The 70,780-nt window shown below is 36.6% G+C and overlaps 2 protein-coding genes and 2 pseudogenes across 2 annotated transcripts in view; 1 reads left to right on the forward strand and 3 right to left on the reverse strand.

Moving 5' to 3' along the window:
- The window catches only part of LOC148953949 (brefeldin A-inhibited guanine nucleotide-exchange protein 3-like), a 53,567-nt gene extending 52,891 nt beyond the window's left edge, over window positions 1-676 (forward strand). Inside the window, exon 3 of the mRNA XM_089086034.1 lies at window positions 616-676. Coding sequence (XP_088942160.1) covers window positions 616-676 — 61 coding nt within the window. The remainder of the gene's footprint in view (window positions 1-615) is intronic.
- A 32,826-nt stretch (window positions 677-33,502) lies between these two features.
- Window positions 33,503-50,552, reverse strand: LOC148953950 (uncharacterized). Its single transcript, XM_089086862.1, has 4 exons — window positions 50,527-50,552; window positions 46,214-46,841; window positions 37,066-37,161; window positions 33,503-33,606 (listed from the first exon to the last, which is right to left on the reverse strand). Coding segments are annotated over exons 1-4 (738 nt in total). The 5' UTR covers window positions 50,529-50,552; the 3' UTR covers window positions 33,503-33,594.
- Window positions 50,553-52,210: 1,658 nt separating this feature from the next.
- Window positions 52,211-53,264, reverse strand: LOC148953951 (uncharacterized; annotated as a pseudogene).
- Window positions 53,265-55,093: 1,829 nt separating this feature from the next.
- LOC148953952 (uncharacterized) lies at window positions 55,094-56,146 on the reverse strand (annotated as a pseudogene).
- Between the last annotated feature and the right edge of the window lie 14,634 nt (window positions 56,147-70,780).

A 70,780-nucleotide genomic window follows, 5' to 3' on the forward strand; every position in this document is an offset into this window, starting at 1 on the left:
CCGCTAATATGTAATCGACTTGCTGATTGGCTGAGAAGGAAACACATGATCTAATGTTTTCCAGGATTCCTGGAAACTCTTAAAATTCGCCTCAAGCGTGCACTTACAACAACAACAACAAATAAATCGACCTTGGAAAAAGAGGTCAGTGACCCCATTAACCACGTGTTCTCTCTAGGGAGTCTATGCCCATATATGGTGTTCTCGTCGGAGTATAAGATAGCCTTCTACTAATAGTGTGTCTATAGTGGCTTTTGGTTAACTCAACATCCCCCTAAACACCATCTGAAAGTTTCAACTTATCCGGCTTGCAGCGGTAGCTAGCTTCTATCTACAAAACTTCAGAATTTTGCTTTTTTTGGCAGATCGCGGATGCTTGTTTATTTGTTTGTTTATGCTTCTCTTTTTTTCCAAGGAAGAAACTGTAATTGAAGAGCGACCAGTGTTAATAGAAGCAAAAATATTATTTTACTAAATGTGGTTCTTCAAAATGCAATTAAAATTTCAAAGGAATTTCGTAATGATTGAACAAAGTTTGCAAATTGAGCTAAGAATTTCAAAAAATTGATTTTTCTCTCTTATCAGTGCATTTCTAAACTATCCTTTCTCTTTAAGGCAACACCTTCACTGTCATAGGAAGCTAGTTCTTCCCGAAGTTCCAGAAGAGAAGTACTGAAGTTAGAAATTTCTACCATGGATACAGAGGATTCAAATAGATCTACTTTTGATTCAGTTGAGGTAAGGACAGTAGAGCAAAATTTATTTCCGAAGTTTTATTTTCCTTATTATTTTCATTGGGTCTGGAAAAGAAATATCGTAGGAAAAACTGTCTCGATGATCCATTATAAAAAGATTTTTATTGTGTGATGAAAGATTGAAGATTCTTTGGCTTATTAGCTTTTAGTCTCACTAATTAGGGCTACTAAAAAGTGTGCAAAAATTACTGCCGCTTTTCTATTTTCATCCCATTTCTTTCCGTTTTTCTGTTAGCTTTTTGTGAAAATTGTTTAATGTTTCAGGCAGTATCTTTCATTCAAAAAAAAAATAATACTGTTATAAACAGGTTCGTATCCAGGATTTTTTTCGGTATAGGGGGTTAAAAAAAAATTTATACGCATCAAAAATTTGCTTATATTTGTTTCTGTTACATTTTTATAAGTCGGACTAACATTTTGGGGGGGGGGAATGAAACCCCCTAGCTCCTCGTCCTAGACACAGCCTTGGCTTACAGGAAATCAAAAGTTCCCTTTTCCCCTTTGTTGCTTATTTTTAGGAGATTTTCTTGGCAGATACAAAAACAGCCGAAGTTGAAAAAAAGTACATTTGCTGATAGAAAAATTACGATTAGGGAGGTGGATAATTTTGTTGTTGAGTACCGTGACACCACACGTTCAGTTTTCGGAATTAGATATTGAGCTCCGGCTATTTGGAATGATATCCCAGCTGGCATTCGGGAGACTAAGCACATCGGGTTATTTAAGGTAAAGTTTTAGAAACATTGATTGGGAGAGGGTAGTTAATTTTGTTATTGTTTGTTAGTTGAGAGAGTGCTTTTGTACCCTTTTTCCTTTTTTTTTAGTTTTTTATAAATTATTTTTGTTACTTTTAAAAGAGGGTATGAAACTTTTAACGAAGGTATTATTCTAATTAAATTGTCTTTTTGATTCAGGAGTCATTCTTAAATAACTGGAACAAAATCAAACTTAGGCTATTATAAGGTTATTATTAGTTGAAAAAAGTAAAATTAATATGCAAATTTCTTTTTAATATTCAGGTGCGCTAAATTTTTGACAAACTTTACGCTAAATTTTGCGTCTTACTCACAACTCTACTTTTCAAAACAATAAAAAACTTCACGTAAAGAGCGAGGCGTTAAGGATGGGACAGCCCCTTTTGTATACGGAATAATTTCTGTTCCTTTCAAGTTTTAGTGTCGCTCCTTAATTTCAGTTAAAAAAACATGTTTCTTTTTGTTTAATTTCTATAAGAATTCATAGTTTGGGTTGCTATTTTTATGTTGGAAAAACTTTTCAACAATTTTTAATCCTGACACAAACATTATTTTTTAATTTAAGCTTATACCTCCTCAATTTGAACTGAAAATTAAAATTAAATATCATTCCCAATAAATCCATCTATGGTCTTTGACAACCTAGATACACTTACACTGTCTTGATATGTTTAAACTGTAAGAGCAGAAGTAGTAATAGTAGTAGCCATAAAAAGTTTCAAATTAATGCGCCCAGACGTTGTCGATATATTGCTTAGGTTCCTTATTGGCAAACGTACACACAGTGTCTTTTGATTTAATTTAAAAACTAAATTTAGTTTTAAAGCATGATAAACAAATTGCATAATTGGGGAGGGATGAAATACCCAATGTTCCTAGAGACACAGCTGCTGGGCTGTTCTACTATGTTGAATAAAATGGATGTCTCAAAATTTTGATTGGATGTGTTTGAAAAATAAATGGACTTTGGGGAGGGCTGCTTACTCTCCAGTGTCTTTTTACTCTTAAAAACAGTGCTAGAACTTTTAATCTTGAATTTAGTTAGCTCCTTTAAAAGTTTCAATGATAATTCTAGCTATCATAGAGCTGCACTAACTGTGATTTTGCATACATGTTCTTTTGAAAACCTGCATGCATATAGTATTTTCGTTTAATTGAAACTGCCCCTAGACGTTCCCTATGAGTTTCATCTCAACACCCTTAGCGTCTTTATTTACAGTAACTATAGTGGTAGTATTAATAGTGTATGTATATCCTATTGATGACCAGAAAATCATTCTCATCAAGTCCTAGTGGTTTCTACTTAATACAATAATCCGTCGTTATGACATTGCTGATATATCGTTTAGATAACCTGTATAATTATATACTTTTGTGATTTTCATCTTAATACTCTTAGTCTAACAAGTAATTGCAATAGAGGTAGTACTTGAAGTAGCAGCATTAGTAGCAGTACTAAATGTAGCAGCAGTAGCAGCATTAGTAGTAGCAAGCACATATTGCTTCCTGGTCAATTTCTCTTCCTCTTTCAGCATTTTCTGAAACTTCCAACTTAATACTCAAATCCATTTTTGAGACACGCTCTTTTGACAATTTGCATGCAGATAGTGTCTTTAGAGTTAGTTGAAATTTTCCCTCAATATTTTAAATGCAGTACTGTGATTGTAGTAATAGTATTGAAAGCAGTGGTAGGGGTGGCAGTTGTAGTAGTAGTATTAGCGTACAAATATTACCTTTTTGGTCAATTGAACATCTCCCTTTTCATTTCTTGAAAGTTCTATATTCCTGATTTGCGTCTTTTTGACTGCCCGTATAAACATAACGTTTTTCCATTTAGTTCAACGCTCTCATCAGCCTTCTCTGAAAGGCTCACTTGAATGCCCTTTGTCTTTTTGGAAAGTGAAGGTCAAACATGCATACCTTTCTCAATAACATATACTGTATGTAAATAGTGATTAAAATTCCTAACTTACAGCCCTTATTCCAGGGGATGAAGGGGGAGGGGAGGGAATGACATCTCCAAAGTCAAAATTAGAGGATCCCTTAGTAATGCGTCTCAAAGTTTTAATTGGATGTTTGTTTTGGAAAATGATGGTCGTGAGGAGCGGCACTAGTTGCCCTCAATTAACTTTTGATTCTTAAAAAAATAACACTGTAATTTCCAATTTCCAATCGAATGAGCCCTATCAAAAGTTTATACGACCACTCACTCCAAAAAAAACCTTATATGCCTTCAGGGCATAACTGAAAACCCGTACCCCCAGGTTCTGAGGGGTTATTTCAACTCCGAAAGCCTTTTTATATGATCTTTGGACTATTTTGAATAAAATGGCTGTCTCAAAATTTGTAGAAGATATATTTAGGGAAAAGAACACGTGGGTGGGGCTAGCTGACCGCCCATCACTTTTCAAGAAGTTCGTGGCAACGAACTTTAAGCAAGAAGTGACCCGGTTCAAAAGTAACCGAAACTCTAAAAAACAGAATTTTGATACCAATAGATACATCAAAAGAATTGAATTTTTATGCTGGTTTTAAACATAAGTTTCATCAAGTTTTGTCTTACCCATCAAAAATTTGCCTGAAAGAATTTGCCTTACTTTCGAAAAAAAAGGAGAAACACCCCATAAAGTCATAAAATCTTAATGGAAATCACAACACCATATTCAGCGCATCAAACAACCCTACTGTAGAGGTATCAAAGCTCCTATCTGCAAAAATGTGGAATTTTGTAATTTTCCCAGAAGAAAGATCGTGGATGTGTGTTTATTTGTTCTTTTCTTTTTTGTTGTTTTTTTCCAGGGGTGATCGTATCGACCCAGTGGTCCTAGAATGGCAATAGAGGGCTCATTTGAACGAAAATTAAAAGCTTTGGTGCCCTTTTTCAGTGACCAAAAATTAAGGACAACTAGGCCCCCTCCCACACTCATTCTTTCCCCAGAGTCACCGAATCAAAATTTTGAGATATCCATTTCATTCAGCATAGTCAAAAAGTCTAATAACTATGTCTTTGAGGACAACTTAATCTCCAACCATCCCCGGGAGAAGAGCTGCAAGCTATGAGCTTTGCCCATTGTTAGTAGTATAAGGATATACACTTTAGGGGCCCAGTACTCTTGTAATTCCAAGTGCCCAGTAACCCCACAATAGCCTATTATTCTGAGTGCACACATATCATAACATTCCGAGAGGCCAGCAGTGGTTATAAGAGAAAGACTACTGCACAGGTAACCCATTATTCCTACAACACTCATGATGTTATCTTACTTTCTTGGACAATAAGGAAAATTCTTGGGATTGCATTACTTTAACAACACACATATCCCGATACTTTAACCACACAAATATTCCCATTACTTTAACAACACACATATTCCAATGTGCTATTGGAGTTGCTAGTCCCTCTACAAGATTTTACATTTTACGCAACACCGATGCTTTGCTTTTCTTTGAATTATCAATAATTTCGGTGGTGATATTATCTACCAATGCCTTTTTTATTTTGCTTTCGATTTCATTGTCTATTACCAAATTATTTTTACATAGTTTGCAGTTTCTGCACATGGAAATGAAATGCATTATTACATTAGTGCAGCAATATGTCTTTCTTTTCCCCCGTTGCTTTCGTTTGAATGCTAATACCAGAAAGATTACGATAGGATTTCATAATGGGTAGCGTGTTACCAGTACCATAGGCAAGAATTAGGTCTTGGTCATCAATTATTTATTTTATTTTTTCATTCTCTTTGAGCACTAGCTTTTCTAGAAATGTCATTCCCTTATATCCACCAGCAGTATTGTTTAATTAGTTCGATACTTCAAAGGAATTTAATCTCTCACTATCATGAAAACACATGCATACACTTCTTATATGATCTCCATTAATACTTGTCTAATAGTTCAAACATTTATACTTGTCAGCATTCAACGCAACGATAACTTTATCATGTGCACATACTTTCTTCGAATATTTCATCTCAACTTTTTTAATGTGATGTAAGTGATTATACTTCCAGTGCACAATTAATATTGATCATAACATATTATAAAGCATCTACTGCTGATATCTAACCACAGCGTATTATGGTGGCGGACGCAAAAAAAATACATGTTCAAAAATTCTGTACCAAAAAAAAAAAACAATGTTTAGAATCGAAAAATATTAAGATTCGCCTCAAGGGATAAGCTTGCAAACTACTCGAGGGCAGTTTTTATGCACTTTTTAGTTTTATTATTACTTTCTATCGTCCCCTGAAGGTCCAAGTTCAAAAATATTACACGGATTGTATTCAGTAGTTCATGAATGGCTAGTAGGGAGGAGGGGCTTAAACCAAAGATAATATATAATATACAAACACATATAACATAGATACAATATAAAATCAATAGGTATGGTGGCACGTATTACAGTTTTGGAGATCAAAACAAGTTTCATTAACCATCAAAATAATATGTCTATCAAGCCAGCATTTCAAATCATCGTGGTATGCATACTCTCTGGATGATACCAAAAATGGTCCCCAGAAACAGATCACTGATACATCTTACCATATATCCAATAGAGAAATCGATTGCGCAAATAAGTTGTTTATATGTAGTGACGCTTAACACCAGTTGGCCAACGTCCCAGGTATAATATATTGATTGCATTAGAATGTATTTCTAAGAAGATAATTCCATCAATGACTTGTTGTCTCAGTCGAGTAGCATGTCTTTCTTATACCATAGGAGATCATGGGTCTTACGTTCGATTCATACATCTGACATAAATTTCATAAAATGAATGGAAAACTGCTTAAAAGGTAAAAAATATATCGTTGGAAAAGAAAACATGTCACCATCTTTAAATATAGTTAGCAATAGCGCCATCTATGACTTTGGTTATGTAGTCTCTAGCATTGGAGGAATCACCGTTAAAACTTCTTTTTGATCATAATCCACTAGGCACGTGCTCAGGACCATTAAATTACAAACTGATACCTGGCTGGTTGTAGTCATAATCAAGTATCAATAATAAATAATCAGCCCGATATCATCATAGGCAGCACAATAGCGCTGCCTAAGTAAAGAACGATGTTGGCACAATGTTTTATTTCTTTTTTTTCTCCATACCCGGGCACTTCGTATCGAAGGAGTTGTCGTAAAAACTTCAAAATGGGCTTTTTCGATTGGAAATTGCAGTGGGTAGTACCCTTTTTAATAGTCGAAAGTGAGTAGAGGGCAACCAGCCCCCCCCCTCCACACCCATCATTCCCCAAAACACATCCAATCAAAATTGTGAGATAGCCATTTTGTTCAACGTAGTTGATTTTCAAGAAAGAAAATATGTTTTTGAGGAGGACACTCCCCCACAACCCTCGGGGAAAGGCTTTTAAGTTAGGCCCTGAGGGAATATAAGAACGAGGTGGGCAGAATATCCTTATTTATAATTTTTTTTTCTTTAGAGCAGGGCACTTCGTATCGAAGGAGTTGTCAAAGAAACTTCAAAAAGCGCTCATTCAATTTGAAATTGGAGTGGTTTGTGCCCTTTTTAATAGTTGAAAGCGATTGGAAGGCAACCAACATCCCTTCAATTTCCCGAAACATATCCAATCAAAATTTTGAGACAGCCATTTTGTTAAGCGTATTTGATTTCCAGATAGAAATTATGTTTTTGAGGAGGACACTCCCCAACAGCCTTCAGGGCAAGGGTTATAAGTTTTGCCCTGGGGGCATATAAGGTTTTTATTGAAGGCATTGTCGTAGAAACTTCAAAAAAGGCTCATTCGATTGGAAATTCAAAGGGCTAGTGCCCTTTTTAATAGTCGAAAGTGATTGGAAGACAACTAGCCCCCTCCACGCCCTTCATTCCCCCAAATACATCTAATCAAAATCTTGAGATAGCCATTTGTTCAGCGTAGTTGATTTCCAGATAGAAAATAGATTTTTGTGGAGGACACTCCCCCAAAACCTTCGGGGCAAGGGTTTTAAGTTATGCCCTTGGGGCATATAAGGTTTTTATAGAACGCGTTGTCGTAGAAACTTCAAAAAGGGCTCATTCGATTGGAAATTGAAATGGCTAGTGACCGATTTAAGAGTCAAAGTAATTGGAAGACAACTTACACCCCTTCCGCGCCCATCATTTCCCCAGACACATCCAATAAAATTTTTGAGATAGCCAATTTGTCCCACGACTTTCAAAGTTCAGGAAATTATACCTTTGAGCAGGGCACTCCCCCACAGTTTTCAGGGCAAGGGTTATAAGTTATGCCCTGGGGGCATGTAAAGTTTTTATCAAAATCTTTGTGATTACAAGCACGAATGCAACTCGACTGTTACTGCAGCTACTTGCGACTGTGACTACTTGCAACTGCGTCTTCAACTACTTGCGACTGCAAGTGTAAAAACCAACGACTATGAGTACGATAACTGATGACTGCAACTGCTACTACTTGCGACTGTGACTATTACTATTAGTACTGCTAATGCTGCTGCAGTTGCAACCGGGACAGTTGCTACTTCTACTATTAAAAGGTAAACTATAAGTTAAATCAAAAGAGTTTATTTAACCGAGACGAAAATAGTGACGAAGACCACACTGCCTTTCCATATTAAACTTGTAGGTGGCAGCAGGCTGTTCGTACCGCGCCTCATGACCCCTTTCTACTGATAACCCCACTCAGAGCCCTCAGTGCAAGGGTTGTAAGTAAAGCCCTGGGGGCATATAAAGTTTTTTATTGAAAGCGTTGTCGTACAAACTTCAAAAGGGCTCATTCAATTGGAAATTAAAAGGGCTAGTGCCTTTTTTAATAGTTGAAAGTGATTGGATAGCGACTAACGTTCCTCTCACGCCCACCATTTTCCAAAACACATCCAATCAAAAAATTGAGATATCCATCTTGTTCAACGTAGTTGAAAGTTTTTGAAATAAGGTCTTTTAGGATGATGACCCCCTCAGAGCCCTCAGTGCAAGGGTTGTAAGTTATGCCCTGGGTCCATATACGGTTTATATAGAAAGTCGTTGCATAAATCATAAGCAGCGCGATCGCACTGCCTAAGTAAAGAACGATGTTGGCACAATGTATTATTTTTTCCATACCAGGGCACTTCGTATCGAAGGAGTTGCCGTACAAACTTCGAAAAGGGCTCATTCGATTGAGAATTGGAGTGGCTAGTGCCCTTTTTAATAGTCAAGAGTGATTGGAGGGCAACTAGACCACCCCCACGCCCATCATTCCCCCAAACACATCCAATCAAAATTTTGAGATACCCATTTTCTTCAGCGTAGTTGATTTCCAAATAGAAAATATGTTTTTTATGAGGAAACTCCCCCACAGCCCACAGGGCAAGGGTTTTAAGTTATGCCCTGGGGGCATATAAGAATGATGTTGGCACAATGTATTATTCATTATTTTTTCCTTTAGAGCAGGGTACTTCGTATCGAAGAAGTTGTGGTAGAAACTTCGATAAGAGCTCATTTAATTGGAAATTGAAGTGGCTTGTGCCGTTTTTAATAGTCGAAAGTGATTTGAAGGCAACTAACACCCCTTCCACGCCCATCATTTTCCGAAACACATCCAATCAAATTTTGAGATAGCCATTTTGTTCAGCGTAGTTGATTTCCTGATATAAATTATGTTTCTGAGGAGGACACTCCCCTGCAGCCCTTAGGGCAAGGGCTGTAAGTTATGCCCTGGGGGCATATAAGGTTTTTTATAGAAGGCGTTGTCGTAGAAACTTCAAAAAAGGCTCATTCGATTGAAAATGCAAAGGGCTAGTACCCTTTTTAATAGTCGAAAGTGATTAGAGGGCAATAAACCCGCCTCTCACGCCCACCTTTTCCCCAAACACATCTAATAAAAACTTTGAGATAGTCATTTTACTCAACGTAGTTTTAAGTTCTGGAAATTAGGTCTTTCAGGATGAAACCCCCCCCCCACAACCCTCAAGGCAAGGATTGTAAATTATGCCCAGGGGGCATATAAGGTTTTTATAGTACGCGTTGTCATAGAAACTTCAAAAAGGGCTCATTCGATTGGAAATTGAAATGGCTAGGGCCATTTTTAATAGTCGAAAGTGATTGGAAAGCAACTAACACCCCTTCCACGCCCACTATTTCCCCAAACACATCCAATAAAGATTTTGAGATAGCCGTTTTTTCCCACGCAGTTCAGAGTTCAGGAAATTATACCTTTGAGCAGGACACTCCTCCCACAGTCTTCAGGGCAAGGGTTATAAATTATGCCCTGGGCGCATATAAGGTTTTTATTGAAAGCTTTGTAGTAAAAACTTGCTAAAGGGCTCATTCCATTGGAAATTCAAAGGGCTAGTTCCCTTTTTAATAGTCAAAAGTGATTTGAGGGCAACTAACCCCCCTCTCGCGCCCACCTTTTCCCCAAACACATTCAATTAATATTTTAGATAGCCATTTTATTCAAAATAGTTGAAAATTTTGGAAATTAGGTCTTTAAGGATGACAACCCCTCTTACGCCCACAGCTCTCAGGGCAAGGGTTGTAAGTTATGTCCTTGGGGCATATAAGGTTTTTATTGAAAGCGTAGAAACTTCAACAGGGCTCATTCAACTAGAAATTGAAATGACTAGTTCCTTTTTTAATAGTTGAAAGTGATTGGAGAGCGACTAACCCCCCTCTTACGCCCACCGTTTTCCCGAACACATTCAATCAAAATTTTGAGATATGCATTTGGTTCAACATAGTGGAAAGTTCTTAAAATTAGGTCTTTTAGGATAATAACCCCATCAGAGACCTGAGTGCAAGGATTTTAAATTATGCCCTGGGGGCATATGAAGTATATATAGAAAGTTGCTATAGAAATTTCAAAAAGAGCTTATTTGATTAGAAATTGAAATTGCCCTTTTTAATAGTCGAAATTGAGTGGAGAGTTAATAACTTCCAATCAAAGTTTAGAGATAGCCATTTTGTTCAACGTAGTTGAAATTTCTGGAAATTATGTATTTAAGGATGACAAATCCCCCAGAGCTCCAAGGGCAAAGATTGTAAGTTCTGCCCTGGGGGCATTTAAGGTTTTCTAGATAGAGTTGTCGTAAAACTTCAAACGTGGCTCATTCAATTGGAAATTGAGAGGGCTAGTGCCCATTGTAATAGTCGAAAGTGATTGGAGGGTAACTAACCCCCTCTCACGCCCACCATTCCTCCAAACACATCCAATCCAAATTTTCAGATAGCCATTTTTTTCAACGTAGTAGAAAGTTCTGGAAATTAGGTCTTTGAGAATGACACCCCTCCTACCCCTCAGGGCAAGGGCTATAAGTTATGCCCTGGGGGCATATAAGATTTTTATTGAAAATAGTGATTGGAAAGCGAATACCGCCCCTCTCACGCCCACCATTTCCCCAAACACATCCAATCACAATTTTGAGATAGCCATTTTGTTTAACATAGTTAAAAGTTCTGGAAATTCGGTCTTAGGGGATGACAGCCACCCTAACAGACCTTAGGGTAAGGGTTGTAATTAATGCCCTGGGGGCATATAAGGTGTTTACAGAAAGCGTTGTCGTTTCAAAAATGGTTCATTCGATTGGAAATCGAAAGGCCTAGTGCCTTTTTAATAGTCGAAAGTGATTGTAAGGCTTGACATTTTTATGGTAAGGATCGTGGTGGGCATAATGTGTTATATTTGTTGTTGTTGTTGTTTAGACCAGGGCCCTTTTTATCGAAGGAGTTGTCATGGGAATTTTAAAAAGGGCTCATTCGATTGAAAATAGAAAGGGCTGATGCCCTTTTTAAGGGTTGAAAGTTATTGGAGGGCAACTAATCCAACTCCCATCCTCCCACGCCCACCCTCCCATTTGCCCATTATATTTAAAATCTAAATGTTGCCTTAAGATTAAATCAAAATGCACGGTGTTAATGCTAATTCCCAATACGGCATATCAGCAGTATCCCAATAACAAGTGACGTTATTATGTCAGTCTCTCGGGGCCACTTCTGCTCTTAAAATTTAACGAAATTAAAATAGCGTAAGTGTATCCAAGACATCAAAGGTAGTTAACAGATTTTTTTGGCGAATGGTGTCAAATTTTTCGTTTAAGGTCATGTAGAGAAGGTATGAAACTAAATTAAATACTATTATCTATGTCCAGATTTTTAAAAATATGTATGTTGTTAAAAATTGCTGAAAATTTTGCTCCAGCATACAAATAGCAAGCCAAACTATAAAGTCTTTAAAAAACGAACAGATTTAAAGTATTATTTTCTTTTTCCCTGAAAGAGATTATGTCAATAAAAAACGAACAGAAATTAATTAAAAAAACTTTTTCCACAAAATAAGTTTTTCAAAGGAAAGTAAAGAACTCCATTAAACCAAAAATGAGCAAAAATAGATTCAAATAATCTACCAAGTGTACAACTACCACAAATCAACATCAATATTTAAATTAAACCTAAAACGAACAAAAACTAAAACAAATAACCGAGTAAAACTCAAAGCGAGCAGAAATTAACATAAGTTGGGCGCAAAACCCCTATGCCTTCCCAACAAAATTTGCACTTTACTGAAAAAATACAAATGAATGTGCATTGTCAGTTTAATATACATACACTGATATTTAGTTATCAAAATATTAATATTATTTGATTTATTAAAGTTATAAAAGTAAAAACATTTATATTTTTTTCAGTAAAGTGCAAATTTTGTTCTAGCCTTGAAAAGGCATAGGGGTTTTGCACCCAACTTATGTTAATTTCTGATTGTTTTGATTTTGACTCGGTTATTTATTGTAATTTCTGTTCGTTTTGGGTTTCATTTATTTATTGATACTGATTTGTGGTTGTTTCACGCTTGGTATATTATTTAATTTTATTTTTTGCTCATTTTTTGTTTAATGGAGTTCTTTACTTTTCTTTGAAAAACTTATTTTGTGGAAAAAGTTTTTTAATTAATTGTTAAAAAATATCCGCCCGACGCTTCGGCTTTGCTCAACAGAAATGAATGGTGGGAGTTTATATCTTAGTTTTTCTAGGTAGGCTATTGTTTTCTGTATTTCTTTTTTGTAATTACTTACTTTTTTCATTTTTATATACTTTTACTTTAATTGAAATATTTTTCACATTGTCTTTTAAAAAATGTTTGTCTCTAAGCGTCATTAAATAAATAAAAAAAAAGTTTATTCAACTGAAATTAAGGAGGAACATTAAAAATTAAAATTGACAGAAATTATTACGTATATAAGGGGGCCGGCTTCTTCTCAACACCCCGCTCTTCATGCTACAGTTTTTCGGCACTTTAAAAAGAGTTCCTTACTGTTGTTACTTGTACTTTTGGCACATTCAAGCAGCATCCAGACTCATCGTGGCGCTCAGTAGATGACGACATGTCTCCTTCCATAGGTTTCACTCGAGGGTGGCAGGCTCCGCAATTTTCAGCCACTGGCGTTACCAGTTACGGCCGTATGTACAGAATCCTTCGATTGCCTCTAGATCGGAGTTCACTTTAGCTCGCCACGTTTTATTTATGCATCCTCCACTTTTCTTCCCTGCCGGTTGTGGTAGACATTTGAGACATTGTTTGCTTATATGGTCTTCTGGTCTGCGCATTGTGTGGCCAAACCATCTCAGTCTCCTGTGCTTAACAATGTCAGAGACAAGTGGACGATCCCCACATCTTCTCCTTACTTCTTCATTCGAGATATTATCTGAGAGGCGGATACCCAGGATATAGCGCAGGCATTTGTGGTTGAATATATTCAAGCTTAACGCTTCGGCTGCTTTAAGTGACCACGTTTCACATCCATAGAGGAGGACAAAAAGAAGCATAGCTTCATAAACTCAGAGCTATGTGCGTGGTGATATTTTGCTCCGCTTCCAGAGATACTTCCGTGGTTGAAAGAAGACGCTCCAGGCTGACAATATGCTGCTCTGGACGTCCTCTATCTGATTACCATTTAGGGTCACAGGGGTTTCATCCATCCCATCTGTTGGCATTGATTTCGTTTTTGGTAGGCTTATTTGGAGACCAGTCGAGAGTGCCTTGACTGCCACGTCATTTATCATAGCCTGACGGCTTCAGCAAGCATGTCCACATCGCCAGCACAGTCAAAATCTTTGACGGAGAAGGACGGGCTCACTGCAACGCCTTTATGCTTGTCAAGGACCCTGAGGATCCAATCGATGACGAAGTTGAACAAAGTTGGTGAAAGGACACAGCCTTGACGTACACCTTCCTCGATCAGGACCAGATCTGAAAGATCGCCATCGACTTTTAACCGGGCCTTTGTTCCAGCAAAGTATTCCTTGAGCAGATTGATGATCTTCTCAGGCACAGCGTCCTCTCTCATTGCTTCCAATACTGCATCACGATGGACCGAATCAAACGCGGTAATGAAGTCCATAAAGATTTGGATTGTTTCCTGCTGGTGTTTAAATCGGTGTTCAAGGATCTGTCACAGTCTAAAAATCTGGTCACAGCAATCCATGCCCGGCCTGAATCCTGCTTGGTTGGGTCTCTGTTTCTGGTGTTTCTGAATCTATTTAAAAGTATGACTGCGAACAACTTGGCAGCAATGGGGATAAGGTATATACCTCGGTAGTTTTGCAGTTCATTCGCTCTCCGTTTTTGAAGATAGGGACAATTATTGAGGTCTTCCAGTCAGCTGGGATGTATTCATTGTCCCAGCCTTGGGTTATCACGCTACGAAGTTCATCGATCGCTACATGCGGAAGAGCTTTCAGTAGTTCGGAAGGAATCCCGTTTATTCCTCAGCTTTTATGGTTTTCAAAACTTGGATCACCTTGATTATTTCATCCCTGGAGGATGGGTCCGCACATACATTTTCATAAGCCTGGTTGTGCGGGGGGTTCTGCGGTGCTGTAAGTGGATGCTTTCGATTACTATTGTCTTCTGGTCTCAATAGCTCTTAGAAGTGAACTCGCCATCTTTCGATACGCTCCTTGCTGCTTGTGAGTATTTTCCCATCCTTCGCCTTAAGCGAGAGGATGGTAGTTTGCTTCTTCTTCCCAGTGCATTCTCCAAGTATCTGATAGAGTTTTCGTGTATCGTTCCATGATGCGGCTCTTTCCATATAACTGGCAACATTAGACCAGTAGGCTTTTTTGTCAGCTCTTGCCGAGTTGTGACATTCTTGTCGTAGCACTTTGTATATGGGGGACTTCTTGTTGGTCATTTCTTTTTTCTTGGCAGAGAGTTTGAGTGTCTTTTTTTAGATTCATTTCCTGATTTTACGCTTGACAAACCCAAGTATGTTTGAGGCAGCTACATTGATGTGGTCCTTGAATTTGCTCCATTTCTTCTCAATCTTCATCTTGGGGAAGTTGAGGCACTGATCCGTCGGGGTTGCCTCCTTGGTGTCATCTTGAAGGACAGCGAAACGGTTTGAGAGTTTAAGGACAAATGCTCCTCAGTACTCATCTGCTTTCAGCTTCGACGCGTCTATTTTCTGGTTCGGCATAGTAGTTTTCCTTGAGCTAAGTCTGCTGTACTTTAGCCTTGTCTTCAGCAAGAAGTGATCAGATCCATTTTTCGATCCCGTGTCAGTACCTCTGTGCACTCTCGATTCCAACACCATGGATTTCCATCGTCGAGATACAAGGAGATAATCTATTTGGGCCTTTACTCTTCCATCGCAGGATTTCCATGTATACACAAGACACGGCTTGTGCCTAAGCCAGGTGTTAGCCACAGCAAGATTGTTCTGCATTGCGAACAGCAAAACCCTGTTTCCATTCGTGTACCTGTCTCCGAGGCCGTGCTTGCCGATCGCCTGTTCCGAGTTATTCAGCTTTCTGCCGATTCTGGCATTGAAGTCGCCTCCAATTGGGAGGATATCTTCCCGGGGAATTTTATCAATGACTGTCTGAAGGTCACTGTAAAACTGATCTTTTTGCTGTTCAGTGGCATCTCTTATTGTGGCGTAAACGCTAAGGATAGTCAGATTGCTCGTGCGACCTTTAAATCTTGCCCGTACGATTCTCTCAGACACAGGCTTATATTCGGTGAGCCCAGTGACTGTTTTGGGGGACAGCAGGATAACTACTCCTGCTCGGCCAGATCCATCTAATGCTCCCGAGTTATAAAAAAGACCACCTTCCCAGTCGAGGATTCAAGGGTCAAGATGTTACGTCCATTTAGTCTCGTCTCAGAAACGCACAGAATATCAAGGTTATAAAGATAAAATTCATCAGCTACAAAAGCTTGTGTCAATGAACATTTAATCGAGCATAGGTTCCAGCAGCCGATATTCAGGCCTTGTGTTCTTGATAGGACGGTAGCTAGCATACTTTTCGACGAGAGTGCCATTCTCGTCGCATCGCATAATACCGGGGATGCCTTAGCCAAACTTTTCACCATCATATTTGTTATCATCATTGAGCGTTTCTTGGGGATAAGGTACACCACAAGGTCCCCAGTCTTGCGGTCACCCGAAGCGCGTTGGCCATCACCTTGCTCGGTGTGGATCTCAGTGATGTTTACACCCTTCACCACTTTGAGGTGCGCTAGCAGATTTCCTATGCTGCCTAGGGACGGAGGGTCAAGCCTCATTGCCTGGATGCCCACCACCGCCGTGGAAATTTCCGGACTTAGCTCCCACCTAGAATTAGCAATAGGCTTCAGAAGGGCTCTAATTAAACGACCCTTGTGTTTCAGGAGTTGCTTTTAAAGAATTTGGATGAAATTTAAACTCAATCGTAAAGAGCGAGGTGTCTAGGAGGGGACAACCCCCTCACATACGGAATAATTTCTGTTCGCTTTAAGTTTTAATGTTGGTCCTTACTTTAGTTTGAAAAAAAAACTTTTTTTTATTTAATTTCGGATCGTTTTTTAAATAACACCAGGAAATCTGGCTCCACCTCCAAGGAAAGAGGTCCCTACCCCACTGAAATATCCGCTTGACAATTCAACCCTGGGGAAAATTTACCACGGACAATTACCCTTAACATCTCTACGCGGAAAATTGAATCGGTAAAGGGAAAGCAAGATATATAAAGGTATATTCGTATAGGAATTCTTGCAAATTTAACAGTTGTAAAAATTTCCCCTGAAGAGCTCACCCCTTCAGGCTTCCCTCTCCATGGAACATTCACCCCATATAAAGTCATAGCATTAAAATGAATGTCCTCCCCTTCCCGTCCGATGAAAGTATACGCATTTCCCAATAGCAAATACTATACGTAAACAATAGGCAAATTTTATAACTTAAAAATATTAAAAACTTTATACCTTAGGGGTCATTTCAACACCTTGTTCATTAAACAAAAGTTTTTTAGTGCTTTGAATTTTTTTTTTTTTCAATTACATATTTTCTTTAAAACCTTGGACAAAAACCAAACTTTACAGTAAAGAGTAAGGAGCTAAGAAGGAGACAACCCCCTTCATATAAAGAATAATATGTTCAAATAGGTTTCAAGTCTGTTCCTTGCCTTCAGTTGGAAAGCTCTTTTTTTATTTAATTTCTGATTCTTTTCCAAATCAAACCCAGGCCTAACCAAGATCTAATTTGATGTACCGGTCCCTTAAATCCCTGGTTAATTGCTTTTAAAATTTAAAAATCAATAATTGTACATAGATTAGTACTGTCCTACGTTTAAGTTTTTAATTTTATTTGTTGATAAAATTTGAACATACTTAAAAATTGCCGGTGAATAGTAATTTTGGTAAAATTCCCTTGTTAATATTACTACAAAAGAATTTCGGTAGGGTGAAAAGGAGTATTAATGTTTGCATGTAGATGGACATTCTGTGAGACTTTTGATCTTCTGCATGACTGAAGCCATCCCACCCTCTACAATAGGATTTTCTTATCGATAAATACATCAATGACATTTGTTTAAATACATTGAAGTACTTCATATAAATAAAAAAAAATTAAAATATTACCATTTAAAATTGCTGAAAACTAGGTTCCTAGCAGTAGGCCTACTTGCCACACTATGAAAATACATCAAAAATGCATTTTTTTTGACAAAATTGATTCTACTTTAAAAAGTATTTTATTTTTAATTACAAAAGTGACTAGATGTTGCAATTTCCTTCAAGAAACTTCCTGGCGGGGCGGATGATGGCCTGCCTTGTCTTTTCCACCTCTGTTCTGTTTGATTTTGGAATGTAATATTTTAGCTGTAGGGAGAAACATTTTAATTAATTCCTACTCCCCCCTACCTCTTTCAACGATTGTCTGAAGCCTCATGCAGAGTAAGCAGTTTGCCCATTAAAATGTACTTTTTTAGGAATCTACCCAATCCCCACCTAAACAATGACTCACCCCTCCCCCCTTATTATAGATGATACGCAATTACAGATCACCAAACGTAATTATATTATAATCAATTACATTACAAACCTAATTACATTACAAATCAAGCAAGTCAACTTGGCTCAATCCAGTACTGCCAACGTGTAGCATTACTTATTTTGCAAGTGGGAACCCTAAAATGTAATTATTGATACTTTTAATTCAATTAGCTTCTCAGAATTTTAAATTGATTGCAAATTCGTCCTCTTTGGGATAAAGTCGTAGTTTGGTGTCCTAAAATGGCAGAAAACAAGACTTTCCCCTGACCCAACCTGTATGGTCACTTATAAAAGAGCTTTAAATTTACGTTTGAATGAGCCCCCTCCCAATTATTTTGGATTTTGGTTTGATACAATCACCCCTGGGAAAAAGCAAAACAAATAAACATGCATCGACGATGTTTCTTCTGAAAAACAAAGCGAAACTCCACATTTTGAAGATTGGAGCTTGAAACCTCTACGGTAGGGTTCTCTCATATGATGCATCTAATAAGAAGATTTTCAATAAGATCGCTTGCTTTTTTGGGGATGTTTCCCTTTTTTTCAAAAATAAGGCAAATTTTCTCAGATTTTTAGTTCTGAGTGGGTAACAATATACTGAAAGAATTTTATATATTTAGAATCAGCAGAAAAAGCCAATACTGCCGGTGTGGCAAGTGTCATGAGAATTTCATTTTTTAGTTTTGGTGAATATTGCCCCAAGTCACTTTTTACTTTAATTATTTGATAAGATTCTCCTGTGACGAAATTTCTTTTGAAACTGTTCATTTCATTTAGTTGAATAAGATTATAAAAAGAAAGAGGATTAATTTGACAGCTGGATAGTAAGTTTTTTTTCTTTCGCTATTCTATTTTTTCTTTAAATGTCTGGATATATAAGGGATTTAAGTTCGAGGGGGAGAATTGTCTTGTTATAAAAGAGATACATTTTACATGGCCGTTATAAAATCAAAACGTGACATCTATGCAGACAGGATGATTTTTGAGCATATCTACTCCTTCTGTAAACTATTCTAAGGCGTAGGAAATTGCACAAAGACAAGCCCACATCTGTTTTAATCTACGGAAGCAATAAATCGTTCTGTAATTTTGACTGGAGTTTTCTTTTCTTTTAATATTAAATGCATAATAATTAAACATACTATTCATTAAATGAATTGATGCCTTTTCCAGGAATCCTTGTCGTTTAAAGTTTACTGTATTTTGTTTCATTTTAGATGAAATTTAATTGCTCTTTTTATTTGAGTTTCTTCCTAAAAGTACTTAAAAATGAACTTATTCCTACAAAAAAATATCCTGAAATATATTCCCTATGTATATATATATATATATATATATATATATATATATATATATATATATATATATATATATATATATATATATATATATATATATATATATATATATATATATATATATATATATATATATATATATATATATATATATATATATATAGAAATTCCTTTGTTTTAGTCTGAACGAGTACCAAATCAAGTGTTACGACACTGGAAAATTTGCGCCTGCTTCACTGGCTATGACTCCTAATTACAAAGATCTTCTCACCAAGCCAAAATGTTTGATTATATTCAGACTAATTTGGTTATTTTAAGCACAAATGCAGGAAGCAACTTTTTTCAGGAAATTACTTTGTCGAGAGACTATTAATATGTCCTGTTAGTTGTTGAAAATGACACTTTGTATAATATTTATGCTAACAAAGGCCCTCAAGCGTTTGATTATAACTATACACAACCAACGACTGCCGTTGCGTTGAAAAATAGATTGACCAATTTAACAGAGGAAGCCATCCGGTAATAGAATATTAGGATAATTAGCCATGCGACGCTCTGTCTGACAAATGGGCTTATGACTCCTTTATCAAAACCTTAGCAGTTTCTTGAAAGCCAATAAATTAACTGATAGATTTTGAAGTTGATCGTAAAACAAACAACATCTTGGAAGCATGAAAGCCAAGCAGCCCTATATTTAAATGCATAAACATGGCAGAAGCCACGGGAGATAGAGTGATTGGCAAGAATTGTTACTATTCTCCTTGAGCCAGGAGTAGCGGAGAAGGGGATATGGCCATGAAGAAATGACTTGCGACTTGCAGCGAACTCTCGGGGTTTTACGGCCAGATGGGTGAAGAAGGAGATTACTGCCACTGAGATAGGATGCCTGGTCATAGCAAGACGAGATGCACCTTAAAATAAAAATTCTAAGAGGAAGACCCCTTGTTGCAGTCTGCGAGAAACGCTAGTTGGCCAACAATAGGTTCCCTGGGCAGGAAACAATAAGCTTAACCAGGTCTCATGTCAAGAAGGATGTGAGATATACTTGCTTAGCCACTGACGTTGGCCTGGTTGAAGAAATTGAGAAGCGTAACTTCCAGCTCGCAATTGGAATGAGGGGACTTTCTGCAATCGCTTTACAATAGGACAGCCGAACCAATCTGAAAAAATCAAGGTACGACTTGCCCCCCCCCATAGTACAGGATGAGGCAGTACCTTCACTACAACCGTAACCTCATTCTAGGAGGCAAAGAGACTGGGTTGCTGGTAAATCAATTTGCAGTATTGTCAATCTGCTTCATATAATCTTGCGGGGCTCCTGGCAAGAAGACAAACACTCATAGCGATAATGCAGGAGCCCTGGACCATCAAAAATCAAGAAATGGAAAAGGTCACGGAATTTGACATCAATACAAATAACAATGTCAGCATTGCTGCTAGACAGTGTATTTCTAATTCTAAAAAAAACAAAAAAACAACTCAGATACATATAAATTATCCGATTACCGTTCTAAGAATGCTGAAGGCTTTGAATGCGTGATATTTATACCTAACGATGACAGAGGGCCACAGTGAAGGTTAAGGAGCAGGTGCAATTTTGTAGAATTGAATAAATCTTTATAGTAGTGTCATGCGATGCCAATGAACATTACACGCTACGGGGAGACTCGAATACAAATGGTAGGGTGCATGAACTTCTGGAATACCTGGCCAATCCGAATCTTATCTGGTCTAACCGAACCTCGGTGCCTACTTTTATTTCAAGAAGAAGGAAAGAAGTGCTAGATTTATATCAATTTATTCCAAACAGGACAGTCTAGTTTGAGAGTGACGCATGAGTGATCTCCCATCATTTCAGACCATCAAATTATAAAGTTAACTGTCGACCTGTCCCCCTCCCTAAAAAAAAAAGCTAAAAGTGACCTAAGAAAAAAATAGGCTCACAATAAAGTGGTGGCTAAAAAGCTTGATAATGTAACTCCTTCTCTAGGTTAAACCAAAGAGGATATGGATGGGGAGGCAGAAAGACTTACGAATAGCGCTTCCAAACAAGCAAATCCTTTACGGCAGTGGAAGAAAGGAAGCGTACAAACAGTTGGTGGACCAAGTCAAAGATAAAAATGATAGTAGTATCCTCTTTTTTGATTCAAGCGGCCAGTACCCCCCCCCCTGTAATACGAGCGGTCCTTGTTTCAAGCGGTCTCATAGCCGGGAATACAAGCGCCCATGGATTTTAAATGGTCAGGTACTCCTATACAACCGGCCAGCTGGCAAGATTTCCACGTCACACCCCTGTTTCCATGTATAATATGGATGACGCAATCTGGTTTCCCTATTAGAAACCCTTCCTTTTCCATTAAAAACCTAAGATTCTCCTTAAAACCTATACTAGCCTAGTACATCAGACACCAATTTGTTTGTAACAATTCGTAGCCGTTTTTGTATAGGGAGAACCGTTATAGAGTCTATTGTTTTCTGAAAACCCCAAACCCCTGAATTATCCTTGCTTTGTCCCACGGGCACTATAAAGAGAAGTCCCATGCAATACCTTAGCCTCAAGGGAGTACTAAAAATAGAAGCCCTCATACAATGCTTTTGTGTCCGGGGGGGGGGGTACTACAAATAGAACCCCCATGTAATTCCTTTGTGCTCGGGGCACTATAAATAGATGCCAGAAAGAGGATTCTACCTCAGTCCTATTTCAGATTTTGAAAGTTCCAAAACTCACTAGAAAAAATGGATAATTTTCAAATATACCAAGAAGTAAGTCTCTTTCTATTTTACTATTATTTGGAAAGTAACCCTATTTTTCTTAACCGATCCCCCTCCTCCACACATTAAAATGATTATACTTATTTTTGTCAGCTCATATTATTCCTATTTAGCATGTAGAAAACCCCGATCCCCCTTTCAATATCAATAAAATTAATCTATTTAGAAAAATTAATATTTTCGCTAATAAATATAGTTATTCAAAAAAGCTGTCTTTTTATCCCACACCGAGATACGGTCGTTTAATCCTTAGCATAAAATACAACAACATTGACTCGTGTCTCATGTATCTCCTATGTAAACGGTTTTAACGCTATAATTAGCAAAGCATGTGTGTTCGTCAAAATTGGCGCACGATAAATCTTTTGATTAGCAAGAGAAGATGACATATTTTTTATTTGGGGGGAGGTGGGGTTGAATTACGTGTAAAGGGCACTTATAAAAACAGCACATTAAGGTGAAATGTTACTTATTAATGAAAAGATTTATTTATAAAAAATTATATATCCCTTCCCCCGAAGTTTAGTAATTACATATTAGTAGGAGCTTGAAACCTCTACAGTAGGGTTCTCTGATACGCTGAATATGATGGTGTGATTTTCATTAAGGTTCTATAACTTTTAGGGGGTGTTTCCGCCTGTTTCGAAAATCAGGCAAATTTTCTCAGGCTCGTAGCCTTTTATCGGTAAGACTAAACTTAATGAAACTCTTATATATTTAAAATCAGCAAATTAAGCCGATTCCTTTGATATATCTATTGGTGTTAAAATTCCGTTTTTTAGAGTTTCGGTTACCATTGAGCCGGGTCGCTCCTTACTTACAGTTCGTTACCACGAACTGTTTGATAAAAACTTCACAGTTCGAGTCGCGACAAATGCCATGACGGCCAAATCGGACAAAGTCTATGTACGCGCCGGCGGTGAGAGGATACAACCACAAGATAACTTTCTTACTTCAGATTCAGTTGACTGTGTAGATTATAGAAAACAGCTCGGTCTGGAGAAAGTCCTATAGTTGGCGGAATGGGAAAGTTTTTTCCGTCTCCAGCACAGCAATTAGTATTTTTTACATTTTTATATATTTTAATTTATATTTTATTTTTTGTTGCGCAAAGTAGTATCACTTTTACATGTTTATATATTTCATATTTTTTTTTGTTGCTTTAAAGTGATATTTTATATTATTTCTTGTTACCGTCCCGGCCCTGTCACCAGCCACCACGCCTTTCGACCCGGCCTTCATCAGAGTAAGTTTTCATCAGAGTAAACGTATGAGAACACTTGCTTTGTATTACACTAACTTTATTATCTATAGAGCTGTGCGCGATTTAACTTTTCTTATAACTCTAAACAAGCAAATCTAACCTAGCAAAATAATATTTACTTTCTACATAAATTCATGCAACTAAAAAACCTTATGGATATATTTTATTGGACCAGAAACAAAACACGCCTGAAGAATTACGTGTAGTCACTGATATTTTCGATAAGAAATTACTGTACATCTACGAGTGATTAGTAAAAAAGGTCATTAGTTGCCATCATGACACTGAAGAAGCTACACGAAGACTGACATTTATTTTCCGTCCTAGTTAATTCAGAACCTTGGCTTAGGAAAGGTATACTCAAACATAGTATTGACAACGAATTCATTAATCTCTTATCTCAACTGTATTTAAAATTAATGGTAGGCAATGTTCAACTGTCAGAAGGTGTTAGACAACAGACAAAACAACATCGTTCACTTGTACGCGCCCTAGCTTGCAAAAAGAAAGGAAATAGCAAAAGAAAACCACTTGTTCAAGCAGGTGGTAGTTTCTTTTTATTGTTACAACCGATTACCGCCGGGCTTGTAATGGCTAAACTCTAGAAATTCTCTAGAAATGGCTAAACCCTATAAACTGACGCCAATTGAACTTGCTCTTTCACCAAAAGAGCACTTTGGATATAATCCGGATAAATTTATGAAAAACAAAAAAATTGCCAATGATAAAAAATTAAAGTTGCTTCAAAATGCCCTTCGACGTGTCAACAAACATAAACCTTACCGTGAAAGACTGCTCAAAATAAATGTCATTGATTAATCTTCTGAAAGTACTGATACTTTGAAAAAACCGAAATAAATAAGAAAAAGATTTACTAACAAGTGTTTTAGACATGTTACCCCCATCCTATCGTGAGAAAAGTAAAAGACTCTTGACTTATCTCGCTGAAAATTAACAAATTGACAAAAAAAAGAATGAAGTTATAATCCGCGGCAAATCTTACCATTGAATGGATCTGTTATCAGATTTGATTACAAGTCGTAAAAGACTTGAACCCTTTGATAGTCATTATATATTTTTTTAGAGTCGTCAGATTTTCCCAAAAGTCTTATTGGGAATAAACATGTTTTGAGCCGATTAAAGGAATTTGAAGAGATATCACGAGATATATAAAATGATAGCAAGCCAAATGGGCCTGGTAAGGGTATTAAAAGAACGCGTCTTTCCACCTCATTTAGTATGCAAAAGGGTAGCGAGCACTTCACACTACGATTAAGTTCAAAATGGATCAAGTTTTGAAAGGTGTTTTTGAAAATGTCGGAGAAGCGGGAAGTTTAAGTTCTCCCAATAGACTTCCTAAAGTCGCCGGAATTGAAAAGAAGCTAGCAAAAGAGTATTTACAGAAAGATCCCAGCTACACCCTCCAGCGAATTGATAGGACCAGAGTTAGCAACTATCGAAACACTAAAGCCTTTTCCCCATTGCATACATTACAAGCAGATCATTTGACTATAGAGAAGATTCAAAGACGTCATAATAGACTATACAAGTATATTTTATTTGCAATAAGCGTTTTTAGTCGCTATGCCTATGCAGGTCCATTGCGGTCAAAGGGAGGCGATGAAGTTGCTAAAAGCTTAGAAAGTATTCTTGAACAAGATTCATATAGAAAAATTCAAACAGATAGGAAAAGCGAATTTGTTAATCCACATGTAAAAAAGGTTTTATAGAAATATAAAGACGGCACTCATATCCCAATAAAGGCGGCACTGGCTGAACGTTTGATGAGAACAATTCGACTTTTAATTTCAAGATATTGTAGTTTGAAAAATACTGCCGCATTTATTCAAGATTTAGATAAAATCATGTTGATTTATAATCAACGTTCTCATTGATCCTTGTCCAATGTTAGTCCTCTTGAAGTTCATCAGTGAGATCATGATACATTTGAAATTTTTCTTAAACAATACTCTAATGATAAGACTGGGAAGCAAATATTTAATGTTGGTGATACTGTTCGAATCAATCGAACAAGAAATAGTCTTAAAAGGAAAATTACTTGTGGTCCACTGAAATTTTTAAAGTGTCAAAAGTCTTAGACATTATACCTGTAACGTATCGTTTCCGTGATATGAAAAATTACGAGATTCTTGGCGGTTTTATGATTATGAATTGTAAAAAGTTGGAAATAATGGAATGTATCAAATTGAAAAGGAATTAAAGACTCAAAAATGCAAGGGTAAGAGACAGTTGCTTGTCTGCTGGCTAGGATACAACTCTCATTGTTATTCCTGGATTGCTGCTTAAGACGTTCATAATGTCTAATGATTTTTATGTGACATTCATGTCCAATGTCTCTGACCCCCTCTATGACGATTTGAATAAAACGAGCGATTTTTGGACCAAACTCTCCCTGCCATTGAATTGGAGGGAAGGTATGAAGATGCTCTTGTTAATTGTATTTTTAGAAATACATGGGATATCCTAAGAAAGGATCGTGCATATGAGATTAAAGTAAGACCCTTTGACTTTTCTGACGAGGATGCAGTGGCAAATTTTGGATCTGATGATTACCTCTATACAATTACACCCTATGGGGAATACAGCAATATGAGTGATGTTTGTCGAGTTATCAACAAAAATATTGCATATCTAAAAAGGGCGGGTTCACATTCATCTATTCACCGGAACAAGAGGAGAATTTACATTACCAATCCATTTGAGAATGAAAAAAAATCCTCAAGGAGGATTTACGTGAGGTTGTCAGCTTTAAAGATTGTATTATTAAAGTAAAATTTCCGTGGCAAGCAGCATGTTATCTTTGCTGACTATGCACCTGCCTTCTCATCTGACAATTGTATATTTCTTTACGCATCCTCTGTCGAGAGACCGAGAGTCGGTAATAGCGATGTCCCCCTTCTAGGTATTCTTGAAAAAAACCCTCTAGAAAACACACTCACCACTACAATATATACCACCTTCAATACATTCCAGTCAACACTTCGAATTTTGAACTCTTTCAGTTAACATAAGAAGTGAATTGGGTGATCTTCTAGCAATAACAAAAGGTTTTGTCGTGATTACATGTAATTTTCGACCCATTCAGTGAGATGGCTAATAGAACTCATGCTTTTTGTCCTGATATTGATTGCTATGTTGCTACTCTTGGATCACGACAAATGAGTCATGGAATGTACTATTACAGGGGTGGATCGTCAATGTACGGTTACGGTCTCGGCAATTAGTTTGCTAAGCTGTTTCGCTCTGCTCTACCCTTGGCTAGACAATATATTGCACCGGTTTCCACGGACCTTTCGTCCTCTACACTATATGATTCGGCTCTGGAAAGGAATTTAAAGGAAGTGTTTCACAAAATATCATGTCCAGCGCACACTCCCTTGGCGAGTGATTGAGATCGCCACAAAGCGGTCGCAAATCAGCACGGAAGCGTAAAGCATTAAACCATAAAGTAAAAATTGTTAGATAAAAAACGATTTCTTTTCCTAGAAACGGCATATCTACCAAATAAAGAATCAAATCCTTCAGTCAACACATCTCTAAATCTTTCCAATACAGAAAATGTAGATGTCAGTGTAAAACATGGTAACTATGAACAATTTTCAAAGTTAATCCAGTGAAGCTTATTTTATAGATTTGACTTCAACATTATAGATTTGCGTATCGTTGTTGAAAGAACTGAAAATGAAAAACCAAGTGCAGCCGAGGGGTTATCCTATGAACATTGTGTACTTCACAATTTATTTAGGAAAATAAGTGTCTATGTAAACGGAATATTGACGAGCATGAGCAATAATCTTTTAAATTATGCTAGTTATATGAATTTCATGTTGACGAATCCAATATCCTATAAGAAATTGAGAGGTAGGGCTATTGGATATAAATATAAAACGAGCACTAACGATACCAATATACTTAGGGATGCGACAACGAAATATTTACACTTAGTTGGTAAACTAAATCATGAGATATTTAATATACCTCAATGGCTGCCTTCCAATGTTAAGATTGATATAAAGCTACATCTCGCACCGTCCAATTTTATTTTGCGAAAAGTAATTGGTACTGCACCCAATGTAACAGTCTCTCTCACCTCGGCAATACTTCATGTACGAAAACAACATGTTATGAGTTCTGTTGCCTTGGCAATTGAAAAACTAAGAGTCTCTGGATTTAATATCAAATTGCTCATTCCTCATACAATCACGAATCGACAAAATATTGCTACGGGTACGCACACCTACACTTATTCACCATTTATCAATGGTGAAATTCCATCAACGTTAGCTTTGGCTTTTGTAAAAAGTGCTAGCGCCATTGAATCATAAATTTGAACTGTTTCCATCTCTTGTATGTAAAGTAAATGGAATTCCACTCTACCATTTATCCTTTGATAAATCCTACAGGACCTTAAATGAATTGACAATGCAATACCTTAATCAAGATTCACAATTATTTGAAAAATGGTATAACCGAAGAAATGTTTGCAAAAATTCATGGTATCATTGTATCATTGTATTGGATTTGTCCGGTATTCAAGATATTACTATTATCGGAACGGGTTCGGTACGTTTAGAGTGTACCTTTGCTGAAGCGTTGGTGGAGAGAATTGCATTAATCTCGCTAAGTCAATTTGAAACCTACTGGTAAATTACCCCTGATGGCAATGTTCTTTTAGACTTGGCACCATAAACACGAATCAAATATTCAATGTATTCAATTTGGATCCTTACATGTCAAAATACAAATCCTATTACATACCTTCGGATTTCCTTGAGCATATTCACCGTGTTAACAATACCATTATGATTGTTAACAGTCGCCCATCAACTGCGAAAACGGGGCATTGGCCATGCATCTTTCAAAACACAAAGAATACTAATTTTTTTTGATCCTCTTGGCCTACCGTATACGTTCTACACGCCTCACATTAAAAATTTTCTTGAGTAAAGCGGAAAATCTATTATTCAAAATCGGAAGCGGGTACACGATTTATCAACCAAAAACTGTGGTTAGCATGCACTATTATATTTTGTTTTTCGATGTGGCGGACATACTTATGGTGAGTTCTTGAACATTTATGGAGACAATCCTCGATTGAACAACTTTCTAGTTGAAAATACTCTTTCTTATCTAAATTTCAATGCCCCAAGAGTGAGATTCCTTAAAATGTATGTAAATTTGCTTATTATAAAAATTGGTATCTACAAAAACCACTCTGTCATTTTAGATATCTTCTTCTACGTAAAGGTAATCATCAGAAACGATAAGTAGTACCTTAGTAGCTCTTCAGGATTTAACTTGAAATCATCTTGGCACGCAAAGTCGGGGTCACATTTTCTACAATATATTGTAACTTCATATCTCTTTGTAAAGTCAATAATACTATGCTGATTCATATTACAAAATTCACGTGTTTCAATTCGCTTATTTGAAGCAATGTCACATACACAATTCTCATATGAAGAATCACTTTCTGTAACAGCTATATAAAAAATCAGTAGGTGAAGCGGCAACTGAAGCGTAGACCGGGTTCTTCTTCCCAAAACAATTTAAAACCAAGACGATACCAGTCTTTTAAAAATAAACTGAAATCACGTTTAGGGTTTTTGCATCATGCCGGGATAAGTATTTTTCCATTGATCACAATTATCATAGTGACCATTGGAGCATAGGAAATCTCTAGTATGAGAGTCACAAGTCTCTCCACGACAGGAGTTGCAGTCTTTAATTTGCACATCATATCCCCTTTGCAATTTACATGGATTTCATAATCTACAATATTCACTATAATCTTCAGCAAAGGTACAATTCTAAATCAGCAAGGTACAGCTACCAAATGTATAGAACCATAATGGACATGTGTAAAACATTTTTCGATGTTCACTGTCTCACCACCAAAAATGAACTGACTCACGGTCAATAAAATGAATGTCTTCTAGGAGGAGCAGTGACGTAAAAAAACATGCGATTTGTTTAGATACGATTTGTTGTTGTCTTACAAAATGACCGTCTAAGTAGTGGTTAAAAGCAAAATCACAATATCATTTTGTCTTGTCTCAATTAATATATCTATAAATTGAGTAAAAGCATCTGGGCTAAGATGTAAAAGTTTCATGCAATAGTCCAAAGATGGAGAATCAGTTCCCATTATATCGTTAAGCATTTATGAAAAAATATTTTTAATTGAAGAGATAACTTTAAAAAACCAGCATCTAAAATTAGCCACTTCTCCAATTTTACTAGATTCCGTAAGATTTTTTAGTTCGCATATCCAGCCATTTCCAATCCTGACACTACCAATTACAGAATAAAAGTTCCGCTAGTAACAAACTTACTCTCTTTTTTTAGATTATTTTCTTCAATATATTTCACTAACACATTTGATCCGTCTTGTAGTCTCTGTATATGCACTTTATTCACTTTATCAGCAAAGCATAATTGTTCTTCCGGCTTGAATTTGCTTAATGATATAACGTATCCTGCATACATCTTGTCCCATTCTAATGTTATTCGGCAACCCCTTGTAATTTTCACTACTACTTTTGGCACTCTAAGTTCCATTTTGCCATTGGTAACGCTTTCAATATCCAATAGTGTATAAGCATCAATTACAATATCTTTGATGTTGACACTGTGAACACTTTTCTAATACTGAAACAAGATTGGGTCATCTATATTACACCTGGTCATAGAAATAGGACGCGCTTGAATTCCGGAGGCGTGTCTTCTTGGGCACGCTTGTATTCCCGGCTATGGGATCGCTTGAAACAGGGACCGCTCGTATTACGGGGGAGGAGTACTGACCGCTTGAATCCAAAAAGAGGATACTACTAATTATATGGCGGCTATTGAGAATTACAATTTGTAAAATGACTCAGGAGCCTGGGACACACATTCAGAAGGTCCGAAACTCTTTAAAAAAGAAATAGAGAGACCAAAGAGAATCTCGTGGAGGAATTTCTGTGACAAAATAGAGTCGGAAGAAAATAGTACCCAGCTTCTAAAGGCTTCAAAAAAGGACCCGAGCCCACATAGAAAGTGTGTTCAAGGAAGATGACACTCTCACAATGAGTCCGAAAGAAACCCTGAAACGCATGCTTATACTAAATATAAATGACCCAACAGTTTTTAGCCCTAAAAACCAATTGGTGCATATAGACCAACTGATGATATTTTTCCTATGTTTGTATGATAATAGAAAACTGGTGTAAGACTATGAAAACCTTTATAGCTTAGTTTGGTGTAGTCAAGCTATGTACTCACTTTTGACTCCTAAATCAATATTCTTGTTTTTTTATGCTGGGCTTTGTGTGTTTTCAGTAAAGCGCAAGTTTTCTATAATCATACAAACATAGGAAATATTACCAGTGGGTTTATTTGCAGTAGTTTTATCGATATATGCTAGATAGACTGTGCAGCAATAATTTATGTTCGTTTTAAGGTTCAACTTCGCTCTTTACTTCCCTCAGGAAAACCCGTTTTTTAATTATTGTCTACCCTTTTTTAATTTAAATTTAATTTAGAAGCAACACTACCATGATCTTTTTTATTGTTTTATAAGCAGGGAAGCACCCCTAACATACCAAATAATTTATTCTTATTTTAAGTTTTAATGCTGCTCATTACTTCCAGTAGAAAATTTTGTATTCAGTTTATGACGGTTTTACAAATAATGCCAGGAAATACCCCCTCCCGTGTAAAATTCCTTCTGGAAAGTTTCCCCAGAAAATTTCTTTCCCATGGAAAATCTTCCTGTAGAAAATCCCCCTCCTCCTTCTGCTAAAATCCTTGCCTAAAAAAACGTCCAAATATTGCCCAATAGCAAATACTAGGATATATATGAACAATGGGCAAATTGAGTTGCTTACAACCCTTTTTTCGAAGACTATGGGAACCAAATGTAACAATGAATTGACAAATTCAAATAAATTGATTTTTTTTTCGAAATACTAAAAAAAATGTAAAAAAGGTAAATCCAATTTTTTTTTAATCCAAAAATTATGCCCTCCAATCTTTTTGGTCATTTAAAAAGGGCACTAGGAATTTTAATTTTTGTTAGAATGAGCCATTAAACATAATTCTATGGTGTTCCGGTGACCCGCTAACCCTCGTAGAAAAATAAACAAAAAAAAGGGGAGACAAATCAGTGCTACCTATGCAAAAAAGTGATTTTCCCTGTGGTTCAAGGTGGGGAACTTTAATTGTCCTATAAAGGGATACCGAGTTGGTTGCAGTAATTTTCATACTGCCGCACCATTTTCTTTCAGGGGAAGAAGGGGCACTCCCCTGTCGGAAACTTTTGTAAATTTTCTTAATCTTAAAAATTTTGATAGGAGGTATAAAACAAGATAAATTTGAATGTTTGCAACTGGCAGGTGAAATGGACTGTTTTGATTATATATATATATATATATATATATATATATATATATATATATATATATATATATATATATATATATATATATATATATATATATATATATATATATATATATATATATATGTATATCATGTAAGATAAAAACGAAGTGCAAAAAAAAAAAAAAAAACGGGAAAAAGACAGAAAAAAGAAGAATTAAAACCGCCTTCACTTTGTTAAGTCTTTTTTTTTTCTTTGTTTTCTGCCGTGGACCATGTCAAGCCAGTGTGTCTCAGAAAGCATTTCTAATGTATAATATACATGACATAAATTATGATAGTATAATAAAGGCAAGTGAACACGGTACTTAAATGATGGTAAGACGAACCTTACTGATTATGATCTTGTAAATCGAAGACTGCCAGGAGCGATACAAGATACTACGGTATACAGGAGTGCTATTATTGATACTAAATTGATACTACCATCTAGTAATGTCTAGAGTTAGCTGAAAGCTGAAATTTCCGAAGCGCAACTACCTTTCGGGAAGTTATGACGTTGGTAGACTCCAGAATGAAAATTTGAGAGGGTTTTCAGGAACAGTAGAATATGAAATTGAAGAGTCTAAATTTGACGGTGTAGAAGACTGATGGAACAGTTTTGGGAAAATAGTCTGTGAAGTAGCAGATACTACTGCAACTCTACTTCCTAAGGGAAGAAGAGTTAGAAACACAGCTAGGAATATTACGCTTTTAGCTTGGTAGAAAAAGAGGAGCGATTTATACAAGATGCATTTCAGATAGATCAAACGAGAATAAAAGAATGTGAGGACAATAGAGAAATCATTAGAATATGAATTAAGGAGATGTGAAGTGGAGGCAGGGATAAAATTGGCGAGGATCCGGAAGATGCAGCTGAACAGCATACTAATAAAAACTTGTATTGGTATGTTAAAAAACTGAGAAGGAATAGTCAATCTGGACTTATCCTAGTCCCAGTTAAAGATGGGAAAGGACCTCTATTAGTGGCAAGGAAAGTATTAAAGAGAGATAGACCGAGCATTTTGAGAACGTGTTAAACCGCGATAAAATTACAGGAAACGATATAGAAAAGAATAAGAATTTAGTGACAATTTGCGAAATGAAGGAAGATTTATTTTGCGGGGAAAAGTTATAGATAGCACTAAAAGGATTAAAACATAACGGGGTCTCAGGTGCCGATAGAATGGCAATTGAGTTTTAGAAATTTGGCGGTTGTGAAGTTAAAGATAAATTACTGAAGATTGTGAATCATGATTTTTTTGCAAAAAGGGAAGTAACTAGCGACGTCAAGAAAACTCTAATTTAATCCCTTTATAAAAATGTTGATATGTCAATTGTAAAGGCATTCGTTTGGTTTCTGTAGGAATCAAATTGCTTTGTATTATGATACTTTTTAAACTCAGAGATGCCATAAATAAGAGCTATCAAACCCCTTAGTCCTCCGTTTTATAGATTATGTACAAGCGTTTGTTTTGGTCATAAGAAGAACTTTAGTGAATGTCTGTTTTTTTATGGTACATCATATAAATACATTAAAGTGATTAGGTCTATACACGAGAACAGTATTGCAACGGTTAAGTTTGGAGATGAGGTCAGCAGCTGGTTTCGTATTGAATAAGGAGTTAAGAAGGGTTGCGTTGTATCCTCAGTTATATGGATCAATTTCATGGACTTTATCCTTAAGAAATTCGATAGGACTATGGGAGAGCATGGAATCAAATGAAAAGGTAAAACTCTTCTAAACTTAGATAATGCAGATGATTTATCTGCCCTAGATGACAAGCTAGCAAAATGAATGATCTTCTACAGGTTTCGAGAGTTCAAGGAGCAAGAATACGTATAAAAAAAATGTTAAAAAAAATGTTAAATCGCATAGACTAGGAATAAATGAAGGTGAAGATGTGATGTTGGGAAAACGATAAGACCAACCAAAAGGATATATTTACTTACCTGAGTAGTTTTATTAGTAAAGATGGTGGATGCAGTAAAGATGTTAAAATTCGAATATCTAAGGCCCAGGGTGCTTTTTCACAGTTGAAAAAGTTTGGAAGAATAGGAAGATCATTGTCCAAACTAAAATTAGAATATTAGAAGTAAGGCCATATCCAGGGGAGGAGGGGGAGAGGTACCATGTTTGAACTCTCTCCCCTGAAATTTTTGTTCAACTCACAAAAACACAACAAAAATGCATATAAAAAAACTTCTGATGCGTTTCTTAAAGTTTTTTTTTAACTTCCTCCCCCGAAACGATCCACCCTTACCCCCACAAAATCCTGGATACGCTCGTCAGTGGAAGCTACGATGATAACAGTGGTCAAGTATGGTTGTTAAACATTGGTGCTTCGAAAGACGGAGGAGGATTTGTTAGATGTTTTCCAGAGGAGTTGTCTACGGTTGGTTTTGGGCACCCATTTAACTGACTGTAATTCAAACAGTAGGCTGTAAGAAAAATGTGGTTCTATTCCGCTCTCTAAGGCTACAACGAGAGAAAGGTTGAGATGACTAGGACACATTTTGTGAACGAAAGACGACAACCTGAAAAAGGTCCTCCTTTCGGCCATCAATGGCAGGTCAAACCAAAAGCAGGTCATCCCCAAATGGGGTGAAAAAGGTCAAAAGGAAGGATTTAAAGGGAATTAAAAGTTCTTGGAAAGGTGTAAAGAGTAAATCTTAGACAGATTAAGGAGGAAAAGGAGCGTGCGCAGGTGGGTTGGCCTCAGGTGGCTTGGTGCTGTGGTGAGTAGCTAGTAGATGCAGTAGTATGATTTATTACGTTTCCGAGCTATCTTTTCACTTCCGTGAAAGATTTCAAGAGGACATAATTATCAAGGGTTTAATCTTGAAAAGAAAAATTTGAATGTGTAAGGTCATGACACTGCACCAAAACGAATGTCAACATCCATGCAAATAAACATAAGTTTACAATTTCCTTAGCTTCAATTATCGGTGGAAGGTACCGTCTTTATTAAAATTAGAAGAGCTTGAAAGTAGGCTACACATTGTCTTAGGTTCATGCAAACAGAGCGTATTTTCTGGCAATTAGTTAATCCTGGGATTAAAAAGAGAAACATGTCAAATACTTGCTAAATGGTTTTGGCGTAATATTTCATTATAAAGAAAGCCACCACTACACAATTACAATATGTCACATATTATTTCAATCAATTCCTTGTGGTCTTTCATAAGCTAATGAAAGTAATTATCAGCAATTTGTTTTTTTTTGTTTCTATTCAGATAGCGGGAACGGAAGTGATCAATCTATAATGCTACAAAAAACCGACAGGAGCATAATTTGTTTTACCGTGAAGAAATAACAAATGCATTATAAACATAATTTTGTATAAAGGCATTATTATATAACTATTCTTGTCACACGAAATTGTAAGTACAGTGCTTGCTTAATTCTCCTTGGTAGTGGAGCGGATGTATTCCACCCGGATGATCTCACACAAAATGTTTGCCTTGTTCACGAAACATATCATTAACTTAATTACCCTTTATTATTCTCCATATAACAATTTTTCTGTAAACTTAAAAACTTTTTTTTCTGTCCAACTTTGCTACGACAAATTAGTCCAAATTCTCAGGGATTTTCAGGTAACTGGAATGCGGCCATATTTCAGGCCAAATCGGTGAAAAGTACTGGTAGAGACTCAAAAACTCTTGTTTGACTGATTAAAAATAATCAACAATACCTGTGATGCGCCCAGAGATATGTTGCACACGAAATGGTGTTGTATTGTTCACGCTTAAACGAAGTTGGCCTAAATCATACCAGGATTTATGTCTACATTGCCCCCCATTCAAAGTATTTTTATTTTTATACTGACTTATTCAAGATGGAGAGATTATCTCAAAACGGGACTATTTACATACAAGATTTGTAGATTTGCACACTACAGAGGTTTAAGCTGGTGAAATAAAACACTTCGTGGTAATACACTGTAAGTAGGCCTAAGGAGCGACCTGGCTTAATAGTAACCAAAACTCTAAAAAGCGGAATTTTTATACCAATAAATATATTAAAAGAATCGGCTTATTATGCTGATTTTAAATATAAAAGTTTCATTAAGTTTAGTCTTACCGATTAAAGGCTACGAGCCTGAAAAAATTTACCTGATTTTTGAAAAAAGGTGGAAACACCCCCTAAAAGTATTAAAATCTTAATGAAAATCATACCATCAGATTCAGCGTAACAGAAAGCCCTACTGTAGTGGTTTCAAGCTCATATATGCAAAAATGTGGAATTTTTTATTTTTTGCCAGAAGAAAGATCACAGATGCGTATTTTTTTCCAGGGGTGATCGTATCGGCCCAATGGTCCTAGAATATCGTGAGAGGACTCATTCGGACGGAAATTAAACGTTCTAGTGCCTTTTTTAAGTGACCAAAAGATTAGAGGGCAATATGGCCCCCTTCCCCACCCTTTTTCCCCAAAGTCGTCCGATCAAAAGTTTGAGATAACCATTTTGCTCATCATAGTTGAAAGGCCCAATAACCATGCCTTTGGATATAACATGACCCCCCACAGCCCCAGAGAAAGCATAAAATTTGCCCATTTTTTTACACATAGTGTTTGTTAATGTGAAGTATGTATAAATTTTCGGATGGGAGGGGTGAATTTTTTGCTGGGGGTTTTTCCACGGGGAGAAAAGTTTCCAGGGGTTGAACTTGTCAGGGGAAATTATACACTGGGGGAATTTGCCAGAATTCCTGTACAAAATTCTTTTTAAACGTTTTGCTTTCTCTTCTCCGTCTCAATTTTACGCGTGGAGTTGTTAATTTTGCTTCTTTTTAGTAAACCTACAATGACTGTTTATTTTTTAGATTTCTTTAGCACACATTCTTCCGAAACAAAATATGTGACTCTGATCATTTTGGAAGTTTCCGCAGTGCGATCAAACGTGTCTTGGAGATTCGGAACGAATCGTTTCATCCCTGATTATGGGCAATCGGAAGTCAGCTCCGAACTTGCAATTTAATCGAGAAAAAAAGTTGGCTTTGAGCGTTTATGATGAAATTTGCGCATTCAAATAATATATGGTCGATGATCTTGTCCCTAATTTGGAAAAATTTTCGACGAGGGTGGATAGAAGGTTACCTAGAGGGAAAGCATACATTCACCTTTCGATTCCTGATTAGGGTTGCCACCCCTAGTGATTTATCACTATTTCTAGTAATTTCTTATAATGCCAAAACAAGAAAATCACTAGAATCTAGTGATTTTTTTTCACAGGTAGCCAACCTTGTGCCTAAGCAGAATAGGACGAAACTTGATTGACTTAGAGTGAAACCAGATTGTAGCCCTCTAATCTTCTGATAAGGAATACCACCGTTTTTTTTTTACAATGATCAAAAGAATATACTAAGTGTGATAATAAGTTCCATATTAAAAAAGTAAACAACTTTTAAGATCCATGACTTCTTGGAGAGCAGGAGGCGTAACCAAACTGAGCAACAGAACTAAGCATATATGCAGTAATTCTTTTCGGATTGGGATATATACGGTAAAGAGAAAATGAAAAGAAATTACCTTGAGTAGACTTTGCGCTCTTTCTTCGTCAACTACTGAATCCTGAGTTTCGACTCTTTCCTTGTATCTGTTTTTTCTTGCCGTCGGCGAGGCCTCCTTATAGATAAAAATTAGACATAAATTTCAGAGTAAAATAAAAATAAAACCCATAAATTAGGAATAAAATCAGATATTCAATACTTCTAAAACAGTTTCCTAATTACTGCTTGGGTTTTATTCAGGCGCGGATCCAAGATTTTTTTCGGGGGGGGGGGGGGTTACTAATTTTTGACTCAGTTTTCGACTAATTTTACTGATTTTTACCTAGGTTTTACTAATTTTCGACTCGTTCAAAAATTTCGGGGGGGGGGGGGTTCAAACCGGGTAACCCCCCCTTGATACGGCCTTGGTTTTATTCTTCTCTTGATTTTCATTTTCAAATACAGCTCGTCATTTTACATATTCGTTGAAAAGACATGTCTATACCAGTAATGATATTATTTTGACCTATAACCAAGGCCGTATCCAGAGAGATACAGGGTTTGAATCCCTCCCCAAAATTTCTGTCTGACTCAAAAATTTTTTGAACAAAAATCCTGGATATCCCCTTGCCTATAACCGAATTTTCCATTAGCAATCATTGTAATGATTCATTATAATTATCCAAATTCTCCATTAAATGAAAATAAGACATGTCATTATTCTCATAAACACCACACTTCGCGAACCTACTAATAATTTAAGGGTTTGAATCTATTCGGTTATGGACCCTTTTGAAAATTATCCTCACAAACATGATAAGTTGCTCCCCTACCCAATGCACTAGTCAGGATTTCCAATCGAAGGAGTTATTTTTTGGAGGGCGGGGGGGGGGGTACAAAACAACTTTTAAAAACACATCAACAATTTGTTTATATGCATTTTTTTTTAAGTTTATACGAGTCAGACAAAAATCTCGGGGGCTAACCTCCCCTAGATACGGCCAGGCCCCTACCAATAAAAAAGAGAAAAACAAACATTGCAAAAATAAACATTACTTCAAAATACAAAAGATCGGTCAAGTGTATTGGTCAAGGATTGGTCATGTCAAAAAAGCTTTTTGCGCGAGGTCGGGTAAGTTGTGTAAATTATTATTAAAATTAATGAATAATAACAATTAATTGCTAACTACGCGCATTTGCTAATAATCATTTAGTTCATTATCTCGTACAATGTACCATACAATAAGTCACTTTATTTCATTGAAATACTGAGACTTAAATGCTTAATTTTCGAAATTCCCTGGAATAGTAATGAGGCAGTCATTTCCCACCCCCTTGGCATTTGGAGCCGTTGTAAAATAGCTCAAAACTGTTTATTCTTCTTACATCTTTTTAAAAATAAAATTTTAATATTTTATTACAATTCCAATTTGTTTCATGTTAATTCTGTTAGCGTCACAGGGGAGGGGGGATTAGATATAATTCTGGTGCTTGAACCCCAATTTACTACTGTAGATCCTCAACTGCTGCTACTTAGGTCCCCTACATTGTTATTGTACTATTTATTTTAATGCTAATGGAAATACATAAATCACGCACATGCAAAAAGAAATCTCCAAAAGAAAATTTAGGTACCTGTGCATTATATTCTACACAGTGCTATAGACTGTAGAAGGAAATACTACAGGAAACCAGTCAAACGGGTGTTTGCAAGGTATAAATGGATCGCAAAGCGTGATTTCTTATTGCGTTTACAATAATTAAACTGTTGTTTTCTGGGGTTTAGGGGGGGGAGGTACCTAGGTTAGGTTAGGCTACGTATTTAATATATGCTTCATGGGGGGGGGGGCTTTATTAGGGGGCTACTGCACATTAGGGGGGTCTTTACCCCCCCCCCCTAATGTGCAAACATATAGCCCAAATTTGTTTCTAAATTATTATATTTTCATCCTATTTTATTTCATTAGCATTAACCAAACTTGACCTCTTTCGTGTGTAAGTCTATAGCGCTATGTAGGATATAATGCACAAGTACCTAAATTACTGCTGGTTCTGGCTTTGATCTTTTTCTAATTTCTTGTATTTGAATACAAATAACGTTCAGATGATCCTTTTACAATGGCTGTAGCCGAATACTACTACTACTACTACTAACAACTCAACGCAGCACCAAGCCGTTTGAGGCCAACACAGCTACGTACGCTCCTACTCCATCCCAATCTATTCAAAGCCTTCCTGTTTACAACTTCCCAGAAAGTTCACATTTCCTTTAAATCTTTCTTTTGACATCCTCCCACCCCAACCACGGACGACCCTTTTTCCGCTAACCCCTAGACGGTTGGCCAAAAAGGACATTCTTTGGCAATCTATCATCCTTCATCCAAAGAACGTGCTTTAGCCATATCAACCTTTCTCTCATTATAGCCCTAGAAAGCAGGACTGAATCGCACTTTTTGTACAGACTACTGTTTGAAATACGACCCGTCAGTCGGGTACTCAGAACAAACCGTGGACAATTTCTCTGGAAAACATCCAGCAATTCTTCATCCGCTTTTCGGAGCGCCCATACTTTAGAGCCATATTTGACTTCTGTCATCACTGTAGCTTCCAACATTCTAATCTAGGTTTGCAGACCTATAATCCTATTCTTCCAAACTTTTTTTTTAACTCTGAAAAACAGCCTTAGCCTTGGCTATTCTACTTTTAACATCTTCACTGCTCTCACCGTCTTTACTAATATTTAATTAATAAAACTTTTTCCACAAAATAAGTTTTTCAAAAAAAAGTAAAGAACTCCATTAAACCAAAAATCAACAATATAAGAATACCAAGCATACAACTACCACAAATCAGTATCAATAAATAAATGGAAGCCAAAACAAACAGAAATTAAAATAAATAACAGAGTCAAACTCAAAATGAGTGGAAATTAATATGAGCAGGGTTCTAAATTATGCTTTCTAAAAGCCAGAATATAATTTGTACCTTTCTGAAAAAATTCAAATGAATTTACTGAAAAAAATGTGCATTGTCAGTTTAATATGCATGTGCTAATATTTATTCCTTAAAATCTTAATTAATTTCTGGTTTCTTAAAGTTATAAAAGTGAAAACATTTAAAGGAATTGTTTTTCAGTAAAGTAAAAAATATATTCTGGCCTTTAGAAAGCATAGGGGTTTGGAACCCTGCTCATATTAATTTCCATTCTTTTTGAGTTTGACTCTGTTATTTATTTTAATTTCTGTTTGTTTTGGGTTTCATTTATTTATTGATACTGATTTGTGGTAGTTGTATGCTTAGTAGACTATTTGATTCTTTTTTGTTCATTTTTGGTTTAATGGAGTTCTTTACGTTTTTTGAAAAAACTTATTTTGTGAAAAAGTTTAAAAAAAATTAATTTCTGTTCCTTTTATATTGACATAGTCTTTTTCAGGGAGAAAGACTGAATCTCTTCTAAAGTTAAACAACCATCCCTTCCATAAAAACCTTAAATACCCCCTGGGCATAGCTTATAACCCTTGCCCCTAATCTCTGGGGTTTGTTCCAACCCCAAAAGCCTTGGCTATCTCAAAATTTCCATTAGTTGCATTTCGTAACAATACGACGTGTGTGTTTGGGGGGTGGGTGGGTAGCTGCCCTCCGATCACTTATGACTCTTAAAAAGAGCACTAGAGCGTCTGATTACCAATCCAATGAGCTTCCTCCGAAGTTTTTATGACCACGCTTTCTATAAAAACCTTATATGTCCCCAGTGCATAACTTACAATCCTTGCCCCGAGGGCTGAAGGGATTTGTTATCCTCAAAGACATAAGTTTCCAGACCTTTATGATACGTTGAACAAAATGTCTATATAAAACTTTTGATTGGAAGTGTCTGGAGAAATGATGGACATGGGGGGGGGGGAGCACTTGCCCTCTGATCACTTTCGACTAACGAAGAAGGCACTAGTCCTCTCAATTTCCAATCAAATGAGCCCCTTTTGAAGCTTCTGAAACAAAAATTTCTATAAAAAACCTTATATGCCGCAAGGGCATAACTTACGACCTTTGTCCTGAGGGCTATGGGGGGAGGGTTGTCATCCTCATACATAATTTCCAACTACCTATCAACTACGTTAAACAAAATGGCCATATCAAAATGTTGATTGAAAATGTTTGGGGAAATAATGGGCGTGGGGGGGGGACGGGAAGTGATTCTCCCTCCGATTACTTTCGACTATTAAAAAGGGCAATAGCTCTCTCAATTTTCAAAAGAATGAGTCCTTTTTGAAGTTGTTACGACAACGCTTTCTATAAAAACATTATATGCCCCCAGGGCATAACTTATAACCTTAGCCCTAAGGGTTGTGGGGGTTTGTAATACTCAAAAACATAATTTCCGGACCCTTCAACTACGTTCAACAAAATGGCTATATAAAATGTTGATCGGAAGTGTTCGGGGAAATGATGGGCGTGGGGGGGGGGGGTCGACATATATTTCGGCTTGAAAATGACAATTCATGAATTTCATGGCCAGGTTGACCGCTATGCAGAAAATAATTTGAAACTTTGTTCGTGAGGCCCGAAAATGGGCCCAAACTTTGTACGTCTCTGATCAGTTTGTAACTGACAAGGAAGATAGACTGGACCAGACACGCGTCAATAAAAACAAATTTATTGTGAGAATAGGTTGCATCAATATGTGGAGATAAAACTGGGATAACAATCTTTTCTTTCTCAGATTGGCTTAAAGGCACATATGTGGATAGAGACAAGGGGACCTAAATAACAACATAAACTATGCAACAAAGTCGTTGTATTAATTCAAGACGCCCAAAATAGGCCAAAATTTGTTTTGTCTTCGATCGGCAATTAATTTAGCGGGCATATATATTGTCCACTCAATTTCTAATCGAATGAGCCGTTTTTGAAGTTTCTACAACAATGCTTTCTATAAAAAAAATATACCCCAAGGGCATAACTTACAACCTTAGCCCTGAGCTCTGTGGGGGGTTGTCATACTCAAAAACGTAATTTCCGGACATCTCAACTACGTTCAACAAAATGGCTATATAAAAATATAGATCGGAAGTGTCCTGGGAAATGATAGGCGTGACGGGGATGCATTGGCCCTCCGATCGCTTTTGACTATTAATAAGGGAACTAGCCCTCTCAATTCCCAATTGAATGAGCCCTTTTTGAAGTTTCTACGACAACGCTTTCAATAAAAACCTTACATTCGCCCAGGGCATAGCTCACAACCTTTGCCCTGAGGGGTGTGGGGGGTTTGTCATACTAAAAGACATAATTTCCGGACCTTTCAACTACGTTGAACAAAATGCCAATCTCAATTTCCCGAACAATAAACTACGTTGAACAAAATGGATATCTCAAAATTTTGACTGGATGTGTTTGGGGAAATGGCGGGCGTGAGAGCTGGTTTACTTGCCATTCAATCACTTTCTACTATTAAAAAGGGCACTAGCCCTTTGAATTTCCAATTGAATGAGCCCTTTTGAAGTTTCTATGACAACGATTTCAATAAAAATCTTATATGCCCCCAGGGCATAGCTTACAACCCTTGCCCTGAGGGCTGTGCGGGGAGTATTCTCCTCAAAGACATACTTTCAAGATCATTTCAACTACGTTGAACTAAATGGCCATCTCAAAGTTTTAATTGGATGTGTTTGGGGAAATGGTGGGCGTGGAAGGGGTGTTAGTTGCCTTCCAGTCACTTTCGACTATTATAAAGGGCAAAAGCCCTTTCAATTTCCAATTGAGTAAGTCCTTTTTGAAGTATCTACGACAACTCCTTCGACACGAAGTGTCCTGGTCTAAAGAAAAAACATATAAACAAATAATTCATTGTGCCAACATCGTTCTTTACCTAGTCAGCGCTATTGCGATGCATATGATATTACAAAGGTAAATGAAGCTGTCCACCAGATCAATCTTTTCGGTACCCAACGTCACCTTTTCACCTTCACTTATTCCTAGTCTTTGTGACTTACTCTTCTTAACATTAATTTTCAAACCTATTCTAGCACCCTGAACTCACAAAACCTCTATAAGTTCATTCATTTTGCTCACACTTTCATCTAGGATGCTTAAATCATCAGAATAATCTAAGTCCAGGAGATTTTTTCCTCCCCATGTGATTCCGTGGTCTCCCATTGCCTTTCATGTGCTCTATAAGACAAGGCCCATCAAAATGATCCATATAAAAGGAGATAAAACACAACCCTGCTTAACTCCTGAATTAACATGAGACCAGATGCTAACCTCATTTCCTACCTTAACAGCAGCAGCGTTATTCTCGTACATAGCGCTAATCACTTTAACGTATTTCTCTGTTATACCAGACAAGGATAAGAAGTTCAATGAAAGCTCTTCTATCAACAGAATCGAACGCTTGTCTATAAAACAAAAGACTAAAGGTGTTTGATAACTCATGCCCTTCTCGATTATTAACCTAGGAGTGAAAATTTCGTCGACCCATCCTCTATCTATTCTAAAACCACATTTCTTCTCTTACAACTTTGTCTACAGCATCTCTCAGTCTAAAAAGTATCATATTACTAAGTAATTTACTATATTACTAAGAGACCAGACTAATGCCTTGATAATTATCACACTCACTTTTATTGCCTTTCTCATACAGTGGTTTAATTAAGGTTTTTCCAAAATCACTAGGTTAACCTCTTTTAGAAAATCATATTAATGATCTTCAGTAACTTATTTCTAACCTCAGAGCCACCATATTTAAGAAACTCATGTACCACACTATCAGCACCTGGAGCCTTATTAGTTTTTGATCCTTTTAGTACTGTCGCTAATTCCTCCTCACAAAACAAATCTTCCTTCACATCGAAGGTATCACATAGCTTTTTCATTTTCATCTATATCTTTTCCAGGACTCTACCTCGGTTTAGAACATTCTCAAAATGTTCTGCCTATCTCTCTTTAACTCTTTCCTTTATTACTAATTGTGGCCCCGTTCCTATCTTTAATTGGGACAAGTCCGGATTGACTACTCCCTATCAATTTATTAATATACCACGTACAATATTTAACTATTATGCCGTCTAGCTGCATCTTTAAATCTCTTAGGCAATTTATATTTCTTTTGTTTTCATATGATCTATCACTCAGATAATTCTTGTACAAGTCCCTTCTCTTCTCTATTAAACATAAAGCTTTGCACTAATATTCCTAGCTGCGCTACTAACTTTCTTCCCTAAGACACAATAAGCAACTTCACAAATTTTTTTCCTAAAATTATTCCATCGATCTTCCACATTTTCAAATTTTAAACTCTCGAATTTAGTATTCAACTGTTCATGGAAAGTTTCACTCAAATTCTCATCCTGGAGTCAACCAACATCATAATTTTCCGGGAATTTTTAATCCTTCCCAAATTTCAGCTTCAAATTAACCCTAGACACTACTAGATGGTGATCTTTAGTCTTAACATCAATAACAGCACTGCTATATACCCTAGTATCTTGTATTGATCCTACCCGTCTTCGGTTTACAATAACATAATCAATAAGGTGTGCTGTCTTGCCATCACGTGAATACCATGTTAACTTATGGACCATTGTATGATATGACCAAACAACGTATTGGTTATAACTAGATTGTTATACGTACAACATTGCAGCAGTTTGTACCCATTACTGTTTTCTTTTCCTACACCAACTTCGCCTAGACTAGGATACCATCTATCCCCATTTCTGCCGACCTGGGCATTAAAATCTCCTAATAAAACACCGCATTTCTACCTGGGACCCTGTCTATTTGCTCCTGTAACTGTAAGAAAAATTCATCCAAGTCACTAGTATCTCCGTCAATCGGTTCTACAGGGGCATATGCTGCTTTAACTGATACCCTGATCTTTTTAGTCATAAAATGAGCAATAAGTATTCTATTATTAATACCTTCCCAGCCTAAACAAGATTTAGCAGCGTCCTTATTCATCATGAGCCCCACTCCCTGCCTATGTACCCCAGGCAAGTACGCAGGAATTTGCTTCGGGGGGGGGGGGGGGCCAATTTGTTTCGGGGAGGGGGGCCAAATCCTTCAAACCCATTATTCTGTGAGAAAAATCAGAAAATTATGGGAAGAGGAAAAAAATCGTGAGATTTCGGGGGGGGGCGGATGCCCCCCCCCCCGGCGTACGTCCCTGATGTACCCCATCCTTTTTCCTGAGTAAATAAATTCTATATTGCCTATTTTCATGCTTCCTACCCCTGGGATATGAGTTTCTGAAACTCCTAATAAGTCGAGTTCGAATCGTCTGAATTCGTCAGTCAAATGTCAATACAATTATTTTTTTTTAACGTGGTTACATTCCAAGTTCTAGTTTTCATATTCTATAAATCATTGAAATTATTTTTGCCTCAGGAAATGCAATGGTCCCGGATACCAGCACAGGATGGGGACCAACACATATTCTCAAGTCTACACCGAAGCGCTTAAGCCGGCTTAGAACCGGACAGCAAGAAGTTCATGAGCCCTCCAGTATGAATGGAGGCTTTGAGCAATACTGGGCCCATCTCGGGCACAACATGGTTTTCAGCACTTGGCGATGCTCCTCTATCAACAAGAGTCAAAATCATGCACAGACAGTCTCAAGCCTATTACCTCCGACTCATTATACATCCATGCCTACAAAAATTTTTCTACTACGGGGAGGCAACCCATAGTAGATAAATTAGCTAGGAAGAGGTTTTTCAGCCCGAAAACACCCGCCAAAATGGACCAAGACTAGAATAATTATCCACTGATCAGAATCCCATGTGAATACTGTGTCGTTTACTAGGCTATAATTTCCTCGAGGGGCGCCACTTCTCAAGTGGGAATAGAGTTGATCACAAGGTCCCCAGCCTTGTAGGTACCCCGAAAGGGTCGATGCAGCCCTTTGAGAAGCTGCTGTCCATAGATCTGGATCTTACGCGCAGTTGTCCTCCTAGAGAGGATCCTCCCACTATGGTGCTTCGAACTTTTTATATTAGTCCTAATTTCTAAGAAGCTTTCTTATGCCTATGTAATATTAAAATTCAATCAAGTACATTGGCGAAAAAACCAATAAAAAGAAAAAAAACGACAAGCTCAGAATGGCTTTGAAAATCTAAGGTAATTAGTTTAAAATTGAGAGGAATGCTATAACAGCAATGCTAAATAGAACGCATTCGGAAAATGGATACCTTTGTTTGACCTTTTTCCAAGGTGCTATCGTCTCTTCTATTAGGATATTCACATAACCGAAAAGTAGGGCTAGAATAGTTCTCTTCTTCTTTCCAACTTTTCTCAGCAAATGAATAATTAGAAGCTATGCCACTTTCGTCAGTTGCGACACTTCTACCATCAAATTCGCTCTCCTTTAATACTTTGTTTTCAACTGAATATCTCCGCATCAAATTCTCATCAATAACTATTGAAGGAATTATGCTAAATACTCCTTTATAAAAAATAATGAGTTTTTCTAAATGGTGTTTAAGATGCTTAGCAAATTCATTTTTCAGTGGACCATCTTCCTCTGCATTTACAGAATCTTCTCCAGCAACAGTTCGAACCTCGTGTAACACAAGCTCAATAAGTAGACTGAATTTTGAGGACCAGGACATTTCAGCCTGTTTATAACAATTAGCCGCACGATCTAGGCAACCAACTTTCTGCAATAAAAACTTCAGCCCAGGCCTGCTGTCGAAAAGAAGACTGGACATAAATGATAAATCTACACTTTCTAATAACAAATACAGCTGCGACTTGGACAATTTGACAGGGTTTCTAGAACTTGGATTTAATGTCAATAAATCTTCAAGTTGCGCAGACCTGAAAAAAAAAACACACATGGATTAGGTCACAAGCAGGAAAAAAATATTAACCCTAAAACTTTCCCCAATAAACCATTAATTTGGCAGCGTAGTTCAAATAAGTTACTCCCTTGTCTGTCTTATTCAGCTTTATAGCTGTAACGAATCAAAGAGAACACCCCCCCCATGGTTAGACTAAAGTAAACTATCATCCTGAAGAGCAGATCAAATTTGCGCTTAAAAACGGATTCTTTTTTCGCTGTTTCAGGCATCATTCCACTTAAGAATCTTTGATAACCCTCGCCCGCCTCTAAGAAAATAGAACTGTGTTAAACTGTATCCGTATCCTTGCTTTCTTTGAATGCACTCCTTTTTAGAAATTCAACAAAACTGCTGATACAAGTTAGGGTGAAACAAGACATTGATAAATACGATCTGCACATAGAAATCTCAAGGGTCTTTAAAAGATCTACTATTTTCTTTTGATTAAAAAAAGAAGATTCTCAAGGATCATCAAGTGTTGAGATATTGCGCGCTCTTCTAACATACAGTGGTGCGAACTCACTAAAATTTCAGAGGGGAGAAGGTTAAAATGTATTTTTTAGATCTAGGAGTGGGGGAACTTTTTTTCAATGAAAATATCAAAAAGGGTATTTTTCAATGAAACTATAAAAAAAAGTAGTAGCCTAGTATGTACATAATCCCTTTCGATCAGTTAAACATCCCCTCATCATGCCCTGGAAGCTTCAACTTAGTACGTTAAGCATTTTCTAAGATAGTGCTGATGTACCCTTTGGACAACTGGTATGTGCATAGTGTGTTTTAATTTAGTTCACCCTAATATCCTTAGCATTAGCAGTTGTCACCCTAGAAATATTAGTTGCAATATAATAGTAGTAATGGTTGTGGTAGTAGTAGTAGTAGTTATATTAGGAGTAGTAGTAACAGTAAAACCAGTTGTAGCAAGCACCTATTACCTTTTGGTCAGGTGAACATGCCGTCATCATACCCTGGAAGTTCCAACTTAGTACGTTAAGGCGTTCCTAAGATATTGCTGACGTGCCCTTGTGACAAGCGGCATTCATATAGTGTTTTGATTTAGTTAAACTTTCCCCTTTACGTTTTCACCTTAATAGCCACAGCCTTAGTAGTAGTTACCTAAGAAATAGTACTTGTAAAAGCAGTAGCAGTTGTGGTTGTGGTAGGAGTAATAGTAGTAACGTACATGCATTGCCTTTTGGTCCATTGATCATATCACTCATCATTCCCCGAAAGCTAAAACTTAATACAGTCCTTCTGAGATACTCCCTTTTAACAACCCGCAAGAACACAATGTGTTTTGATTATGTTCAACACTACCCTCAACATTCCCTGGAAGATTCACCTGAGTGATGTTGGCCTTTTTCATAGGCAGCGCAATAGCTCTGTCTAAGTAAAGAACGATGTGGGCACAATGTATTCTTTATCTTTTAGACCAGGGCACTTCGTATCCAACGAGTGGTCATAGAAACTTCAAAAAGGGCTCATTCGACTGGAAACTGTAAGGGTTTGTGCCCTTTTTAACAGTCGAAAGCGATTGGAGGAAAACTAACACCCCTCTCACACCTACCATTTCCCCAAACACATCCAATAAACATTTTGGATAGCCATATTGCTTGCCGTAGTTTGGATAGCCATTTTGCTTGCGCAATAGCTCTGTCTAAGTAAAGAACGATGTGGGCAAAATGTATTCTTTATCTTTTAGACCAGGGCACTTCGTATCCAACGAGTTGTCATAGAAACTTCAAAAAGGGCTCATTCGACTGGAAATTGTCAGGGTTTGTGCCCTTTTTAACAGTCGAAAGCGATTGGAGGAAAACTAACACCCCTCTCACACCTACCATTTCCCCAAACACATCCAATAAACATTTTGGATAGCCATATTGCTTGCCGTAGTTGAAAGGTCCAGAAATTTTGTCTTTGAGGATGACACTCCCCCCAGAACCCTCAGGGCAAGGGTTGTAAGCTATGCCCTGGGGGAACATAAGGTTTTCATAAAAAGCTTTTTTGTCGTAGAAATTTCAAAAAGGACTCATTCGATCGGAAATTGAAAGGGCTAGTGCCCTTTTTAATAGTTAAAAGTGATTGGAGGGCAACTAGTCTCCCTCTGACGCCCAGCATTTCTTCAAACACATCCAATCAAAATTGTGAGATAGCCATTTTGTTCAACGTAGTTGAAAGGTCCCAAAATTATGTCTTTGAGGATGAAACTCTCCCCACAGACCTCAGAGCAAGGGTTGTAAGTTATGCCCAGGGGCATATAAGGTATTTATAGAAAGCGTTGTCGTAGAACCTTCAAAAAGGGCTCATGCGACAATGACAATAACAAATGTTAAATATTACGAGGGGGCATCAGGATTTTAGAAATGCCTAGGTGGGACATGATCCAAAATCGGTTGGGAAACACTGTTCTAGTGCAAAAGACTAAAAGATTCGGAATGCAAAAAAAAACAAGAAAAAAAAAAGAAGTGTGACTTATATTTCGTCTCTCCAATCGGCTTGAAAATGAAAATTCATGAATTTCATAACCAGGTTGACCCCTATGCAGAAAATAATTTGAAAATTTTTTGGGCTGCATTGGTTAGTGACGCCCGAAAATGGGCCCGAACTTTTTACGTCTCTGATCGGTTTGTAACTTACAGGGAAGGTAGACTGGGCCAGGCAGACGTCAATGAAAACAAATTTATTTTGGGAATGGGTTGCAACAATATGTGGAGATTAAACTGGGCCAACAATCTTTTCTTTCTCAGGATTGGCTTAGAGGCACATATGTAGACAGAGACAAGGGGGCCTAAATAACGACACAAACTATGTAATAGAGTCGCTGTATTAATTCAAGACGCCCAAAATAGGCCAAAATTTGTTCTGTCTCCGATGGGCAATTAATTTAGAGGGCATGTATATTGCCCACTAATGCATCTTCGTATTAGCTTCGCCCATACGAACCTAATACGAAACAAAATATTTAAATAAGGATCGTGTCAATTCATGAGCCCCAAAAGTGGCATAACTTTATTTTCTCCAACCGGCGTGGATCTTTGAGGGCAAGTAGACCGGACCTAGAAAAAGGGGACCTTAAGGAGGACAACATACTTTGAAAGGAAAATATGGTCTTATCAATTTTAGCACGAAAAAAAACTTTGTTTTTTTGGCCTGATTCACTTTAACATTTCAGACCATGTAAAGACCTCAATCTGGCTGCAATAACAAGTAACATTCTTTTTCTTTTAATTATAAAAAACAAGTTTTTTTTCAATTGAAAGTAATTATAAGGGGGTTCGCCCCCTCGTTAATACCTCGTTCTTTACGCTAAAGTTCGAATTTTTTTCCAATTCTTTAAGAATGACCCCTGAATCACAAAGGCCGTTTAATTAGAACAAATAGCCGCTATGAAAGTACTAAAAAAACTTTAGCGTAAAGATCGAGGTATTGACTAGGGTGCGAACCCCCTCATATACGTAATAATTTCTGTTTGTTTTAAGCTAGACGCAAATAGTGACGAAGAACACACTGCCTTTCCATAATAAACAAATAAGTAGAACAACAGGGAAATTTTTATATAAGACAGTGGAACGCAACTTTAAATGAATATTTTGACTCTATATCCAACGGCCGTCCTCAGAAAAACAGACCAAGAGAATAAAAACAATATGAAAGAAACTTACATTAAAATTCACTCATTAAAACTAAAAGGTTTTTTAAAAAATGTTTTAAAACATCCCTAATATCATTACTTCAAGGAAGTTCAACCAGGAGTGGTACTCCAAACGAAGTGGACAGAGGACAATTCATTCAGATGGAATTAAAATACTTACAGACAAGATTTTAAAGCTAATCTCGCCTTCTTAGCAGCTAACCTAGATGGTCTATCTATAATAGGTTGACTGGAGTTAGTTACTGGTTTTTTAATATAATTAGTTAAATCATTTTTAATTAGATTTGTGTAAAGGGCATTAAGTGAATATTCCCCCAAATCTCTATTTAAAGAAATATTACTATTTATTTTGATTTTAATTTCAATTGCCTCACGAACAACCTGTTTTGTGCCTAAATCATTGCTAATAAGGCAAGTTTCTTCAAAAAGCATTTTATGACTAGGGTTATCATATATGTGACTGCTTAAAGCCGAATCGAAGGAAATATTTGTACTATTAGAATTTAAAGCTTTAGTTATGTCATCTTTGTGTTGTTGCGGGCGTTTTTCTAAATTTTGAAGGGTTCTACCAACATAAAAATGGCCACAGTCACAAGGTATTTGATAAACCCCTCTTTGGCGAGTAACTGGGGTTATATCTTTACCAGAATTTAAGAAATTCATGATTTTAAAATTATTTGTAAATACGACATAAAAATTATTTTGTGCGCAAATTTTTTTAAACTTGTAGTGACTTTTGGAATATATGGAAGGTAAATTATATTTGAGGGCTTGACGGGAACTTCACATTGCAAAAGACCCTTAACTTACGGGAGTGTCTTGCCAATCTTCGGCTAATTGTATTGTTAATAAAGACAATAGGATAACCGTTTCCAAAAAGTATGTCTCTAATAAAATCTAGTTCATCTGTGATTTAAGATTCAGAGCAAATGTTTAAGGCACGGTCAACAAGAGATGTAACAACACCTCTTTGAACTTGTGGGGGTTGATTGGATTTAAAATGTAGATATTTGTTCTTTTTTGAGGGTTTTCTGTAAATTGTAAAATTCAGTTTATCAATGTCGCGAATAATTTAAACATCCAGAAACGGTAATTTATTTGCATTTTCAATTTCTAAGGTAAATTGTAAATTTCGGTCATATGTATTAAGGTGATCTAGCAAGCCCCTAAGTTCATTTTCCCCATAATTCCAGAGCGGTATTACATCATCCATATAACGCCCCCAATATACATGTTTTAAAAAATAAAAATTTAAGGCCCAATTTTCAAGATGTTCTACATAAATGTTCGCTAGTAACCCGGATAGCGGTGCACCCATAGGGAGACCATTTTTTGTTGATAAAAAGAATTACAGAACTGAAAATACATTGAATACTTATTACAAATTTTGAATAGGGACATTAAAACCTCACGGTCTATTCCTGTTGTGGAATCTTCAATTAAACAATAGTTTTCTTCTATTTTATTTTTTAATAACTGCTCAAGTATTGCTATACCGATATTTGTGCGCATAGAAACTATGTCAAAACTACTTACCATTGTATTTTCTGAAATGCTTGCACTTTTAAGTTTTTCTACTAAATCTACCGAATTACATATGTACGATTTTTGGGAATAAAGTAACGGTTTGAAGGCTGTACATAACCACCTTCCAATATTGGAAGCAGGGGCTTTCGTACATGCTACAATTGGCCTTAAGGGAATACCTTGCTTGTGCAATTTTGGTAAACCGTAAAACTTTGGGCAAAAGCTACCTCGGGGGAGAAATTTATAATACAATTGTGGGGTGATTTTGCCATTTTGTTTTAGAAATTCTTTAGTTCGGTTATAATTTTATTCGCAAACTTATTAGTATGGTCGTGAGTCATGGAAGTATATGTATTTGTGTCATTTAAGTGTGAATAAATTTTATTGTCGTAATCTAAGGTATCCATGACTAGAAGTAAATTTCCCTTGTCTGCTTTAGTAATTACAATTGAAGAGTCTGCGAAGATTAGACAAAATTTTCATGTCGTGCAAAATTTCTGGTGTCAAATTAGTATGAGATGTAACTTTTTTTTGTCTGCCGTAAAGTGTATTAATAAAACAAGACCTCACTTCATCTGGGTTAGAAATGGATGTGTAGTGTTTGTGCAAAGATGATTCTAAGGAGGAAACAATATCTGCCACAGGAACTTGTTTTGGTGGAAAAGAAAATTTTGGACCTTTTTCAAGAGTTTGGATTTCCTTAGGTTCAAGAGCTCTAGAGGAGAGATTAACAATAGCAGGTCCAGGAGTAAACCTAGGGGTATAAACACGATGATTCATCGAAGATTCATACCTTAGACATTCCAATTTCTTATAAAGACGTTCTCTAGACAAACGAAAATCGTGACTAAATGAATTCCTTTCCAATCTTACAACCTCAGAATAATCAACCGTGGATGGGTTTTCGCATAAAAATTTTTTAACAGATTTTCTTTCTGAGGAAATAATATTTCGTTTTTGTTTTTTTTCCTTAATAATGTGGACTAGAGTTTTTAAATGTAATGTGTGCGCGAATTGCGCTTCTTTCCGGGTATTTAAATGCAATTTATATCTTAAAGACTTAGGAATGAGATTTTCATTTCTACAAGATTCTAAAAACTTTTGTTGATTGATAATATTAGCATGTTTTTTGCCTAAACTAATAAAATAAAAGATATCATAAGTCAACTGCTCCCCGTAAGCTAGACGCAAATAGTGACGAAAAACACACTGTATTTCCATAATAATCAAATAATTAGAAAAACAGGGAAATTTTTATATAAGACAGTGGAACGTAACTTTAAATGAATGTTTCGACCCTATATTCAGCGGCCGTCCTCAGCAAAACAGCCGAAGAGAATAAAAACAATATGAAATAAACTTACATTAAAATTCACTCATTAAAACTAAAAGGTTTTTAAAAAAATGTTTTAAAACAGCCCTAATATCATTACTTCAAGGAAGTTCAACCAGGAGTGGTACTCCAAACGAAGTGGACAGAGGACAATTCATTCAGATGGAATTAAAATACTTGCAGACAAGATTTTAAAGCTAACCTCGCCTTCTTGGCAGCTAACCTAGATGGTCTATTTGTAATAGATTGACTGGAGTTATTTATTGTTTTTTTAATATAAATAGATAAATCCTTTTTAATTAGATTTGTGTTTAGGGCATTAAGTGAATATTCCCCCAAATTTCTATTTAAAGAAATATTACTCTTAATTTTGATTTTAATTTCAATTGCCTCACGAACAACCTGTTTTATGCCTAAATCATTGCTAATAAGGCAAGTTTCTTCAAAAAGCATTTTATGACTAGGGTTATCATATATGTGACTGCTTAAAGCCGAATCGAAGGAAATATTTGTACTATTAGAATTTAAAGCTTTAGTTATGTCATCTTTGTGTTGTTGCAGGCGTTTTTCTAAAATTTTATTGGTTATAACAACAAAAAAGTTGCCACACTCACACGGAATTTGATAAAACCCACAATTGCGAGTAAATGGGGTTAAATCTTTACCAGAATTTAAGAAATTCATTATTTTGAAATTATTTATAAATACGACATAAAAATTTTTTTGTGTGCAACCTTTTTTTAAACTTGTAGTGACTTTTGGAATATATGGAAGGTAAATTATATTTGAAGGCTTGACGGAAACTTCACTTTACAAAAGACACTTAACTTTACGGGAGTTTCTTGCCAATCTTCGGCTAATTGTATTCTTAATAAAGACAATAGGATAAACGTTTCCAAAAAGTATGTCTCTAATAAAATTTAGTTCGTCTGCGATGTAAGATTCAGAGCAAATGTTTAAGGCACGGTCAACAAGAGATGTAACAACACCTCTTTTAACTTGTGGGGGTGATTGGATTTAAAATGTAGATATCTGTTATTTTGTGTGGGTTTTCTGTAAATTGTAAAATTCAGTTTATCAATGTCGCGAATAATTAAAACATCCAGAAACGGTAATTTATTTGCATTTTCAATTTCTAAGGTAAATTGTAAATTTCGGTCATATGTATTAAGGTGATCTAGAAAGCCCCAAAGTTCATTTTCCCCATAATTCCAGAGCGATATTACATCATCCATATAACGCCCCTAATAGACATGTTTTAAAAAATATGAATTTAAAGCCCAATTTCAAAATGTTGTGCATAAATGTTCGCTAGTAACCTGGATAGCGGTGCTCCCATAGGGAGACCATTCTTTTGTTGATTAAAAAGAAGTAAGGAACTGAAAATACATTGAATACTTATTACAAATTTTGAATAGGGACATTAAAACCTCACGGTCTATTCCTGTTGTGGAATCTTCAATTAAATGATAATTTTCTTCTATTTTATTTTTTAATAACTGATCAGATATTGCTATACCAATATTTGTGTGCATAGAAACTATGTCAAAACTACTTACCATTGTATTTTCTGATATGCTTGCACTTTTAAGTCTTTCTACTAAATCTACCAAATTAAGTAAGTGACATTTTTTGGAAGAAAATAACGGATTGAAGGCTGTGCATAACCACTTTCCAATATTGGAAACAGGGGTTTTCATACATGCTACAATTGGCCTTAAGGGAATACCTTGCTTGTGTAATTCCAGTAAACCGTAAAACTTTGGGCAAAAGCTACCTCAGGGGAGAAATTCATAATATAATTGTGGGGTGATTTTGCCATTTTGTTTTAGAAATTCTTTAGTTCGGTTATAATTTTATTCGCAAACTTATTAGTATGGTCGTGAGTCATGGAAGTATATGTATTTGTGTCATTTAAGTGTGAATAAATCTTATTGTCGTAATCTAAGGTATCTATGACTAGAAGTGAATTTCCCTTGTCTGCTTTAGTAATTACAATTGAAGAGTCTGCGAAGATTAGACAAAATTTTCATGTCGTGCAAAATTTCTGGTGTCAAATTAGTATGAGATGTAACTTTTTTTTGTCTGCCGTAAAGTGTACTAATTAAACAAGACCTCGCTTCATCTGGGTTAGAAATGGATGTGTAGTGTTTGTGCAAAGAAGATTCTGAGGTGGAGACTATACCTACCACAGGAACTTGTCTTGGCGAAAAAGATAATTTTGGACCTTTTTCAAGAGTTTGGATTTCCTTAGGTTCAAGAGCTTTAGAGGAGAGATTAACAATAGCAGGTCCAGGAATAAACCTTGAGGTATAAGCACGATAATTTATCGAATATTCGTACCTCAGACATTCTAATTTCTTATAAATACGTACTCTAGACAAACGAAAATCGTGACTAAATAAATTCCTTTCCAATCGTACAACCTGAGAATAATCAACCGTGGACAGATTTTCACACAAAAATTTTTCAAGAGATTTTCTTTCTGAGGAAATAATATGTTGTTTGTGTTTTTTTGCCCTTAATAATGTGGACTAGTTTTTAAATGTAACGTGTGCGCGAATTGCGCTTCTTTCCGGGTATTTAAATGCAATTTATATCTTAAAGACTTAGGAATGAGATTTTCATTTCTACAAGATTCTAAAAACTTTTGTTGATTGATAATATTAGCATGTTTTTTGCCTAAACTAATAAAATAAAAGATATCATAAGTCAACTGCTCCCCGTAAGCTAGACGCAAATAGCGACGAAGACCACACTGTCTTTCCATAATAAACAAATAAGTAGAACAACAGGGAAATTTTTATATAAGACAGTGGAACGCAACTTTAAATGAATATTTCGACCCTATATCCAAGGGCCGTCCTCAGAAAAACAGACGAAGAGAATAAAAACAATATGAAAGAAACTTACATTAAAATTCACTCATTAAAACTAAAAGATTTTTAAAAAAATGTTTTAAAACAGTTTTAAATGTTTTAAAGTTTTTTTAAAACACATTTTAGTTTTAATGAGTGAATTTTAATGTAAGTTTATTTTATATTGCTTTTATTCTTTTCGTCTGTTTTTTTGAGGACGGCCCGTGGATATGGGGTCGAAATATTCATTTAAAGTTGTGTTCCACTGTCTTATATAAAACTTTCCCTTTTGTTCTACTTATTTGTTTGTTCGTTTTAAGTTTTAATGTTGCTCCTTACTTTCAGTTGATTTTTTTTTATTTAATCTCTGATTTTTTTGTTTTCTGGGACCACTGGGTCGATATGATCACCCCTGGAAGAAAAACAACAAGAAAAAAAAACAAACAAACACGCATCCGTGATCTTTCTTCTGGCAAAAAACATAAAGTTCCACATTTTTGCAGATAGGAGCTTGAAACTTCTACAATAGGGTTCTCTAATATGCTGAATCTGATGATGTGATTTTGATTAAGATTCTATGAATTTTAGGGAGCGTTTCTTCCTTTTTCGAAAATAAGGCAAATATTCTCAGGCTCGTAACTTTTGATGGGTAAGATTAAACTTGATGAAACTTATACATTTGAAATCACCAGTAAAATCCAATTCTTTTGATGTATGTATTATTATCAAAATTCCGTTTTTTATAGATTCGGTTACTAACAAGCAGGGTCGCTCCTTACTTACAGTTCGTTACCAAGAACTGTTTGACAACAAAATAGAACTCTGTTTAATAAATAACTTTGAGAAGTATTTATTTAAGAAAACAAACCGTAAAAAAAGTATACATAAAAAAACTATTTTCATCACGTGGTGGATTAAGATACGTATATGTACAAGGGTATCTAGAGAAAAGCAGTTTGGATGGCTTCATCCCAATTTTGATTGAATACTCAAATTTTATCCAAACTATAAATTACACTCCAAAATTCTAATTCCAGCAGAAAAACTAAAGAAAAGTACGGATATTCTTAACATTAACAAACAATGAAATTATGTTAATGAAAATCCAACAGAAATTGATTTTAAAAATTTGAAAAACTTATCGGTCAAGCGCAAATTGCACTCTGGCCTTTACAAGTTTAGGGGGCAAAAGCCCCACTCCTGTTGGTGGTAATTTCATTTCGTTTTAAGATTGATTTGATTATTAATTTAATTTGTGTCCCTTTTAGTATTTATTTACTAATCTATAAGAGTATTTGTTATCTTTATGCTTGTGTAATTATTCATTTTGTTCGTTCTAAGTTTAAATTATAGCATTATTTTATGTCTACCCATCTTATGTTTTAGCACATCTTATTGCTTTTCATTGGAATTTTTTTATTAAATCAATATCAATATAAGGTAATTTGCATTTTCATAATTATCCATTTTGAACATAATACCTTGCCAATACGCTAGAAAGACCATCCCCCCCCCCAATACTAGTTTCATAAACGTATAATTGAGATGACTAGAAACAAAAGTTGAAAAGCATGTAAGTAAATCAGTATTGAAGACAGAAAATAGTGGTAACGGTGGCAGTAACCACTCGGTACCACAAAAGTGTATCAGGCCTAGAAACTCTAACGTCGTCACTACTAGTTTCAAACATAGACGTTTTTAGAGAGCATTACAGAAAAGTCAGGCTATAAGTGGCAGAAATAGGGCAACTTGGGTAAACAACCTCACTGTACAGAAGCTCCTCATAATGAGTATCTAGCAAAAGCAGGAAGTGATCCAGAGACATTCCTGAAAGCAAATTAAGTAGTAATCCATATTTACCCACGTTAAAGCAAGGATTGCGGACTTTGCGCATGGCTGAATTGAATAAAAGTATTGCTGTCCATCAACATAATTCAAAGCTTCTCACTAGAATTCGTGTTTACAAACAAATTCTTGACCGCTTCTGTCAAGTTTTACATGACACTTCGCAGATATTACTTCCTCGTCAAAGGAAGTGTTGAGTTCATGCACGGGTGCCAATGAAGGGAAGAAAAAATCGAGGAAGATACGATGATTTGATAGTAAAAAAGATTGCAAGAGCTCGCGTGCTGTTTATGACAGTCGTGTGTGCGGTTCTTCGTCCTGAGATTGACTTGGTTAACATACTTTGTAGATCTCATTTGATAAACATTAATTAGTCACTGCCTATACGTTGTTACGTCTAGTACAGTAGCTTAAAGGAAGCGGAAACGGACAAAGATTCGGTGATTATGCAAACTTAAGCATAAAAAAGCAACCCACTCAGAATTAGAAACGGATGCTTAGGGACCAGCAAAATCTTTCCTTCACTTTTACGCTTGTTTTGCTAACCTTATTGATCAGATAATCACAGGCCAACAAGAAAAAAAAAATTGGGTGCCAAGGTTTTAAACTTTTTCATGTTATTTTTGGGATGTTGAATCTAAATATTAAATACGCTTTTTTGTATTAGCTATACAGTTTGAAATATAGCACTGCCTTCAACAATTAAGCTTACTGTAAAATCATACTATATATCAATGATATAAAATTATATAATACCTAGTTTCTGTGTTTTTACCTATTTGTTATATGTTTTGCTAATATATTTCATAGTTTTGCTATGAAACCAGTTTTTCTACATCAGCTATAGCTTTGAAATATAGCACTATCATTCATAATCATAATAAGTATGCTGTTGAGTTACTCGATAAATATCAAAGATGTAAAATTAAATAATACATAGTTTATGTATTTGTATCTATTTGCAAAATGTTTTACTAACGTATTTTACTGACGCTGAATCCAAATATGGAACTCATTTTTTTGTATATGTTGTATATGTGTTAATAATGTCAAATTATCTAATAACTAGTTGTTGCATTCTATCTATTTGTAATATCTCTTGCAACTATATTTTTAGGATGGTGGCTACATTTTTATGAAATCAGAATTTATGTATTTAGCAGCGATTTCAGGCTCAGCGGGTTCGAACACGGGTTGTTCTTGTTTATTTTCAAGTTTCTAGTTTTTCGTCAAGTTTCAGCGGGTTCGAAGTTTCAACCCCGTGTTTGATGCCCTGATGCACAACGCTTGATGCAATAAACGAGAACAACCTGTGTTTGAAATTGCTGAGCCGTGAACAATCCGTCTTCCAACACGGGTTGTTCTCGTCTAGTGCATCAAGCGTTGTGCCTCAGTGCATCAATTACGGGGTTGTAACTTCGAACCCGCTGAAACTAGACGATACTAGACGACAAACTAGAAGCTTGAAACTAGACGAGAACACCCCGTGTTCGAACCCACTGAGCCGTGAAAAACCCCTCTTAGGACACGGGTTGTTCACGTCAAGTGCATCAAGCATTGTGCATCAGTGCATCAAATACGAGGGTGAAACTTCGAACCCGGTGAAACTAGATGATACTAGACGAAAAACTTGAAACTAGACGAGAACATCCCGTGTTTGAACCCGCTGAGTCTGAAAATGCGGCTTTTGTTTGTTTGTAATGCTAACATATTTTTGGCATGCCGGATCAAAAATCCACAATTATGGTTTAATAATCGTAAACATTAAATTTTTTTTTATTAATTTTACGCATCTTTAAAAATTTGCACTCATGGCCAAAAACTTATGTCATAATGGCTCATTAAATACATATTAAATTAGCATCAAAATCTGAGGAACCAAAACCACTGTTACGCAGTCAAGCAAAACTGGCAGGATCAAGACAGAACAGAACAATGTGATTGTGCGTACAAGTGCTATTATTGATGCTACAAGCAAAGAACACCATCTAGTAGAATTTAGAGCTATTGTAAAGCTGAAAATCAGGAAGAGTAACTTAGTTTCTGGGTGGATACTATGTAGATAGGCTCAAGGATAAGAATATATTAGAAACTTTCCAAGAATTAGTGCTATTTAGGAGAATAACGAACGGTGCTATCTAAAACATGGTGTATAGTGTTATGAGTATTGCTTTGCACGAGAAGAATATTGCAGCGGTTAAGGAAGGAAATGAGGTTTGCGACTGGTTTAGTATTAAATCAGGGTTTGAGCAGGCTTGCGTCCTATCGCATTCATGTGGAAAATTTTGAAAGGGTTTGTCTAAGAGAGCAGAGCAAAGGCAATGGGAGAACACGGAATCAATCTGGGATATATAGCTCTTCTAGGCTAGAATTATGCTGATAGTTTAAGAATCTTAAATGAAAACGTTGGAAAAAGGAATGAATTTTTGAGGTTTTGAGAGTTCAAGCTGCAGGAATTGGTTTGGAAGTTAATGTTAAGAAGACTAAGTCGCTAAGACTAGGAATCAGGAAAACTAGGATATCAGGAAGAGTAACTTAGTTTCTGGGTGGATACTATGTAGATAGACTCAATGATGAGAATATATTAGAAACTTTCCAAGAATTAGTGCTATTTAGGAGAATAACGAACGGTGCTATGCAACACATGGTGTATAGTGTTATGAGTATTGCTTTGCACGAGAAGAATATTGCAGCGGTTAAGGAAGGAAATGAGGTTTGCGACTGGTTTAGTATTAAACCAGGGGTTGAGCAGGCTTGCGTCCTATCCCCATTCATATGGATAATTTTGATGGGCTTTGTTTTAAGGAGCAGAGCAAAGGCAATGGGAGAACACGGAATCAATCTGGGATATATAGCTCTTCTAGGCTAGAATTATGCTGATAGTTTAAGAATCTTAAATGAAAACGTTGGAAAAAGGAATGAATTTTTGAGGTTTTGGGAGTTCAAGCTGCAGGAATTGGTTTGGAAGTTAATGTTAAAAAGACTAAGTCGCTAAGACTAGGATCAAGTGAAGGTGAAGACGTGATGCTGGGTAACGAGATGATCGATCAAGTCGACAGCTTCGCTTACCTAGGTAGTATTATTAGTAAAAAAAAGAAAAAAGGTGGGGGCCGAAAAAAAAAATTCAAAGTAGAAAAGCCGAGACCGAGGGAGTTTCTTCACAGTTGAATAAGGTTTAGAAGAATAGGGTGATAAATCTACGAACCAAGATTAGAAAATTGGAAGCTACAGTGATGACAGTGGTCAGCTGTGGTTCTGAAGCGTGGACGCTCCGAAAGACGGAGGAGGATTTTCTAGATGTTTTCTACAGAAATTACCTACGGATTGATTTGGGTACTCGACTGACTGACTATATCTCAAACAGCCAGCTGTGCGAAAAACATGGTTCAACCCCGCTTTCTAGGGCTATTATGAGAGAAAGGTTGAGATAGCTAGGACACGTTCTGCGGATGAAGGATGACATAATGCCAAATATCGTTCCTGTCAGCCAACCATCCAGGGCCAAACAAAAAGCATGTCGTCCCCAGACGGGACGGAAGGATTTCGTGAGGACAAATTTAGAGGAAATGGGAATTTCTTGGGAGGTTGTAAAGAGGGAGGCTTTGAATAAATTGGGATGGAGAAGGAGCGTTCGTAGCTATTTTGGCCTCAGGTGGCTTGATGGTGCAGAGAGTTATTGATACTAGTAATACAAAACTGGATAGGATTTGACAATCCAGAATATGGGAGCCAGGGTTACCACCACGGTCAGTTCCTAAAGTGCTACAGTTTCCAAAATGTGCGTGCTACACAGCGATTTTCGGTGCTACAGTAAAAAAATTGGGTGTAATAGGGCTAAAATAGCACTTTCGTGCTAGAGGTGGTAACGCTGAGCACAGACTACAGTGTTACACATAAGGAAATACTGCAAAAATAGCACTTTCGTACTACAGATGGCAACACTGATGGGAGCCCCCCGTGGCTGTATGGTCTCCAATCACTTTCGACTTATAAAAAAAGGACCAGAACTCTCAATTTTTGATGTAATGAGCACCCTCCGAAGTTTTTGAGACCATTAGGTTTCTACGATGGAGGTGGGAATGAGGAAGAGGCATCCCCCTCCTACACGGAATAAATTCTACTCATTTTGGGTATTAATGTTATTCTTTATTTTCATAATAACAGTGTAGACCAGAAATATTCCCAGAAATCAAGAGGGATTACGTATCAATTTCACAATTTGATGCATTTTTAAAAGTTTTTTTCCTGTAAACCGAAAAAATACCCCACCCCCAAAAGAAAATATATCAATTTTTACCTCCACCCTCTCCTCGTCCCTCCCTTAGAAATATTTCTGTATTTACCGGAAGCCTCAATGAGAGTTGGGATTTTTTGGCATTAAAATACACCCTTTGATAAAATAAAAACGCAATATGTGCAGGCTGGTTGTAAAAAAGGTCTATCGACTATATCTAGGGAACGGCTCACGGTATTAAGTTGAAACTTTCAAGGTATGTTGATGAGTGGATGGAGGGCAGCCAGGGCCCCTCCCATGTCCTTTTTGAGCTGTCTTCCATCCAATGACTGTCGATCAAAATTTTTATACAGTCATCTTGTTCAAAACACTCTAGAGGTCACATAATTATATCTCCGAGAATGACATAACACACCACAGCCCATAAAACAAGGGCTGTAAGTTGTGCAAGTTCCCAATTGTTTATATATATAAGGTTTATTAATGGGAAAAGGGGGCATGTTTGATCTTGGGTTTCCCAAAAGGCTTAGAGTATTAAGGTGAAACTTTCGGAAAATGCTGAAGGGGTTTCGAACAAAATTAAAACACAATATACGCAGGATGGATGTCACGAGGGCGTATCAGCAATATCTAAGGAACGGCGGAGGATATCAAAATGAAACTTTCAGGGCATATTGAGAGAGATATTCAAGAATAATCAGAGAACAGCCAGCCCCCTCACCCTTTTTGGAAGCCCCCCTCAATACTGATAGAAATTTTGAAATCAGTTTTCTTCAAAATAGTCACAAGGTCTAACAATTATGGATCCTGGAATGCCATGCCCCACATACCCCGGGGCAAGGAATGTCAACTATGCAGTTTGGCTATTTTTTATGTTCAGGATTTATCATTGGGAAAGGGAGAAAAATTTGGTTTGGGGAGTGTTCGAAAACGTTAGGGGTATTGAGGTGAAATTTCAGGGAATATCTAGAGGTATGTTGAACTAAATCAAAACACGTTATCTGCATCCACGTTATCAAAATGGATATATTTAATATCCCAGGTATCCTTTTTCAATTATTTATGTTTAACATGACACGTGATATTATCAAACAGTTCGAGGTAACGAACTGTAAGTATGGGGCGACTCGGCTCAATGGTAACCGAAACTATAAAAAACGGAATTTCGATATCAATAGACACATCAAAAGAATCATATTATTATGCTGATTTCAAATATGTAAAATTCATCAAGTTTAGATAACACTCATCAAAAGTTAAGAGCATGAGAAAATTTGTCTGATTTTCGAAAAGGGGAAGGGTTAACAACCCTAAAAAGTCAAGCAATCACACCATCCAATTCAGCGTATCAGAAAACCCTATTGCAGAAGTTTCAAGTTCCTATATATGAAATGTGGAATTTTGCATTTTTTGCCAAAAGAAAGATCAGGGGTGCGTGTTTATTTTTATTTTCTTATTTTTTTTCCGGGGGTAATCGTATTGAAATGGTCATCCTAGAAGATCTAAAGAGGGTGAGTGCGAACGTAAATTAAAAGTTCTAGTGCCATGTTTCAGTGATCAAAAATACTGGAGGGCAAATATCCCCTTCCCCACGCCCCTATCCCCCCAAAGTTGTCCAAAATTTGTTTGAGATAGTCATTTTGTTCAGCTTAGTTGAAACATATATTAATTACATCTTTAGGGGTAACAAGACCCCGCAGCCCGTGGGGAGATGCCTGTAAGTTATGAAATTTGCCCCTTGTTTTGCTATAGTATTTCGTTTTTTTTGCAGGAGCATTATTTTATTTACATACGAATTTACATAAGGAACTAAACATTGGGAAGTAAATGACATCTTTTTGGGGCTGGGTGATTTTGTGATTGGGCTGGGTTTCTGTAGGGAGAATTTTCGGTGCTGAGGGAAGGACCAGAACTCTCAATTTTTGATGTAATGAGCACCCTCCGAAGTTTTTGAGACCATTAGTTTTCTACGATGGAGGTGGGAATGAGGAAGAGGCATCCCCCTCCTACACGGAATAAATTCTACTCATTTTGGGTATTAATGTTATTCTTTATTTTCATAATAACAGTGTAGACCAGAAATATTCCCAGAAATCAAGAGGGATTACGTATCAATTTCACAATTTGATGCATTTTTAAAAGTTTTTTTCCTGTAAACCGAAAAAATACCCCACCCCCAAAAGAAAATATATCAATTTTTACCTCCACCCTCTCCTCGTCCCTCCCTTAGAAATATTTCTGTATTTACCGGAAGCCTCAATGAGAGTTGGGATTTTTTGGCATTAAAATACACCCTTTGATAAAATAAAAACGCAATATGTGCAGGCTGGTTGTAAAAAAGGTCTATCGACTATATCTAGGGAACGGCTCACGGTATTAAGTTGAAACTTTCAAGGTATGTTGATGAGTGGATGGAGGGCAGCCAGGGCCCCTCCCATGTCCTTTTTGAGCTGTCTTCCATCCAATGACTGTCGATCAAAATTTTTATACAGTCATCTTGTTCAAAACACTCTAGAGGTCACATAATTATATCTCCGAGAATGACATAACACACCACAGCCCATAAAACAAGGGCTGTAAGTTGTGCAAGTTCCCAATTGTTTATATATATAAGGTTTATTAATGGGAAAAGGGGGCATGTTTGATCTTGGGTTTCCCAAAAGGCTTAGAGTATTAAGGTGAAACTTTCGGAAAATGTTGAAGGGGTTTCGAACAAAATTAAAACACAATATACGCAGGATGGATGTCACGAGGGCGTATCAGTAATATCTAAGGAACGGCGGAGGATATCAAAATGAAACTTTCAGGGCATATTGAGAGAGATATTCAAGAATAATCAGAGAACAGCCAGCCCCCTCACCCTTTTTGGAAGCCCCCCTCAATACTGATAGAAATTTTGAAAAGCAGTTTTCTTCAAAATAGTCACAAGGTCTAACAATTATGGATCCTGGAATGCCATGCCCCACATACCCCGGGGCAAGGAATGTCAACTATGCAGTTTGGCTATTTTTTATGTTCAGGATTTATCATTGGGAAAGGGAGAAAAATTTGGTTTGGGGAGTGTTCGAAAACGTTAGGGGTATTGAGGTGAAATTTCAGGGAATATCTAGAGGTATGTTGAACTAAATCAAAACACGTTATCTGCATCCACGTTACCAAAATGGATATATTTAATATCCCAGGTATCCTTTTTCAATTATTTATGTTTTACATGACACGTGATATTATCAAACAGTTCGAGGTAACGAACTGTAAGTAAGGGGCGACTCGGCTCAATGGTAACCGAAACTATAAAAAACGGAATTTCGATATCAATAGACACATCAAAAGAATCATATTATTATGCTGATTTCAAATATGTAAAATTCATCAAGTTTAGATAACACTCATCAAAAGTTAAGAGCATGAGAAAATTTGTCTGATTTTCGAAAAGGGGAAGGGGTTAACAACCCTAAAAAGTCAAGCAATCACACCATCCAATTCAGCGTATCAGAAAACCCTATTGCAGAAGTTTCAAGTTCCTATATATGAAATGTGGAATTTTGCATTTTTTGCCAAAAGAAAGATCAGGGGTGCGTGTTTATTTTTATTTTTTTATTTTTTTTCGGGGGGTAATCGTATTGAAATGGTCATCCTAGAAGATCTAAAGAGGGTGAGTGCGAACGTAAATTAAAAGTTCTAGTGCCATGTTTCAGTGACCAAAAATACTGGAGGGCAAATATCCCCTTCCCCACGCCCCTATCCCCCCAAAGTTGTCCGAAATTTTTTTGAGATAGTCATTTTGTTCAGCTTAGTTGAAACATATATTAATTACATCTTTAGGGGTAACAAGACCCCGCAGCCCGTGGGGAGATGCCTGTAAGTTATGAAATTTGCCCCTTGTTTTGCTATAGTATTTCGTTTTTTTTGCAGGAGCATTATTTTATTTACATACGAATTTACATAAGGAACTAAACATTGGGAAGTAAATGACATCTTTTTGGGGCTGGGTGATTTTGTGATTGGGCTGGGTTTCTGTAGGGAAAATTTTCGGTGCTGAGGGAAATTAGAAGATATCAACTTCCCAGGGGAAATTTTATACTCGGGGGATTTGATAGAATTTCCATACGAAATTGTTTTTATTTGTCTGACTTTCTCTTTGTCAAATCAATTTTGAGTAGTATCCCATCACTGCTTTCTGTGAAAGCCCTATCCCTTTTCCTGTGAGAGCCCTCTGACGTCAAAGCACCCCTGGCAAGATTCCCATGACCGCCCTGGGCCAGATTCCCGGATGTTTCAATATGATTAACCGGAGTGCGATCGGTTAAACTGGGAGAATATAATATCAAGAAAAAAAATTGACAAAATATGGAATTAAGTTATATATATTGTAGTCCCACGCTGTGTTTTATTGCGCAAATACATCAATAGAGCGTAAAAAAATGTACTTCTAATAACAGCCTTATTCTCCCGGTTTTGCCTGCTAGGGGGAGGGTGGAGCGTATTGTCACGATGGTATGAAATCTAGTATCCCACTCAAAGAAACGATTCATTTCCCTTAAAAGGTCTAAATAGGGCTTAGATTTGCATCTGATATCAACCATAACCCCTGGTATTGCATGCTAGGATATGTTTTTCTATGGTGGTTGGTTCTTTTTGCGTATATTACGGTAAGCCTTTTTTCGCCCTTTAGTTTTTATTTGTCGTGTTTTTTAACTGTTTTTTTCTGTGTTTTTAATATTGTTTGAAATAATATTACTTTCATTTACAAAGTCTGCGTTTTTAAGATTTATTGTTTAGGACTAGTAAGAGTTTGCACAATTTAAGCACCCCTTAGTTTTTTATTGCTAAAAATACCTTGAGAGTGATTGTCTCTGAAAATAAATGTTTCCCCGTCTTTGTGCCAATTGTCTCCGAGAGCTTGTCAAATTTTGACAGTAACACGTCGTTCTAGCGTATGCAAAAATGGGGAATCTCAGGTGTCGCGCATTAGGTTAACGTTAGAATATAATGACTAGGACAAAATATAGAGGATAACACGTCAGTTCTCTCGGTTAAGAGACAAATCCTTTGGATGGGAATAACCTTTCGAGTCCTGGCGGGGTCAAGGTACTAAATAAAAAAAAGAATTAAAGAAAGAAAAAAAAAACGTTGTACATTTCGGGTGAAAAACAAAATACCATTAAGTTAAAAAAAGAAAAAATGCTTTGACAATTTCGGGTGAAAAAAAATGCTAAAAAGCATTACGTGACAGTGATAATTGCTTAATCATTACGTAAGGTGTGTGCTGTCGTTAAGTTACAAGTGGGGATTCCCCATGTGTTCTTGTCGCAAGGTTACATAAAATTGGGTCAAGCATATTACACCTGAGCGTCGGAAATGGGATGTGTTGTGACGTCATTGGAGTCCATAGGGGTGTGTCAGGGGAGTCTTGCCAACTGTGTTCCCTTTAACAGAACTGGTGACCGCGTTGCACAGGTTTGACAGCTTTAGGGGTAGGTAGTTCCACTAATCTAATGTGCTAAAAATGGGGGTTCCTAAGGGGTAAAATTGCACATATTTCCTAATGGCCGTCTAAGGTTTTTAATAGTAAAAAGTCTTGGGAAAATAGAAACAGGGGTATTGGCTATTAACTCCATTTATTATCAAACATACCCAAACCAACAAACATAACCAACAAAAATAACCAACAAACATAATCAACAAACATAACCAACATTTATAACAAACAACCGTAACCAACAAACATAATCAACAACCAACAAACATAACAAAAAAACAACAAACACAACCAACAATCATAACCAACAACCATAACCAACAAACTTAACCAACAACCAACAAACATAACCTACAACCAACAATCAAATCAACAAACATAACCAGCAAACATAACCAACAACCAACAAACATAACCAACAACCAACAATCATAACCATAAACCAACTTGCGACACATTTTAGAAACGAACGCGCCTTATACGGTATTGCCCCCTCTGAAACAGGAGATTCAATATGGCTATAGATTATCGAATAGATTAATTATCTGAGAATTTTCACGCAATAGCTTATTGACCTTTTTTTGGCTAGAAATGTTGTTTTGTACCACAAATCGCCTGAAAACACCCCTTTACTGAGGGAGAGACTTTTGACTAAAAATAAATGTATATTTTAACCCATATTTTATAGGACTACCTGCATCTTTTAGAAACGAACGCGCCTCCCGTTCAGCATTACTGCCTCTGAAACAGGAGATTCAATATCCGTATAGATTTAGGGTAATTCTATAACATTTAGCTTTTACCTTTCGCCTTCCTTTAGCTACAATTGTAGTTTTGTACCACAATTCGGTTGAAAACTCCTGCACTGAAGAGACAGTCTTTGTTTGCTAAAATAAATGTCTATGCCAACACTTTATTTTATAGGATTAGCAGTACCTCTTAGAAACGAACATGCCTCATAGGGCATTGCCGCCTCTGAAATAGGATGTTCAACATTCCTATAGATTTGCAGTAATTCTAAAAATATGTAACTTTAAGCTTGAACTCTTAATAAATCGAAAGGAGTGGCATGTTGCATTTATAGCCAAAAATGTGTCAACTCCCGTACAAAATAACCCCATTTAACTTAACCCTGGTTCAGCTAAACCTCTGTTTAACCCAACCTTTCGGATGTAACTGTAAATGAGCCCATGTTTATAACCGTGCAATCGAGCCCGTTTAACTGAACCCTCGTTCAACAGAATTCCCAATTTTTGCATAACCTCCTTTTGTCTCAGCCCTCACGCAACCCAGGGGGTCATTTTTCAGCAAAAATATCAAAACGGGCTAAGGAGAAATTCTATTTCGAGAAATTATTGTTCCCAAGGCAAATATGTAATTGGGGAAATTCTGAAAATACAGTGTTTTCAAGACGAGACTATGCAATGGGGAAACAAAAACACGCGTGAATAGAAGAAAGGTATGGGACCTAACAGAAACTTCTAGGGGGGGGGAGGAGGGACATTAGAGATAGATTTAAAGCAATTTAAGAGGTATCTTTGAAATACATCTAATAAAAATATCCATTTCTTTGAGTACTTGTTAGATTTTCACCCCCCTCCTCCATGGAAACAATTCTTTAACGCCTTCACCTTAACTCTTAAGCCGTAGAACATGATACTCCAAGCAACTCACATAACAATAAGATTACTTGACGCACTGACAACACGTCATAATTCCTAAGAAATATTTCAGTCATTTCATAATAAAAATTATGCATTTAAACCCCATGATTCAACTTTGTGCAAACCAAGCCTATCATGATGCCCCACGAAACATTCGACACCACCATGGTATTACATCCCCCTCTCCATCATCTACATGGTACCATACCCCGCTCCCTAGGACATTTTCAACTTTTCGCACCGAAAATAAGATAGTGAATCTAAATTAAACAGTGTTTTTTACTTGAATACCGAGAAGTCATCCATTTCTTTGCTAGAGAGTGATACTCCTAGCAATTGACCCCAAAACGGCACACTATTAATGCTCTGTAATACCCCCTCTAACATCGCCCCATCTCCCCCCAAGACATCTTTCAGGCATTTCTTGTTAAAAATTATGCCTTCAAATCCCGTGATTTAAGTTTTCGCAAGCCAAGTCCATGTTTATAACAGTGCAACTGAGTCCGTTTAACTGAACCCTCATTCAACAGAGCCCCGATTTTAACACAACCTCCTTTTGTCTCAGCCCTCACTCAACCCAGAGGGATATTTTTTAGCAAAAATATCAAAACGCGCAAAGGGGAAATTCTATTTCGATAAAATATTGTTCCCACCCACCCCTGACAGTCTTCCCGGGATTCCAGGTGTTCTAATATTTCTTCAGTATTGGCAAGATTCCTACCCATTTTTGGCACATTGTTTTTCTGGAAGATACCCAGGATTTCCGTGACCCGGTCTAATATGGATGTCGCCATCGTATGTCCCAAGCTAGGCTCCAAGAGCCCATGGGGAATCCCCAAGCACGGCACAGACGTGAGAGCAGCGTAATAACGGTGCTCATCTTACGCAATGACACCTAATGGAAGAGGTTGGAAGATAAGTGGGTCATCTTGCGAGAAGAGTAGGTACCCTAACCGTTAAAAAGTATACTTATGAGCCAGATCGGAATGGCACTGCGACACTGTTTTCACAAACATCTGAGGATAATTTTGACTAAGGATATGCTAGCTCTCGAGGATTTTTTAAACAATTATTTACCATATTTTAGGACTTGGACTCAGCATACTGGATGCACCAGGAATTAGAGTTGAAATTGACAATAAATTACAAATCTAGTTAAAAGAACCTTTAAAACAAGACTCTGAAGTTGGAGTTTTACGCCTGCCCCCCCCCCGTCTCGCCCCTCCTAGCAGTCATTTCCAGAGGACTGACTGATATTAGAGCTAATTTAGAGCTAAATTTTTATAGTTTGTTCTTAATTTTTTTTATGAATTTGTCAGGAGTA

This window comes from Artemia sp. Qi Xiang Cuo, chromosome 3, assembly GCF_049724085.1.
Source record: "Artemia sp. Qi Xiang Cuo chromosome 3, ASM4972408v1, whole genome shotgun sequence".
Lineage (NCBI taxonomy): Eukaryota > Metazoa > Arthropoda > Branchiopoda > Anostraca > Artemiidae > Artemia > Artemia sp. Qi Xiang Cuo.

Bases quoted from the DNA above. Each gene is read 5' to 3' on its own strand.
- LOC148953950 (XM_089086862.1), bottom strand. The intron at 37,162-46,213 runs GTATCCATTTTC...TTTATCTATAAG, and splicing joins TGGAAAAAGGTCAAACAAAG to GAGGCCTCGCCGACGGCAAG.